Source organism: Beta vulgaris, chromosome 4 (genome assembly GCF_026745355.1).
Source record: "Beta vulgaris subsp. vulgaris cultivar EL10 chromosome 4, EL10.2, whole genome shotgun sequence".
Classification (NCBI taxonomy): Eukaryota; Viridiplantae; Streptophyta; class Magnoliopsida; order Caryophyllales; family Amaranthaceae; genus Beta; species Beta vulgaris.
In genome coordinates this window covers 31,856,542-31,928,630 of record NC_079205.1, presented here as the reverse complement: position 1 = coordinate 31,928,630, position 72,089 = coordinate 31,856,542, and the positions used below count along the sequence as shown (strand labels likewise).

The window sequence follows — 72,089 nt, the reverse complement described above, 5'->3', positions numbered from 1 at the left end:
CGGCTTTTCATTTGATAACCCCCTTAATTAGATATGAACCTACATGATTTTGTCTAGATCAAGCCATTCACAGAAAATGGTGCAGAAAATGACAGCTAGCTGTCTGAGAATGATAGATGATCTACCTGCTTATAAAACGATGCGAAATGCTTAGCCAGAAGAATAGCAAAATCTTCAGCAGTTATTTGCTCTTTGCATTCCTTTGCTTTTGCATAAACCTGTTTCATATACCCATCATTCATGATTTAGAATCCAAATATGGACGATCAAGGTCTTCCTCAATGATGAATGCATTTGACAGTATATCAAACAAATGACGAAAAGTGAACAGGAATATTAATCCATTGAAGGGAATGAAACAGAATCTCTCCAATTGCAGGCGTAAGTGCCCACGACTATCCAACACCGTTCCCACCACCCCAACCCCCAAGGCCCCAACATGATACATCCAATGGAACTACACCTTGTTCAATTCACGTAATCAAGCATAAGTTCTAGGAAATATTAGTTCATATAAATCCAGGTAAGTCTAGATTAGTTCTGATAAGGACTACCAAATCTTATTTCACAACTGAAAACAAGTTCAGAAAAGTTTAGACTAAGAGAAAAAGAAATCCCATAAGCTGTCTACAGGGAAGACAAATAGCACTTTCAAGCAACATATCAATTCACACATCCCATTCCTACATTAATATTTGATCCCCAAATTAACCCCTAACAACCCTTATATTCTTAATTATCCTAGAATCTAAATCCAATAAGTAAAACTCAACCCTGTCAACTCATTTAGAACTAGATCATCTCACAGTAATCAAAATCCAAATCAAAAATCACTCTACTACTCCCTCAAGATCTGTATGTAGCAAGCAAATCACCAAAAATAAAAGTATCACAGTCAAGTCAAGTACACAAAGATATCCTATCCAATTCATGCCACAAATTACTCTTAACTACTGCTTCCTCAATATCAGTATTTAACAAACAAAAATGGTAGTACTAAATTCACCGGTACAAAAATAAATTCCAGTTTCACTACAATTCAAAGTTACTTGCTTCGATCACATAACCCGAAAAAAAAAAAAGAGTCAGCACATCAAAAACACCAACAACAAACAAGATGACCAAGTAAAAAAGGATGTAAAACTGAAGATTCAAGAAAGTGGGTATTAAAAAAAAATTACAGTGTTCTTCATTGTATCAGTGGCAACAATATCAGAATTATCATCATTGACATAAGAGCGGACGCAGTCAGAGAGCAAGGTGATACCAACGTTCCACTCAACAAAATGATAGAAACCATTCGAATCTTTCCAAACTCTTCCAACTCTAACCCTTTGTTTGCCATGTTTTTGCTCAAATTTTAACCCCTCTATCATCACTTCATCCTTTTGCGCCATTGATTCCACTCTCTCTCTCCTTTGACCCCTTAGACCACTTGTGTTATGCTGTAGCCTGTATGAACTACTATGAAGTTGTGCTACGTATACTCTACTTTAATAGTTTCAGAGTTGAGGAGAGAGAAAAACAGATTGTAAATCTAGGGGCGTGTTTTCGTCAGCTTGCCCCACCTGGCCACCTGTTTACGAGAATCAAAACAAACGTAGGAGAATAGGAGATGATCCGATTTGGAATGTTTATTACTTTTAGGTGAATTTGATAGTTGTTCATAAATGGTGATAATGGGAACGAAATTGTGTGTAAATTTATGAAAAATATCATTGTCCATTCCATTGGTAATGTTAATTTATCCTAAAATGTCCACTTTCCTCCTTGAATTTTCATTTCCATCCAATACCACCTTCTAGGTGGTAATGAGTGGTACTGAAAATTGCTTCCCCTTGGAGACAAGAACACAAATTTAGGGGTGAGATTGCTTGCCCATGGAGAACAAATGCCTCCCAATGAAGATTTTAAGGATGTTTCCTAATAAAATTACACTTAGAATTCATTCCCATTACCACAATTTATTAACGACTACCAAAAGGACCGTTAGTGTTAGGCTATATTCTTTTGCACTAAATTGAATTACACTGAAATTAATAAAAATTTTGAGAGAAAACTAACTTAATTGAACTGAAATAAACTGAACTGAAATGAATGTGTCTGACTGAACTGAATACAATTTTTAACGGTTTTTTCACCATATACCCCTGACAATTTTTTTTGCACCTTATACCCTTTCAACTTTCCAAATTCACCATATACTCCTCACTTTCAAAAAATAGATCAACTTGCCCTTTTGACTAATGGTGTTAAACTTCCGTTAGTCATTAACCCCTAATCTCCTCTTTAATCCTAATTAAATACCCTAAACCCTAACACTAACCCTCAACCCTAAACCTAACTAACCAAAAATCCTAACCCTAAAAGCTCACTAGCCCATACCCACCCTCAGCCCACCACTCCACCCCAACCCACGGCCCACCACCCCCCTAACCCACCCTAACCCTAACCAGTGCCACCATCGGACCCTCCCTAGCGCCACCACCTGGCCCCACCACCACCTGACCCCCGGCTTGCCTGCAGCACCACCCTCTCCCCACCACCCCCAGCCTGCCGCACCTCCCCCTCCCCTTCCCCGCAACGCCCAGCCAGCCACGTTTCCCCTTTCCCACACCCCTAGCCTGCATCCCCCCTTTTCACCACCCCCAGTCTGCATCCCCCCTCTCCCACATTCCCCCTCCCCTTTGAAAAACTAACCGGCGAAACAGAGGAGAGAGAGGCGAAACCCCTCCTCTTCGAAAAACTGACTGGCGAAACAGAGGAGAGAGAGTGTGTAATCCCCCACAATTTTAAAGAATTTTATAAATATATTTAAGTATTTATATAGTTGTATATATTTAAATATCCAAATGAGTTTGGGAAAATGATTTGACTTTTAAAGAGGGTTGACTATTTTAAAAGTCAAATGAAATTATTTTTCATAGTTTAATAAAATTAGAAATATTTTAATTAAGCATGTTTTAATAAAGGTTTTGAATATTAAAGTATATTGAAAAAGAAGTTTAATGGAATCGAAAATCCAAAAAGGGAAAGAGTCATTTGATGACTAAAGTCTTAAATTGTCCATCCTATTAGTCATCAAGTTTCATTAATTATTATCTCTTTTCCTAAGCCCATAAAGGAAAACCTTTATATAAATATCCTAATAACCCAAATTATTTCACCCTACACATTATTTTTCTCCAATTCTCACGTCACTTTCTCTCTCCCTCTCTTCGACCTTTCTCTCTCCTCCTTGTTCGTGCGTGATTCTTGAATTGTCTCCCAAAGTTCGTTTCTTCTTCTTCAAGTAACATTTCTTGTTCAACAAGAAACGTCACAAATCCTTCACAAATACCGAAAGTCGTTGTTGCTGTGTGCTGCCGCATGTGGACTGACCGCCGCTGCCACTTTCCTTCATTGTTGTCGGTTGTTTTCTTTCTTCCTTCATAAGATTCCATTAAAAGACTAGTTTTTATGTTATTTTATTATTATTTATCATGTTTGCTAATTAAACTACTGTTTTATATACACATATATTTTCGGTCATCATGATTATTATTATAATAAATTTCAGATTTATTATGTTGAGTTTATTTTTAGTTTTAATCATAGAAATAAGAGTTTTTAGGGTTTTTATTTGCTAGAAACTAAAGTTATATATTATAAAGTATGAGATTTATTTAGTACGTAATTTTAAATACGTTATATATGTTTTGAGGATGGTTATTAAATTTTATAGGTGCTGTAATTTCAGAAAAAGATTGATTTATGGAGTTTTTAAGGATTTTTAATTGCTAGAATAGTAGTACTATACTAGGAATTAAAAATAACGTAAGTTTGATACTAAAACGATTTTAAAACGTATTTTAAGGGGGTTTTGATCGTTTTAAAGCTGCTGTAATTTTTGGTTCAAGTTATTAATTTTCGTTACTTTATTTTCGAGGCGGAGATTACGTTGTAGGAGACTTTTAACGATTTAAAAATGGCCTACAGGCTAGTGTATACAAGGTACGGACATTATTTACGTGCTATGTGGTTTAGAAGCATGTTCTAAGAGTATTTTAATATTAGTATCATGTATAGGAACCTATTTGTTCATATTGTGATTGCTGGAATTTATTTTACATGTTATATGCTTGTGTGCAACATGTGATCTAAAAGTGATTATGTTAACAGATTATAAATGTTTGTATGGAATGATTGATGCAAACATGTTAAGTTAGTTTATTTATTAATTCGTGTACGAATTAATATAAGTTGAAGTGAATCATGTATTACATGTATTCTTTGAGTATTATTTATTATCTTATGAGGGATGTGGACCTTATTTGGTAAGTTACAAGTTGTACCTATATAAAGTTAAAGTTTATTGTTGGCTAGGTTCAACAAGTAAGTTAGTAAAGAATAAAAAGGAATTAAGTAGTTGTAATAGCCCTAATTTTAAGAGCGTTTATTCAAAAGTTAATTATAACTATTAAGTTAATTATGTTTCGAAAATCTTATTTTATTTGAGTTATAGAGTATGAGTTTATTTGTTGTATTGTAAAAATAATTATTTACTTAATTTTACGAAATTATTTTTAGTAATTCATATATTGAGTTTCATGCGAACTAGTTTAGTTGTATTTTTCCCAAAATAGAAACCCAAAGTCCAACCCCACTAGGGATGGCAATGGGGCGGGTCTGGGTCGGGTCCAGCTGGACCCAGACCCAGACCCATTTATTTTTCACAGACCCAGACCCGCCCCAGATCCGTTGGGTCTAGATTTTTCAGACCCAGACCCAGATCCGCTGGGTCTAGCGGGTCCGTGGGTCCTTACTGGGTCCTAAATGGGTCCTTCTTAGTTTTAAGTTTTCATCACATTTTTGAATATATGTAATTTAAAATTTTCGCCTAATATATATATACTACCTCCGTTTCAAAATAAGTGCAACATTTCCCTAAAATGGAAATGTCATAATAAGTGCTACCAAGCTTGTTTTGGAAATTTTTTTTCATTTTAATTACGAAAGTGCCATTACTTAATATCTTTAACAACTCAATTAACTCCCCATCTACCAACCTAAACCACATTAATTACCCAAATCCTTCCCTCCCTTTTTTTTTCTAATCTCCTCACCTCATCTGATCATATCTCTCTCTCCATCTCATCTCATCTGAAACTTTCCCCAAACCACAAGAACCCTAATTCATCAACACATAGCATCTCAAACCCTAAACCACGAAGAACCCTAATTTCTAGAAAAATTTACATTCGATTCTTGAGATCTTTTTTTTTTACCTCGCGAATCTACACTTCTTCTTCTTCTCTCTTCTCTAAACCACGAAGAACAGTAGTTTCTTGAAAAACAGTGTTCGAAATTTTTAGATCTGACTTCGCGAATCTAGTTTTCTCCTTCTTCTTTCTTCTCTCTTCTTTTTCTCATCTTGTTATGGAGTATTCGAATTTTGCAGATGCGATTTTCGCATCCGATGGTGGTGGTGGTGGTTGCTGAAGTTGAAATGGCGATTTTGGGGTGGTTTCGAAGGGGATGTTGGTGGTTTTGGGGGTGGTTTCGAAGGGGATGGTGGTGATTTCGGGGGGGGTTTCGAAGGGGAGGTGCTGGTTTCGGGAGTGGGGAGGGAAAATGCGGTGTTTTCCGGTGGGCAGAGGCGGCAGAGAGGGAAAGAAATTATCTGCTGGTGGCGGCGGTGGTGGCGGTCGCGATGGTCGGTGGTGGCGTTGTTGTGGTATATGGCAAGTGAAAGGGGTTGGGCTTTAAAATTTTTGGGTAATTAGGGTAGATATTTTATTTAATTAAATTGCCTAAACTTCTTTTTAAGTGTGGTCCCCAACTTTCTCTCTCTAGGACCATTGGTCTGTGTGCCACTTCTCTATGTTGCACTTATTTAGAAACGGAGGAAGTATATGTTTTTGTATCCATGGTTAAAGCATTCACTAAATAAAATTTTAAGAATTAACTCATAAAATATTAAAATGTTACAACTTATAAAGTTACATGTCTTAGTGAGTTACAACACTAACGAGTTCACAAAATCAAAACTCATAAAATTATAGAGTTTAGGTAAAAAAAAATTTCTAATATGTAAATGGGTCCGTGGGGCGGGTCTGGGTCTAGCATATGTGGACCCGGACCCAGACCCGACCCATGCTCTTTGGGACCCAGACCCGACCCGGACCCATTGGGTCTAAAATTTCTGGACCCAGACCCTTATAAATGGGTCGGGTCCTAGCGGGTCTGGGTTGGATCCAGGACCCATTGCCATGCCTAAACCCCACCCTTACCCTTGTCGATTTAGTTTGGCTTATCCCAAACTCAAACCCCTTAAAACTAATTTCCTCTCTCTCCCGTAAAAACCCCATACCCCCCCTCCTACCCCGTGAAAAACCCGAAACCCAAAACCCTTTTCTTCCTCTCTCCTCTCGTCGGATATCACCGGAGCTCCACCCTCCTACCTCCCCGTCGTTTTCGAGGCTGTCGAAGACCTGCGCTGCACTTCGCAGCTCCTGTTCCTTTCTCTCTCGTGTGCGGTGTTGTTGTTCGTGTTTGCTGCTGCCCTGCATCGCACCGCCATTTTGCCGCCTTGACGAACTCGCGTCGCACCACGATTTGTTGTCTTCGCTGGAGCTCACCTTCCTACCGGACATCGCTGTCGATGCTTAGTCGTTTCCCCGATGCTCAGCCGCCTCACCAAAACTCTCTGCCCTCTGTTCTTCTTCGCTGCTCACATGAGCAGAGGTACTAACCCCTCTGATCCTTCCTTTGAATCATGATAATGATTGATAATTTGATGATGAATTGTGGTTGTTGATTGTGTGGCACTGATGGGGCTGAATTATTGTTGGTGGTGAATTTGTATATTAAATTGGATTGTGTTTATATTGATTGATTTTATAAATAGAGTGTAATTATATTGTTGTAAATTGGTAGTGGAAAATGCATATTGGATATATACCCATACTTGGTTGATATATTAGATTGATGATAATGTTAGTTTTGCGGAAGATTAGTAAATATAAGTTCTTGAACTAGTTTAATAAGACATATTAGTTTAGCACGATTAATGAAAGTCATACTTTAGCTATGTTGGGTAGTAAGGAAATCTAATTGAATTATGTGTTCGATTAGAGGTTGTCATTTGAATAAGTAGAAGAGTTCACACTAAGAGGAACCAAAAATGATTTGTGATATTATTTGATATCATTGAAGTGAAACCATGACGGAGTTATGGACTTTGAAGAGTTATTTAAAGAGCGGTGATTATTCTTAGAAGCTTATTAGTATAGAATTGATTATGTTAGTTTTATTGTCTTCTAATCAAAGAGTTGTAATTAGACTCGTGAAGCATTCATATTTAAGAAAGTTGATTGAGTTAATTTTATATAATTAAACTTGAGGAGAAATACTTGTTAATAGTTAATGGTTAAAGAATTGGAATGTTGTGAGCTATTAAGAGTTAATCTATATTGCTTGGTTCTAATGATAAAAAAGTTGTTAATCCTTAAATCATATTCATGTTTTCAATTAGAATAGTACGTTGTTCGAGTTCATTGTTAATTAAGATATAGAAGTCCTGGTTTTGGCTTAAATGGTCTTTATTAGCATTTAAAGGTGACATGAGTACCAGATTGATATAGTAATGAAATTATGTTATTGATTTTGTTTATGCGATATATGAAAGTTGTTTTTATGTTGTTGTTGGAAGTTCACTGAATTGTGGAAGGTGGTATACCTAATATATAATTAGAATTCTAATTATACGTTATCATTTTGCTAAAGTATATACTATATTAATAAGTGGATTGATGTGGTAAGTTTGTGATAAGTGTTCTACCTGTAACTAGAATGATGTTCTAGAATTGGTTGGGTGTAATTCTATAAATAAAAGATTAGCTATATGAAAATCTGACTAGAGTTATCAATGATACTGTGGGGAAGAATAGTTTGAGTAGACTGTTTAAATGGGTTAACCTAATTAATGACCTCACATGAAGTCAAAGAAAGGATTAACTAATTGTTATAATAATATGAAGAGTATGAAAGTTAGATTACTTAACTATGGAGTAGATCGGTGAAGATGTGTTTGATAAAGTATTTTAGTTGGATAGCTATAAATAGAATAATATAATAAAGTGATGTTGATTAATTAGAATTCGGAGGCTAAGTTGGTTTATGAGATTACTTAAGTAAGTGCAAGTTTGTGCATTACTTTAAAGTAGTTTGAGTTACACAATGAAATGACTTCTAATTAGAAGGGAGGTTGACTCGCTATACTAAGTAAGAATATGTTCCACTAATGGTTGTTATTGGAATCGAATTTACGAGAAAACATGACTCATAATTGATTAGGTCTAATCGACCTTTGTTTCATGAATCTCGAGTTGTGGAATCTACGCTAACTCTCCTTCGTTAATTCTAAGAGAGAGACTTATTGTAATTGTTGATGGTGTTTGATAACAGTTATTATCATTATTGAGACGAGTCTACATAGATATTGGTGAAGTAAAAAAGAGTATGAACTATCTATACGCAAAAGTATGTGATGTGTGGAATTGGGTTAGTAACTCTCTCTCGTTAATTCTAGCTGAGAGACCTATTGTCACTATGGTTGGTATTTTACATAATATGATTGGTTACTTGTGTGGTAAGTATGTTTTATAATTGTAATTGAGTTGTATCGAAATGCATAACTATATTGGCCTCGAAATATTTAAGCGATTATAACTCTTTAAGAAGAAGCCTTGCTTGTTGTTCAATGATTATCAAGAATTACTATAACTGTGGAATAGTTCTGAGAATGGCGATTGGGTTATGAACAATAATCGAAAGGAATATGAGGGGAAAGTAGCCTCGTCTGAGTCGACGGATGAGGTGACATGAACAATGCCCCATGGACTGTGAACCTTGGGGGCCCCACAAGGAAACCTGCCCATTGCTCTGTGGGGCGAAAATCAGGCGTTATATCAGGTAATGTGAAACCTGTGGATGGCTGATGAAATCAGCGGAAAAATGTACTCCGGACTAGTCGCGGTTATTGGCCAAAAGTAAAGCGAATGGTTGGGTGACGACCCCCACTGTCGGAGTGTAAGCTTTGTCTCCTCCGCCGCGTTCTCTTTCCCCCTGGTTGAAAAGAATGTCATCGCAAAGTATGAAAGTTATATCGATAATGGATTCCCGATAAGGAATCGTATCGTGGTAAGTTGTTTCGATATTGAATTCCCGATAAGGAATCATATCAGGTAAGTAATGAATGTTTATTCAGTATATGAATATGAATATACAGAATATTGATAGTGGTTTCTTGATAAGGAGGCATATCTTGGTAAGTGATACCAATGTTAGATTCCCGATAAGGAATCATATCTTGTTATGTGGATTCCCGATAAGGAATCGTTATAGTGAAAGTTATGATATTTATTGCCCGATAAGAGGTTGTTTATAGAATATAAGAAAGTGATTGATAGAATATGAAAGCATAAGTTGGATTCTGATACGAAATCAATTAAGGGAAGTAAAGTATATTATTTATATCAAAGTTGGTAACATCAAATTCCTACTATGAAATCGTGGTAAGTTGAAAGATTGATTAAATGAGAATATATGAAACGTATCATTGTTAGGAGTCACCTTAGCGTGTTTGCTACTATGTGATTTATGATGTATTATGAAATGTGGAACTAGAAATATAATATGTATGTTCAACAAGATTATTGCTGCTAAGCATGCTATGATGGATGTGATTGTTGAACTTATGTTGACTGCTGAGTCGTTTTCAAGTAAAAGCCACCAAAGCATGTGTTACTCTAGTTTACGGGTTTAGTACTCAGCTTTGCTGATGTGTGTATGTTGTTTTGTCATTTATGTGGCCTGTCACTTGGTGGGTGGCAGTATTTTATATGTTTCAGGTTGAAGCCGTGAATTATTCTTTTGCAAGTTGAAGGGGATACGAGATGGTGCAGTATTATATTTGTTATTGAAGTGAGGACGCTCCACTTGTAATAGTTAATCGTTTATAATCTATAATCTATTTCTTCATTTAAGAATCGTTAGCTAGTTTTTTCTGATTCTCTGATTGGTTGTTGCTCCGCGAAAGCGTTGAGGTTGTTGAGCTTGGAGTATTTTATTTATTGAAATTGTAACAGGTTCATTTTATTTCTCGCTTTAGCGTTGTCTTATTTTCAAAGGAAACTTTGTCGGATTTTTTGTAGAAATTTATGGGAGTGGAGTCTGAGAATCATAGCATAGTTGCAATAGTTAATCAATTTGAATTGAATTGGAAATCGAGTTCCACACTCTCCGATGTAGTTCGGTGAGTGTGATGGTAATAGTTCGGGTTATCTCGACCAGAGTCTCTTTCGCTGTGCTTAATCCTCTATAAGCTGGTCGGGGGAATTCGGGCTGTTACAGTAGTCTTGGATTTGCAAGTGTTAGTTGTCTGTAAGTGTCAACACAAGTAATAACATGTAAATAACGTAAAGTGTAATGAGAATAAGTTATAGACTTTAGACTGGTGCACGTCTAGAGTTGGACATTAAGGGTTGGAGTACATAGTGGTAGCCCATGGCTTTTCTAGGAATGGATTGATCACCTTCCCTCTTTCAGTTCAAAGGTTCCTCGATATCGCAAGTCATCTCTGGAATACGTGGTAGCTCCCGTATTTCATATTATTAGTTAAGTCAACTCGTCCAATAACTATTACATTTAAAGGAAGAAATAATGTTTAGAGTCTAGTTCAATAGAAGTTGTCTGCAAACTATTATATGCTTATATTATTATTTATCCCTACAAGTTATTTATGTAGTATCATGTTTAGGATTATTTATGCTATAGTAGTACTCAGCTTTACTGATTACGTGCTTGTTTGTGTGTTTTGTGATCATGCATGCTATTGATCCTGATGATCCTTCTGGTGAGCAGAGTCGATATTGCATTGACATTACAGGTTCGCAGATGCATCTCATTGGGAATCTGGAATTGAGAGACTATTTGTATATCTAGCATAGTTTAAATTCTGTTTTCGTAGGAACATCTTTATTTGAGTTTGTGGTGTTTGTTTAAGTTGGTGTGTTTAAGTTTCAAACACTTGTCTTTGATATAGTGAGTTTTAATAAAGTTGGTTTTTAGTAAATTGTTTTCCGCTGCAAAATTCTGAATAAGTCGATACGTTATCACACGGGCGATAATGCCTGGGTAATTCTCTAAGTTTTATATTATAACGTTATTTCTAGAAAGAGAGAATTATCGTGGTGTTACAAAGTGTGCGTTTTTCCGGCGAAAAACAGAGGAGAGAGAGTGTGTGTTTCGTGCATAAGGATATGGGGAGAGGGAGGGGAGGCGGGTTTACGAGGGAGGGGGTGGTGGGGGTCAGGTGTTGGTGGGGTCAGGTGGTGGCGTTAGGGAGGGCTGGTGGGGTTTAGGTGGTGGTGGGGTCATATATGGCGCTGGGGAGGGATGTTAGGGTAAGGGTTGGTTAGGGTTAGGATGGGTTAGGGGTTTTTAGGGTTTGAGTACTAGATTAGAGGTGAGGATTAGTGTTAGGGTTAGATTTAAGTTAGTTAATTAGGATTAGAGGAGAGTTTAGGGGTTAATGACTAACAGAGTTTAACGCCGTTAGTCATGAAGGGTAAATGAATGTATTTTTTGAAAAGTGAGGGATATATGGTGAATTTGGAAAGTTGAAAGGGTATACGGTGCAAAAAAAAATTGTTAGGGGTATATAGTGAAAAAATCGAATTTTTATTAATTCAGTCCAAAAGGACAAAGCTTTAGTGTGAGTTTTTTTTTATTTTTACATCATATATCCCTAATAAATTGAAAAATTCACCATATACCCAATATTTTAAATATTCAATATATACCCCAAGTTTTTAAAAGTGTACACCATCCATTTTGTTTCCTAAGAAATGTGAAGTCGTTATTTGCATTATTTACAACTTTACTATTATTAAACTAATTAACAATCCCTCCACCATAACCCATAAATAGGGTTGTTTAGTATGTGGTATGGACTGCACCAAACCGCAACCCAAATCGTTTTTTCGTGATATGGGTTGGTATTCAGTTTCAAAATTGAATATATATACAATACTCAGCTCCCTATCAGCCTGCGTAAGTTGTAGTTAACTAAATAAAACTTCAACGAAGACTTCGTCACCTTCTTTAATAGGTGGAGAGAAAAAGCTGCACAGATGACTAATAGGCCATCTCAGGAGGACCAAGTCCGATTGGTGATCTGTAACTTGCTGCCCAAGTATGGGGATCATCTTAAATCCCAACCCATAAAGTCTTTCACGAAGCTTTATAAGGTAGGCCTGCTGATTGATGAAAGGTACAGGCGAACAAGAACAAGGGTTCCAACAATAACAACTCTTTCAAGAAGAGTAATAAAAATCCTTCTAGCTCTAATGTAAATGCCCTAGCTAACTACTGAAAAGGGAGGTTATCAAAAGCCTCAACGAAGATTCACTCCATTGGGCATGACTTTAGAAGAAGCCTTCAATAGGCTTCATGCAAAAAAAAGTAATACAATCTTTTGGTCCCACTCCAGACCCTGCACCTGAAAATAGGCACAAGAAGTGGAACCCTAATGCTTATTGTAAGTACCACCAAGGGAATGGACACCCAACATCTGCGTGTTGAGCTTTAAGGAATACTCTGCAAGACATGGTTGATAGTGCGTGGAAGACTTCCGATCCCACCGACAACAAAAATCAGTAACAACATCAACCCCTTGGGCATCGTGTCAACAGTGCACCGGGCTTAGTCATTTAACGTCGATATTCTAGGTTGAGTCAAAGAGTCCCTCCCCTAGCTCTTTCATTTTATTTCATGTCAAGTCTATGTCATTTAGGATTTGATTTTTTATAAGTCTTGTTTTCTTTATTTCTAATGAATAAAATAATTGCATTTTCACTGGCCTTTTTCCATGATTTTATTTATGCTTCTAATTCAATGATGAAACCTAAATCACCTAATGAACTCAACTAATAATCATAACAAGAGATCTGAAATGAAAAATGATAAATAAAAAAGAAGACATACTTTGGATCAGGAGTTATTCCCCGACCTCTCCCTTCCATTAACCTTCATAGGCCATACACATACAACCAAAGAAAAGCAAAACCATTATCTCCATTAGCCAAATAGCCTGTCAATTCAAAGCTTCACCTTCAAAACCCTCCAATACCCTAAACCATAAACTTGTGTGCAAGTCTTACTACATTAAAAAATAAGGAAGATCAATGTCAGGCAAAATAAAATAGTGAAAAAAAACAAAGTGCGAAAAAAAAAAGCAAAAGCAAAAGAAAAGACACGGGATAAAAAAAAATGCATAAAAAGGAAAAGCCACAGGCAAAGAAATAAAAAGTCAAGCTAGGGGGCTTGCATAGAAGTTCTACCCCTCATTCAATCTTTTCAATGCATCAAACCTTATTTAAGTCCACAATTCTTACCTTATCCTAACCAATTCAACCTTTATCTAAACCTAAAGCCTTTCAACCTTTCATCAACCATAACTCCTTTTTCAAGGTATATCCAAGCCCGCTAGGTTGAAAATCCGAAAGGGCTGCCCAGACAAAAGTTAGGGCACAAAATAAACAAATAAAAGAAATCAGATCTAGAACTACGAATGGTCTGATTCTGAAAGGATATGTAGGAATCCTCATCTCGAGGTCCAACTGCTTCAATAAAAAAAATTAATTAGTGAAGATCTAATGATTTGATGTTTTAGAGTTCATGAGCATAATATGTTTTTAGATCCCGACATAGACTAGAGTCTGCACGAGCCTCATTAAAGCCTTTTCCTACCTGCATTCATTTAAGTATTAAAATTCAAACTTTCATTTTTCAATCCAAGCTCTCTTTTTCCCTAAAGGACTCTCTGACAATTCCATGGTTTCTAGCGATATTTGACTTGGATTATATCAACTCCCCAAAGAAGAATCCCAGCAACAACCTTCAACGTTCAAGATGGATCAACTACATTTCAATATCAGATCAAGTACATGCCAAATTCAGGACAAGCTCGCCCAATGTGGGGGCTTCCTATGTGTGGCGGTCCCTCCAATTCGAATCAAACTCTCGAAAAGTTGCAATTTGCGGACCTTGTTTACGGAATCCGGTTATATACTAAAAACAATTTTCAAAAATCATTATATTCAATCTCGATCATTCTATCATTGTACACATTTTCTAACCTTGCAAAACCCTGGCCTTGCATTGCCGCCTCGTAAAATCATGGCCTTGCACAAAACCCTGACATTGCATGATGTGTCATCCCTTAGCTTTGCATAACCTTAATCCTTGCATATCATCTCATGCATCCTTAGAGAGTAAAGTTTGCATTATTGCATCATTATGTGCTCTATCTGAGTTGTTTGCACCTATATGCTAACATCTTCTTCTTCATGTAATCATATTGCTTGCAGTTATTGTCCTGCATATAACTTTGTTTTACAGAGACCGACGGTTATAAATCAGTTCTAAACTGCAAAGCATTTAGAATCGTTCTCCGTCCAGACAACATATACTTTGACTTTTAGTTTCCTGAACCTTAGTCAAAGTGGGGGCTTCTATAGACACATAATTGTGTCTCCCCATTTAAGGATCCAATGATGAAAGATATCGCGATATTAGTCGGCACGATCCAACGGAAGAGCAATCTAAGGAACCACTCCAAAATTGTGGCTCAAAATGATATTGAAAAGCCCAATTAATTATTCTTGATAATTAATTGTATTTGAGCCCAATTCTTTTAAAACCTAATTAATTGATAATTAATTGATTTATTTTAATAAATAAATATTTTCAAAAGATATTTTTTATAAGTTAAAATTATATTTTATCTAGTAAAATTAGATATTCGTAGTCAAAAGATAAAAGATTGTTTTTAAAACGTGTTTCAAATAAAGTTGGCAAAGGCTCGCCAGGAGCCCGGCTAGGGCGCCTAGCGCACCAAACTTCATGTGGCGCAGGGCCTTTTGCCTAGCGCAGGTTTGTCCATCCGTGTCAGGTGCACTAATCTGCACCTGACACGTGGATTCCTGACTTATTCAGAGTCTTGCGTCAAGCTCAGGTCTTTGCGTGAGACGCGAAGTTTCTTTTTTATCTTTTTCAAAACGTGTGCCATGTGTACGCCTTTTATTGGGCATGCCGTGTCATGCGCTTGACACGTCAGTTGCGCAAGACGTAGTAGGCATGTAAGGCGCAACGTCATCTGCCTACTTATACTCTTGTTTTTCTCGAATCAAGGACAGCTTTTTCGTGATTATTTTACGAATACAGAAAATTCTCTCGAATACTTATGAACACAAATTCTCTCAAACACTTTCAATACTTTCAATTTATTCCTAATCACACTGCGTTCTTGATTCCACGATTGCTCCGCGTAAAGATTGTTGTATTTTTCAATCTAAACCGCATAGGTATAATCTGAATAAATTCTCTATTTTTATATTAAAGTTACTAACAGTTTCTTTCATGATGTAGATCTTTAATATAAAAATCATGCCTTTGTGCATTCTAATCTCTTTTCTATACTTTATTTTATATTCATATTAGGTTTTTTTAAGTAGAATAACACAAACTTTCGGCTGTTCGATCGTAATAATACAACCTTTGAATTATTTTTTAATAATATAAACTTTATACTAATTTTTCCTAGAGCAAGACAAAACTGGATTTAAGTTGATAAAGAGATCAAATGAGACACTTGTCACCATCAAATTGGTTGGTTTTCTAATTTTTATTTAAATCTTTGAATAAAAAAAAAACTTTTTCTCCCTTCTTTATTTTTCCTTCCTGCTTCCCAATTCCCCTCCACTCTTTTTCTCCTTCCCTCTCCCAAACCCCCACCCTTGCCCTCCCCCCACCCCCACCCCCACCCCCCACCCCCCACCCCCCACCCCTAGCTTGTGCTCTCCCCCTTCCCCTACCCCTTCCCACTAGAGATCACCCAAAAACCACCCCTTTCCCCCAATTACCACCCCACTCCGGCAAAGGAAAGGTTATGAAGGAAAATATGAGTCGGCATCATCGGAAAATGACGTCTAAATTCAACACAAATTGATTTGCGTCGGAAGAGGAAGGTGGAGGTATGCAATAAGAGCCACCACAATGATAAAATTAACATTATAGTTTTTATTGTAAGCCTAACCAGTGTTACTATAGAAATTTCTGCCATTGATGATCAAAGTTCGACAATGGAAGCCCTAATTTCGTGTGTGTTTCTTAATTTCCTCTTTCGAAGTGTTTTTTGATAATCAGGAATTTTGTTGTCGGGGTCGGGGTGATTCAGGAGGGTGGGGTTACAAGCTTCTCAAATGCCTACAAAAACAACATCATTATTGTCACAATCACATTACACAATCAAACTTTTGTTAACAAAATCAACACTGAATTGCTGATTGTAGAAACCAAGCAGAAAATTCTGGCACGAAATTGCAAAGATCGGAACAATGATACGCTCTCCAGTATTCGTTGATGAAGTTTTAAAACGAAGGGGTGGTGGTTTTGGGGTGGCGAAGGCTCGAAGGTGATTTGGGGGGGGGGAGGGGGGAAGTGAATTATAAGAGGAAGGAAGGAGAGAGAAATTTGCTGGTGGAAATTGAAGAAGGGTGGCGATGGGTTAGGGAGGTGTCAGGAGGTGGTTGCCTGTTGGGGGAGGTGATGGGGTGGGGTAGCTCATGTGACTTTGGGATTGGGGATGGGGTTACGAGTGGTGTTTCAGGTGGCTGGGGGTGGCTTCGAGATTGCGGGTTGGGCTAGGTGTGGTGTTTCAGGTGGTCGTTGGGCTTAGGTGTGGTGTTTCAGGTGGGGGGAGGGAGAAAGTGATTTTAAGTTTTTTTTGTTAAAAAAAAATCTTATCCTATTTTATAGGTTTCAAGTCAAGTTGACCTAGTCCAGGAATTTCAGTATAAAGTTTGATATATTAAATAATAATCGAAAGTTTGTATTATTAAGGGAGAAACGGCAAAAGTCTGTATTATTCTAGTTTAAAAATCCTTCATATCATTGTTATTCATATTTATGCATTATTATATGTTTGCCCGATCGTTATATGATTGTCCTGCATGATTTTTATCACCCACATGTTATTTTTGCTAATCAAGACCTAGACTATTCTAATATTAATCAGATTAATTTAGACAACCTGCTAAGTTTCCTGTATAATTGATTGCATAATAATTTGTCACTAAAAAATAGTCTTTTAATGTGTTTCTTAAACCAATCTAGACTAAATATTTTTAGGGTGTATAAAAATATTATATGATTATTCTTTGGCATAAAATCTGTAATGAATCGATATCTAGTAGAGGCTAGTAATGGAAAATATAGTTCCTGACTATATTGTAGCCTCACCCCCGAACTCAATCTTTGGTTCACTTTGACCATTCACGGAGTCATGACGGAAAAATCTACATTGGATAAGTCCCTAATTTGTCCCTATAATTTTCCCATATCAAATTAGGTTTACGATTCTTCCTAAAAAGAATTGTTGGCGACTTCTTTCAAAACAATTTTCAATAAAACCTTAACAATGGGGTAGTTAAATATACACTAGTAGAAAAAACCTTATATATGTCACTTAGTATCAGATGCGGTTTTTGTAAAACCGCATCCGAAAATGCTTCAAAAAATGGGAGGGAAATTTGTCAAAACAAATCGGATGCGGTCCATTAAAACTGCATCATATTACAAAATTTGATGCGGTTTATAAAAATCTGATGCAGTTTGATGGACCGCATCAGATTTTCGTAATTTTGTGAAGCTCAAACTGTTAGTGCGTGGACCATTCGTGCGTGGCCCATGTTAACTTAACAAACCCGGCACCCCTAACCTCTCAAAAACCCTAAAACTCCTCAACTCCCTCCCCCCAAACCTCTCTTCAAACCCTAATCCCTCTTTCTCTCCTCTCCTCTCCTCTCCTCACTCAACCCTAACCTCTTCCCCCACGGCGCCATTTTTCTTTCTCCTCACGCAACACTCAACTCTAATCCCTCCTTCTCTCCTCTTCTGATCTGCTCTTCCCTCCTCCCTCTCAAACCCACGAACACCGTCGTTTCTTCTCGTCGTTCATGATTAATTGTTGTCACGTTCACCGTCGTCCTTCTCGTCGTGCATCGTCGTTCATCAATTTATGCCGAAGCCATCAAATTGTTTTTATCACCAGATACATTCGTTCCTCTTTGTCGTTCGATTTTTTGTCACGAAGCCTCTTACTTTATCAGTTTTTTATTTCGTTCCTGTTTGTAATTCGTGTAATTTGTATATAGAATAATGAAATTCTTTTTAATTTGTATAATCTAATTTAATTTTTGTTTATATAATTTTTGTATAATATAATTTAATTTTTGTTTGTATAAATTCGTTCCTCTTCGTCCTTTTCTTTTATTAATTTCGTAATTTTTGTTTATACTACTCTTGTTGGGTTGTTGCTTGGTTGTTGATATCTCAAATTTTCGCAGGTATTTTTTTTAAAACCTTCGCTTATTTTCTGATGCGGTCCTGTTCAAAACCACATCAGATCTAACGAATCAGATTCTGTCTCATACCTGTTGTGAGCCCATGTGATACGGCCCAAAACTCCATTCATAAGCCCGATTTTGACGCATCAGGTGGGCTTTTTCCACTAGTGATAATACGCGCTCATCCCGCGTAGGCGAAATAAACACACTTATAGTAACTATATTTCTATGTCTACCATATTTCTTCCAGATAGAGTTCCATTATCCACCCTTTATGCATTTATATCCTTGCAAGGTACAACGATATAATGTCAGGGCTCCGTTGGTTCGTAACTACGACGTATTCAATTACAATCACCGTGGAACAACTAATTAAGCAGATATGGAAAATGATTTTCGTAGATGCCGAGGTAAAAGAAAATTTAGATTAATGTAGTGTAAATTTATTTCACAATGGTACAAGATACTCTTAGTAACTTTCATTTTGTTTTTAGTGATAGGGTGAGAGCATAAAATGCACTATATTCTTGCCCCATGTTGAAAACTTCATAAGTAGGTATCATGAGGGATTTATTTATGTACTCTGTGGGGTACAACTAGTACACGCCGATGAGAATAATAAAATCATCCCGAACTGGAAACAAATGACAATAGGATCAGAAATAATTGTGATACGCGAAGAGCATGATGACGTTGCGATTCCCACATTCTTCTACAATTTAGTTGCTTTCAACCAGTTATATGTTCATGCCAATCGTACTGATATGGGTGTTCGGTACTTTTACTACCCCTCTATCCTGATTAAATTTATATTATGCTTAGCTTGAAGGAAGCTAACTTTAATTATACTATTTTGGTTGTGTTAAGATGCAATGGGATTAGTTCTATATGTTTCGCTAATTGAGTCAGTTGGAGGAAACTCGGTTAAAAGAGATTTGACGATAAGGGATAAAACGTAAGTCTATTCTAATTAAATAGTTTTTATTTATACCATCTTTATATTCATTTAACACAAAATATTCCTAACACTATTGAATTTCATACTCGCAGTTGGACGATTATAAAGTTAACCATTTGGAATGATTTTCTGTACATACTTGAAGATGGACATCTTAACAGCAAAAGCTGATTTTTGTCTAATTTTTTTTTTCATGTGGTCTACATGTAAAGAGCTTCCATGGTACACTATTGAACTATATATGAATTATGAGCATTTGCATTTCATTTCATATTTATAAGTGTCATATTAATATGCGATAATATTTTTATCTTTCTCTTAAGCATAGGTCTGACATATCTTACAACATGATTTTACTCCAGGATTTATGTTAACAAAGTAGATGACTTAACTACTTGATTATCTACATGGTATGCACAAGATAACTATATTAATGTGTATCCTAAATTACTATTTTTTATTGAATAATATTATCTTCTAAATTTATAGGTATGAATCTGATAAATTAGCAAAAAAAGGGTTGCCTGTTTCCACTCGACTCTTTTCTCCTTACAATCATCTATTGATATTTCAAATGCTCATCGGATTCAATTAGCTACCTTCCATGTCGTGAGAAAAGTAAGTAATTAGACTCTTACTCCTTATTTTTTAAAACTAAAATAAACATATACATGAATAAATAACTTTCAAATTGTCTTGCAGGTACAATATTGTCGAGTTATTGCTAATGCGTGTCATCTTGAGCATGTTGACAAGATCATATATGAAGCATGTCATCGTTGTCTCAAAAAGGTTAACATTTTCCAAGGAGTTCCCATATGCGAGTCTTGCGATATTACAAATGTTGTAACCATTCCAAGGTATAATTTTCGATTTCATATGACCACGATCATCAAACAACCAATATATATTTAACCTCATAAACTTTTATCTTATATTATTAACAGATTGTTAGTTCGACTAACAATATGTGATAGAAGTGGTAGTTTAAAGATCACAATGCTTCATGATCTTGCACAACTCATTTTGGGATGCCCAGCTATGGATATAAAATTAATACTTCAACAGGTTCTCCATCTAATAAAAACTAGCTCGAGTTGCATTTGAATACATTGCATAATTTTGAAGTCCATATCTCACCTTTGAAAATAAATGCACTTTGTGTACTGCAGCCAAATGGACGCAAAGGAGTCATGGAAATATCATTCTCAAAATTTGGATACAAAACCTTCGCTTGGATCTTACCTCCACCAATGCAAGAGTTCAATCCGGATCATTGTTCTCTTGTTAGCTATGTGTTGCAGATCGACTAGGCTGAAGAGTGCATGTGGTTAACCAAGTTCTACGAAGGCCAATTTCATAGTTGAAACACTAGAGATTTCATTTACTATCTTTGTTATTATATTGTTATATTATGAATCTATTTTTTCTTAGGTAAGTTTTGTGAATAATTTTGTTATAAATTAGTACTAGATGTAATTACGCAACTAATTTAATTTCAATAACGATTTCACACGCATATACATAAAACTTAAAACTTATTAGAAAGTGCTAGATGTAAAGTATACAATAATATAACTTCATAAAGGACTTTGCATGCATAGCGTGCATATAAAGCTAGTATTATTAACCTCAATAAGAGTATAATTATGAAAATTTTGAGCGAATTTCATCACTAATGTCATGTTATAAAAAATACTATTATATAAAGTCATTTCATAAATTAGAACAAGAAATTAGTTACCGAATATTACTAGAGGAAAAAAGCTCAAGTACTGCTTAAAAAGGGTTGTGGTTAAATCGAAAACCGCGATCCTTAACTTAAGGGTTGCAGTTTAAAATCACAGCCCTTTTTGTTTTTAATCATCAAAACTGCACACTCTTTTCCCTCGCTAAAAGCATACGCATTTAACACAACACCACCCCCTCCTCTCCCTCTAATATGCATGCCCTAAACCCCTAGCCTTCATTGCATCGACACCCCTAGCTCCGCCAGCACCACCCCCTTCTCTCCTTCTACTATGCATGCCCTAACCCCCTAGACTTCATTGCATTGGCACTCCCTCTCCGCCAACACCACCAACCACCACTCACGTAGCAGCGTGCCACCCACCTCCGGGCCAACGACCACCACACCACGCAGCAGTTCACTTCTCTTCTAGCATGTTACTCGCAGTCTCGCACCACATAACACAACATCACCTACCACACAGCACAACATGATACTCTCAAGACTATTTTTTACTCATTCCTCATTTGAATTTCTCCAATAAGCAAAATTCTACTCATTTCTAATAGATTCTCCTAAATCGCCCAAATGAGAAAACTTTCTCAAATGGGCAAGCAATTTTACTCAATTGAGAAATGATCAAGTTTTTTTATTGATTTCTCAAATGAGCATGAGTGCTTGCTCATGTTCATACTTCAATATTGATTTCAAATGCGAATATAAGTCGTCATTGATGAACTTTGAAAATTTCAAAATTTGATTCTTGCCAATGATGAAGCATAATTTTCTCAAATCATATTTTACAGTTCATCAATTTGATTGACCATGTTGAGAGATAAACCATGAAAGAAAGAAATTTGGAGGTGAGAAACAATTGAGGAGAGAGAAATTCTGAGGTAAGAGAAAGAATTGAGGAGAGAGAAATTTTAAGCTAAAAAAATTAGGTAAAAGAAATCTAAGACTATTGTTGATCTTAAATCATCTTTTGCATTATCAATCATTAATTCGACCCTTGAAGAATTTTATTGATTCTCAAATCTAAAATTAATTCCACCATTGATGAATTTTGGAGTTCCAGTATGTGTTTTTTCCATTTATTAATTTCAATGAAGGTTGTAAATTTAAAGGAGAGAGAAACAATGTAGCAGAAAACTTTAAAGGTGAAAAACAATTGAGGAGAGAGAAATTAGAGAGAAATTGGAGAGAAATTTGGAGGTAAGAAAAATAATAGATGAGAGAAAATTAGAAATAAGATAAACAATGAAAAAGAGGAAAGAAATGAGTAAAATAAGTGATTAAAAATAAGTGATTAGAAATGACTAAAATTTTGCTTATTTAGAGAATCTATTATAGAATTGTCCCTACGTGTACAATGAGCATGATTCATCCGCGTGTGCCATGCATGTACTCAATTAACATCAAAACACGTGGATACCAATGAGAATTTCCGATTCGAATTAGGAGGATGAAGAATTTTCTCTAACTAGGTAGTTGTTGTCTTGATGAGGAATAAAAGATGAGCAATAAAAATATAAGTGAACACCAAAATGTTGACTTATCTACTGAAATTTTATATCATGGGTCTTTTTTTTTTGGAAATTCAAAATTGTTATTGATAACCAAAAAAAGAGTATTACAAACACCAATTCTCCAACTTCAGAGCATAAAAGCATCAGTATCCAACCTTACCCACCTTCTAGGAAGGGTTGTAAGGAAGACCCTTCATGTGCTTCCCTGAAGGTACAACTAAACCAAGATAACAGCCAATTAAAGATAACTACAATTTATCTACATAGTTGAACTTTCATGGAATCAGGAATTCTACAAGCTACATTGAATATAATTAAGTCCATTGTTTGATCAGGTAGCTTGTGATTGCCTTCAAACACTTGATGGTTCCTTTGCATCCAAATGTTGTAGATTGCTTCAGCGAACATCATGCCATATAATTGGTTCTTATTGTTCTTCTTCCTGCATTTACTAGCTGCTATAGAGATTTCATCTAGGAAAGCCATAGGCCTTCTAGGTATATCCAAGATAGTCAAACATTTCATCCAGATATCAGTAGAGAAGGGACAGTTGAAAAATAGATGTTGAATATCTTCTTCTGCATCATTACAAAGCACACAAGTGGTATCACTGATCATATTCCATTGAGCAAGCCTACTCTTGGTAGCAAGTCTGCCCAGTACAGCCAACCAAGTGATAAATAGGCTTCTTGGGGAGGCCTTGTTGTTGCATAGTAACCTCTTCCACCTTACTTGGGTAATAGGTTCTCTAAGATCTTTATAGAATTTGCTAATGGAGAACTTCCCATTGTGCTCATAATCATGAAGTTTAGTGCCATTATCAAAGTAATCTCTGCAATTCATGATTTTTTTAAGAACCCAAGACATACCAGCAGGAATTCTCATGTTCCAAACATTGTTACTCTTGATATAATAAGAGTGAATCCATTGGATCCAAAGCTTGTCCTGTTTTAAAGCAATAGCCCAAAAGTGTTTAGCTGTGGCTGCTTTGTTCCAGTTCTCCAAGTTGATGAAGTTAAGACCTCCTCCAGTTTTAGGAAAACATGTTTGCTCCCATGAAACTAGAGTCTTCCTTGAAAGAGAGTCTTTACCTGTCCAAAGAAAGGATCTGCAATGGCTTTGAATTTCTTTTATAATCTTCTTAGGAAGAAGGAAGATTTGACACCAGTACACCTGCATACTTAATAAAACAGATTGCACCAATTGAGCTCTGCCAGCATAAGATAGAAGTTTAGCAGCCCAAACTTTAGTTCTTGCCATGATTTTCTCAATCAAAGGCTTACAGGTAGCATAAGAGAGCTTCTTTGTGGATAGGGGAACTCCAAGGTATCTGAAAGGAAATTCCCCTTTAGGGATCATAACAACCTCTTCAATTTCCTTTATAGTGTCATTCCTAACTCCCCCTATGTAGATATTGCTTTTCTGCAGAATTAGCCTCAAGACCTGAAGCTTTTGAGAACTTATTGAAAGCATTCATTAATTCAGTTATAGATTCAAGATCTCCTCTACAAAACATCAACAAATCGTCAGCAAACATCATATGAGTAATAGCAAATCTAGAGCATTTAGGATGAAAGTGAAATTTATGATTTTCTTTCAAGGTACTAAGGCATCTAGATAAGTATTCCATACCAATAGCAAACAAGAAGGGGAGAGAGGATCTCCCTGTCTTAGACCTTTTTTTGCATAAAAGGGAGGGCAAGGTTTACCATTAAGTAACACAGAATATGAAACTGTAGTAACACAAGCCATAATCCATTGAGTAAAAATCTGAGGGAAACCTAATTCAATAAGCATACTGTGAAGGAAAGGCCATTCTATGGAATCATAAGCTTTTTTAAGATCTACCTTTATTGTGCATCTAGGAGAAACACCTTTCCTAGTATAACCTTTGATGAGGTCAGTTGCAAGAAGAATATTATCAGTAATGCTCCTACCTGGAATGAAACCTGCCTGAGCAGTATCAACAATACTACCAATAACATCATGCAACCTATGAGTCAAAACTTTAGCAATAATTTTATAAATCATAGTGCAACAAGCAATGGGTCTAAAATCACTAGCATGAGTAGGATTAGTGACTTTAGGAACCAAAGTTATAGAAGCTATGTTCACTTTGTCTTCCATATAACCTGTTTCAAAAAAATTAAGGACAGCAGCATATATGTCAGGTTTAATATAATGCCAAGTTTCTGTAAAGAAATTCCCATTTAACCCATCAAGCCCAGAGGCTTTGTTACCATCAATGCTAAATAAAGCTTTATCAATTTCAAGAAGAGAAACAGGAGCACATAATCTTTGTCTGGCAGTAGGACTAAGAGTAGATCCCTTCCTAATAATAGGTAGATCAATACCAGGGATCTCTGGATTACACTTGCCCATTAGGTTTTTATAGAACTGATTCAACTCATACTGAATCTCTTGATCTTTCTCCAGTTTGTCACCATTGATAGAATAAAGGACATCAATAGAATTCCTAGCATGTCTTTCCTTCATAGCTGCAAAAAAAACTTTGCTGTTAGAATCCCCTGATTTAAACCAATTTATTCTAGATTTTTGTTTAAGGATGCTTTCTTCTATTTGCAACCATTTCCTGAGGTTTTGAAGATCTTGTTGCTCTTGATCATGAAGGCTGGAGTTGAACTGGTCTTCATGAATTTGGAATTGAGTCATATTTAAATTCCTCCTAGCTTCTTCAATTTTCTCTGTGATGTTATTATAGTGATTGAGCTGTAGAGACTTCAGTTGTTTACTGACATTCTTCAGTTTCTCCCAGATGTCAGATAGAGTACTAGCAGCTCCATTTAGTCTCCAAGTGGTAGAAAAATTTCATGAAACTGTGGGTGCTTCACAAGATGGTTAAAAAACTTGAAAGCCTTCCCCCATGAGAGGTTCATTAGTAAGTCTAATCATGAGAGGACTATGATCTGAAATAGATTGAGTTTTCACTTCAACAGATACATGAGTATGATTAGTTAACCATAAAGTATTGCATAAACACCTATCAATTCGACTATAAATCCTATCATCTACAAATCTCTTATTAGACCAAGTAAAAAAATCTCCAATCCCTTTAACTTCAAGTAAAGAGGAATTGTCAAGAAGTTGATTAAAATCATCTCCAAATCTCTTATTCGACTATATCATGGGTCTTTAGTAGCCAACAAAACATAATTAATTAGTCTTGTCCTATAAGAAAAAAAAATTAGGCCTTATTCTATAAAAGACCTATTTTGTTTGATCTAATCTAATAAAAAACTCTTAATTTAATATAAAATTAAATAAATCGACTGATATCTTATGCATCTCCTCTCTTTCCCCTTTCTCACATTCTTCTTCCATTTCATCACATCACTAGCATTTTTAGGGTTCATCGTATATATAGTTCCAAATCCCAAAACAAGGAACAAACTTAATTGTTTTTCTTTTAATTTTTCTACTCAAATATAGATGAGAGAATTGACACGCATATATATGAAAACAAGGATTATTTTTCATCGTAGTTAAAGAAAATAAATTATGAATCCTTTTGTCGTTTAATTAATTTCTAAGTATCATTATCTTAATAATTATTATGAAGATAAAAGAATGATTGTGAAGTTCTTTTCTTTTTTCACTTAACTTGTCATTTGCTTTTTTAGATTTTCAAGCAAATGAAAATTAAGCTAATTTAAGACCAGAAAGGCAGAACCCCATCATAATCATGCTTTCGATGATAAAAGAGGGCAAAACTACTCACACCGAAGGAGAGTTTGACCAAATACAAAGTTGACAGGGTTCAATTATAAAACCAATTAGTAATAGGGGTAACCCTTCAAGCTTACATATTGTTGATTAGGGATGACAACGGGCCGGATCTGGATCGGTTCTTGGTGGTACCAGATCTGAATCCGTTTTTTAAGCCTAGACCCAGATCTGAACCGGATCCTACAGATCTCAAAAGGCAATACCCAGATCTGGATCCACTAGATCCACAGTTCTACGGATCTAGATCTGACTGTTTCCCCAAAAAGTTGTACAAACAATTGTCAATATTTTATCACTAAATAATATAATTATTATAACATTCACCAAACTACAATATAGCAACATCCCAACATTTAAAATATTCAATCTTGTATGAGAATGAGATAAACAGTAGCCTTAAGTTACTAATTAAAAATTAAAATATTCAAACTACAAAAAAACGGATCTACGGGTCGGATCTAAATCCTCTCCATAAGATCCAGATCCGTATTTTTTGCGTGGGATCCAAATCCGACCCAGATCCGTAAGGTCCAAAATGCTAAGATCCAGATCCTTGAAAACGGATCTGGATCCACAGATCTGAGACAGTCCAAGATCCATTGCCATTTCTATTGGTGATTCTCTCTTTTTTTTTCTTCAATGTGGGACAAGCTCAGATGTGGGTTAACATCTTAACATATCCATCTCAAAGTTAGTAATAATGTCGTAGATTGACCAAAGAATCTTTCATCAACACTTAATATCATTAATGTCTCACGATTGTCGCTTTCCATGATTACACTAATAAAGATTTAATTGTTGCGGTTATAAATGGTCTTGTTGCTTTGGTTTTGGCATGCATCAATACAAAGGAAGTGTATGCTGTAAATACTTATCCTGAAGAAGAGGTATTATGACAGTTTCAAAATCATGACATCTTCAGAATTTTATTGAAGATGAGGTGCAAAAGCTTTCAAAACTTCTTCATACACAGCCTTCTTAAAATCAACAGCCTGCATAGTAAAATAAAGTCAAACGATAAAAGCAAAAGTAGTGTATGCTGCAAAAGCTAGTCCTGGGGAGTGGGATGCTTACATGTTCCACTACTTCCTCAGGTGTCATCCATGACCAGTTGCCAAATTCAGCCTTCTCCGTGCCATCACCTAAGAGATTGATTTCATCCTCATTTCCCAGCAATTTAAGAAGAAACCTGCTCCCTTAATTGACAATTAGTTCGATATCTTTGATGAGAGTGACAGAATCTAATACTTTCTCCATTTCAGTATCTATTGTCTAAACCAACTTTCTTGTCCCATACAATGTGTCACATCAAGCAACCAATGAAATCTATCAGTTCTAAAACCTAGTGCAATAGCAAAAAAAAAAATTTAATGTGTTGCATAACAAACGACGTTATCAACGAATTTAGTAGTACTGTTCTTATGCATTGGCTACGAAACTGTTTCTATGAAGTTAGAAAGAACTCCAGAGCTGCCCACATCTCTTGTGGCTTCAACCTGTGTTTGAAGCATACAACTACCCCTTCCCATCCAGGGAGTCTACTGTAAAAAAAGACTTCCTACTTTCAGGTGATCAAAATTTACTAGGCATAATAAGAAGCACGTTGCTGTGGAAGTCATTAAAGAAGATGCTGTTTCATAACTTCAAAAGCTTTTATGCAGTATTAACTGATGAAGAACTTAAAAAAATTGTCCATATCTTTTTTAAGATGTTAATTTGGGCAGCTCGTCTCCAGAGTCCAGACCCCTTACTCCTACTGCCAAAATCAATGGTTCAGAAGAGAACGTTATCTTTTAAAGCCTTCATTGGTTTTAGTATGCCATAAATCCCTGTGTAGGTTGCTGTCGCAGTGTCTGTATCACACAGCAATCCCTATACATAAATATGCAAGCAGGATATTGTGACTTATAATTGACAGGCTTTTATGGGGTAATAACTAACAACTGAAAGCAAAAAAGTCGTAATCCCATTAAGCTCAGGTTGGCTGCACTAAAAAGCACATAGCAGAAAGTGAAAAGGTAATACACCAGGAAGATGGTTACGTCTATGAAAAAAAGAATTTCGATCACACAATCAGCACTCATTGCTCATCCTCTTATGGACACCATGAAAAATTATACTTCAAAAATCAAAGTAGCAACATCAAGATATCAGAGATTCGACTTTACATTAAAAACTCTACTCCATCCATATAAGTTAAACAACTCAACCACAATTAGAGGTTGAGATTTCCGAGTTGCATCAGCACTCAACAACTCATATTTGTTTAGGGTAATGAGTAGGAGTGAATTTTGATGAAAAAATGCACTTTGTGATTCAGATCTGTCAATGTTGATTTGGGATGAACTGGAATTCGATTAAGGTAGCTGGCAACGACATGGCAAACAGCTGCCACGATACCAAACTGATAGAGATGGGGAGATTCCCACAAAACTCAAATGATTCTCATTAGAATTCATATAACTGAACTGAGAGAAAAATAACCATTTTAGGTCCTTTTTTAAGCAAAAAACTCACTTTGAATAATTAGTCTATCATCTATTAGGAAACAAAACAATACGACAAATGTTAACCTAATCTTAGAAAGCCCACTATAGCTAAAGGAAGCATACTATTTGAAATACGTCCTCAAGCCCCCAATCTATCCGTAAAAGACTTTAGTCTCTAACTTCAGCAGAGGGGAGAGACAAAAAAAATACCTGATATGCTAATTAACAAATGCAAAATCAAATCCAAGTACATCAGAACCATGAAACACTAGTGTTGAAATCATAGTTCGAAAATACGGTTTCGGTCACGGTAACGGTTGTCGTAAGTCGTAACGCTGAATATCGGTTTCAACCATAAAATATTTCTGAAAACCACCTAAAATGCGATTTTTTTTTACCTCTTTACGATGCGGGTATTATCGGTTCGGTAGATTTGAAAACCTTTACGACATGGGCGATATGATACGATGCGGCCTTGTTTTGACACCATGGTTGAAATCCTATTTTGCACAATTCAACTGAGAGGATAACCACCTTATGTCAACAACATCCACAATCTCAAATATGTCTACATAAAGTTTGGCATCAACCAAAAGCATGTAGAGCCTAATCAATAACGTCCTAAACAGATGGGCTTTTTTCCCGAATGTCACATCACCTATATCACACAAGCTGCCCAAAAGTGCGTTTTAATCAACATAAAACTAACCTAGATGATTTTACTAGCCACTCCATTGAATTGGCTTCGTTATGTTCACCTTATTAGAAAATAAACTCTCTGGATTGTGGGTTTACTAACTAATCAGACCTGATTCGAACTTATATCAGTGATCACTTGAACTGGGTAGCCCTAATCTGAACTCATTAGAACTTATGGCCCTTAACCATCTCAATTGAACTTATTTTTCTTAAACTTTATGTTTTTCTTAAGGTGCAAAAAAATGGTTCTTAACAGTTGAGACCGGTAAGTGTGTTTATAGTTCAAATGGGCAAGTAGCTGATAGAAAACAATATCCAACAGTTGCTTTGTCGAACAACATCTGGAAAATAAGACTTTCCTCCTTTATTCTTTCTTTCGAAATCCTTCCACCAAAGAACAAACTTCATTTTGTCTTTCATTATATGTACTAGTATTTTATAAATGTCATTGCTTACTAATTACCTAGGCAACATAGGAGAATCGAAAGAGAACCAAAGGGTATCTAGAAAAAAAAAAAAAAAAAAAAAGGGCAGGTAAACAAAGCAAACACAAGCAATCGAATGATCGTTCTCATCTCCCATTGAAATAAACTCATCAAACCAACACCCCAAAGGGAAAATTCGTGATACACATTTGATGTCAAGCCTATTGCAAAGACATTCATAAGAGACTTATTCACAACCCTAAAAACGTGATCAACTATGAGGAGCACCAACAAAGTGACACTAAAAGTAGAAGTACTGCTCACCACTTTTGGGCTTGTCCCTTCCAGTCTGATCCCCATTGACGCCTGAGTTTCTCCCTAACTTCGGGAGGGAAATCATAAGTAAGCCAATAGGGCACCTGTTTAAAATTTAAAACAAATATACTTTATAAGTGTTACTTGGCATCATAATTAAATAACCATATTTTAACTCTAAAAGTCCAATATCCATTCCAAAATGCAATAATAACAAGCATATCTTGCGCAGATCATTACAACAAAAGCAAGACATCGGGCATCCCACTTAGAAACCAATAGTCGTACAAGTTTGAATCCTTAAAGACAACCAAATTAAAAGGTTGTGATGGAAGCAAGCCACGAAAAGGGAATAAAAAGTACATTGATGTTGCTTGGTCTCCCAAGAATTACGAAGTATGATATCCGGTTACACATATGGGATTTGGCTGAAAGAAAAAAGAAAAAAAAGAGGAAAAAAGAAAGTCATTTGCAAAAGTGAAAAAGGTGAATTAACAACTAAAAAAATGTGCAAATATAGCACTAGATTAAAAAAGCATAGCTAAGATACGACACATAAACATGATAGGCTTATGAATATATAGGTTGGAAAGAGATACAAGCACCATTAGCCTGTTTCGTTAAGTTGACATGTCACATTTCGAGCATGTATTTATTCCTACTTGCCCACAAAACGTCATATGTTTTCGAATCCATATATCCTTTTTGTTAAGTTCTCATTTCTAAATATTGGTTTAGCTTTGCACACTCTTTTTATGTTTCTTACACACTTTTGGACTCTTTTTGGAGATCCTTGAGGTCTAGAGACCCTTTAGAAGGAAGATAGTATAAAGGAAGAAATTTAGCATATAGAGACTTACGTAGGAGGGGGAAGAGGGGTTTGCAAATTTTGCAGTTAAATGAAGTAAGAAAACTGCACGGTGGAGCCATGCAAACCTTGCATGTCATATTCACTGCATGTGATTTTCTTGATTCAGTGGATAGCATGGAGCACCTTGTATCAACTTTCAAGTTCCTACTCCCTACTTCTATGACAATAGTCCATGACATAACAAGCTGCAAGAATGAAAGGTTTTTTCTCCATTCCCATTATTTTTGCTCCAGAATGATAGGAAAGACAACTCTTTCCATCATCAAGACTCAAGAGTACTCCACTTTCTATATTTACTGAAAAAGGATAAGATGCATCACCTATGTGCATACAGCTTAAGCTAGACAGATTAGAAACGTAACCTCTGCAAGAACTTCCACGGAAGTTACTCCGGTCTCTTCCCTCAGCTCCCTGATTGCTGCACTTTGGGGATCTTCACCTTCGTCGATGCCACCCTGCAAAGAAACAGCATCAGCCTTTCTATTCTTGTTCTGTAACCCCAAATCAAACAGAATAAGAAACAAGGTTTAACACACACATTAGATAATCACTTTTATGCAACAAAAAGAGAAGGAACCAATCTAACATCCATTGGCAGATTGTACTAAACATAGGTATGAGTTAGATGAAGACGGGTAAGAGTGAGACAATGACTTCCATAAGCTCCTGAGTTAGGCTGTGAAACCTACCCTAGAATCTACACCATCCGTCTTACTTGCTACATTTAACCTTGCTGCAAGATTTTAGGAGATCCATGTGGTGGTGTTAGGGAAAACTTCATTACATGAAAAAAAGTAGGGCAATATAGGTAAATAAAAAATGAGTCAATGACAGAAAAAGGGATCAACTAAGTAGAAATAATATGGAAAACAAGCGAAAAAGGAAAATCCAGCAAGTAATTTGGGACATCAATTTCTAGTAAATGTAGCAAGTAAAAAAGGCGGAGGGAGCAATAGATATTCTACAAGTAAATACTTCAAAAAAGGCACGAAGAAGCAAAATTTAAGATTACACAAAAAATAAATGTGAAGGGTGCAATTATAGTGGCTTGAACATAAGCCAAAAATTACACATATCCCACACCTCAATAATATTAGCTACCAAAAAGAGAGGAAGAAGAGGCCGTCTTGTGAAATTTTTGATCATCTTCTTTTCAACTAATTACGGCTGGCCTCGGATGATACATTCGAGACTTATTTTAGCTTAGTTTAGTTTATTGAACGTATTATTTTAGCTAAAGTAAACCTATTTTAGCTAAAGTAAACCTATTTAAGTTAAAACTTTTTCAAGCTTATATAATATTATAGACTTTTGCTAAAACTAGTCATGTTCTAGACAACAAATTCTGGCTGAAATCACATTATACATTCGAGACTTATTTTACATTAGTTTATATTTGCTGAATGTATTAATTTAGCTAAACTAAACTTCTTTTGCTAGAAAAATTTCTAAGTTGGAAAAACATGGCCATAAATATTTTACTTCATATGATACCTAGTATCTAAAGATAAAAACACTAACTAAGCACAGATTAGAGAGCCTAATTTATCTGAAATCTAATTGTTCAATCTAAATCTTTTGGCTAGGTTAAAAAGATTAGGATATAATATAGGTCCTAGTTGTCAGAATTTATTGCACAATCCTCTAATATGATTGTATATGCAAAGAAATTCTAACTAGAATATTTAACCATTTCCACTTCTTTAAGCTCAACAAGGCCTTCTGAATTCTGACACATAGGAACTTGTCATCACACCCATTGATTTCTCCTTTAGCTATTCTATAGAATTACTCCTTATTGTGAGCATTGGTAGAATGATGTATTACAAATTAAGACCCCATATTACTTGTAGCTAATATATCATACATGCAATTAACATTTGAAACACTAAATTCTATTAGAAATTTATCAAGAATGAAAGATTCAACTCGAGTCCTACTAACAATAACTTGCACAACTACAGCAGAATCCATACCAAGCTAGATACTTTGGATTTTAGCAGTATATAATCTGGAAATCCTTACAATTGAAGTCATACTACAAAGTGAATTAATTTCCTTCTATTTAAGTTCAGAAAGAAAGACCATGTAAAAAAGTTCCACTTGACAGTTACTTCATTCTATCAATGTTCTAATGAATATTCAAGAGATATACTGAACACAATGAGCATAGCAACTGGTTAAAAATCTGAACGCAGTGAAAGTTCAGCGCCGCGAAAATGAAAAATTGAGTGGCAAAACATATTGATCTTCTTCAATGTTATTGGCACAACCCAACATAAGAGTACCATGATTTAGTCACAAGCTCGATCAAATAGACGAGTACACAATTTCATGGTCAATGTCAATCCAAATAAACTTGCAAAACAAGATCAACTAAAATTCCTAACAAATATAGTTCTTTCTACAGTATAATGTTTCCTAAACATAATAATATCCTAATTAACCTATTCAGGGAACATACAATTCTCCTAGTATATATAATAACACATATAAACTTCAAAATCCCATTCACCTCACTCATTTAAACTACATAAACGTAACAACAAAGCCTAGAGTCATTTTAAGGTCGACTAACAAAAACCGCCAAAAGGAACCGTCCTTTACCTACAAAAAAGAACAACTAACCAATTACCTGAGGCATTTGCCAAGCATCAGGAATATCAAGCCTTGAGGCAGAAAAAATCTGCAAAATACACAAAACAGAAAATGTAACATGAGAACGTATAAACTAAAGCATGAAAGAGAAAGAAAAGATGTTATCTAGCTTAGTTGGTAAAGGGTGGTACCATCAATCGTGGTACCCAAGACCTTGGACTGATTCGTCTATTTTTTGCTCATTTGTTCATTTGGAATTCTCCTTTTTGGTATATTTTGCGCTTATTTAGAAGAATTCAAAGGAACAATTAGCAAAAAAAAAAAAAAAAGTCTTGAGTATATCATATTCAGGGTATTTGAGTACGATAAAAGTCATAACATTATTACACTCAGCCGCTCTCCAACACCGAAAAAACGAGAGAGAGAGAGAGAGAGTAAAGACCTTTTTAGAAGAATTGATAAGGCAAATTCCGACGTTACTCCTGTAGCCTTCTGGAGGAGAGTCCATTGAAGAGAAAGAGGAAGAAGAAGAGTGAGTTTTATTGTTGTGAGAGTATTGATGGAGGAAGAAAGAAGGGAGGTGGGGCAGGGAAGGAGGAGAGAATGTAAGAGGTTTTTGGAGAAGTTGAAATTGATGAAATGGAGTGTTCAACGAGATTAATCGGAGAAAACCCACTGACATAATCGTTCGTCCTTATCGTGTGATATTTGAAGAAGATGTGTCAAGATTGAGGAAGATGAACTGCTCTGTGTTTTTTTTTTTTTTTTTTTTTTTTTTTTTTTGCAGCAAGATCTCAAAAGTTAACATAGCCACATAGGGAGCCTTGTCTTGCTTTAACAATTATGTTCAGTTCAGCTTATTTTTGCTTATTTCAGATCTAATTAGATCGGATCAGATCAGATCAAAAAAAATAAGTTCAGATCATGCTTATATTTTAAAATCATTAAACTATCAAATATATTTCATTACATATTCTTAAAAATTATAATAATTAAATATTAATAAAGTACTCATTGAGACGAATCAAACAAAACCCCACATGATTATATTTTTTCTTATATATTGAGAACAATCTAAAAGATAAGATCTTGTAAATCAGATCAGATCAGTTCAGATCAGAAAAATAAGTTCAGATCAGATCAGATAAGTTCAGATCAGAAAATTTCAAGTGAACTAAACATAGCCTAAGTCATGGGTAGGGTTGTTAATGAACGAGGGTGGTTCGCAAACTGTTCGAGCTTGACTCGGTCAAAGTTCGGTTTGAGTTCGAGATCGGCTCGCGACCTTAGCGAGCCGAGTCTGAGCCTTGTAGAGTTCAGCTCGAAAACTCGCAAATATGTACGTAAAATATTTTAGATAGGTTTTATGTAAAAAAGTATTGTCCCACATTGATAGAAAAAGTAAACACCAACTTTGTTTTCCCTATATAATCTTATTACCCTTTAAGTTCATTATAATTCTTGTTTGATTTGTCTTGTTCTATAATGTTGAACAATGATTAAATATAAAAACTTGGATTAGCATAACATTAATTCTTTTACTATATATAATTCCATCACTTTTCTTGTAACAATATTGGGAATTATACGAGGAGTACTGCAAGCAAACTGTCATAATTACATTTGCAAATATTTAATGATTGTCCATCACTTAAACATTTACATAATATAATTCCATCACTTAAAGCCATCAAACATTACATGCATACAGTACATCAGTGTTTGTGAATCATTTAGTTAAGGTTTATAAATCCCACATCACTGAGGCAAAAGCAAAACTTCACATTTTCAAATATAAAAGGGGCATGATACAGAAAACAAATGCACCCCATCTCTTCTTGGCTTTCGCTGTAGAGCCTAAGTGGATTCCTTTGTTGGGATTTAAAAGTCCCATATTGGGGAGGAAGCAAGAGCAATAAGGAACCTCTTGTATTACATGGACATGTATAGATAGGAGTAGAATGTATGGTTGTTGGGCTTTGCCATATTTAATGAAAATCAGCCTGACATCCATACTTATAAAGAGTTTGACAAGACATTGGGCTATATCTAAAGTCCTGGTTTATGTTAGGCTGAATTTTCTTTCAATTTTTAAAATTTTGATTCCACGAGCCGAGCCTCGAGCTGAGCCTGGCTTTTGTTCGTTTCGAGCTCAAGCCGAGCCTAAATTTTTGAGCTCGGCGAACTTCGAGCTCGAGCCGAGCTCTACCTTATTAATTCTCGAGCTGAGCCGGACATGGGTATGTTCGGTCTCGGTTCGGCTCGTTAACACCCCTAGTCAGGGTCTGTTGAATATGGTTTCTACTTAATTTGTACAACTTACAATTGCTGAAACAACTACATAAGTTATTTATATGCTTACAACATTATCAATTTCCACAAATTGTGTTGATGCTTGAGGGATTGAATAAGTCGAACAAAGTCCAAAATGACCTTTATTTCCTTAATATGCCGCTTTTTCGCTTCCATGAATCTTCTTAGAAGCACGTATGCCTATGTTTGGACTGCGGACAAAGCCATGACTCTGTCGTTGCCTTCAAAAAGCACAAAATCACCCGTAGTTGCCTTCCACATCCTATGCCCACTACATTATTTCTCTTTCCTCATTTCTTCCACACCCCATCAATTTGCATTATACAACAGTTCTGATTAGAAGTGATGATATCATGTCCATGTGTCTTGAACGTCCCCCCAAGTTATGCTTGTTCCTGGATTTTACGTTGATTTTGCTTTCTAAGTTGTAGCCCATCTATCTGCTTTCGCACCTCCTCCAATATTTCCTTGGAATTTAACTTAGAATTCCGAAAGACTATATTATTCCTATATACCCAAATTGACTAGAGTTTTGCAATAAAGATCTCGCTCATGTATTGGTCCTCCCCTTCCTGCTTTCACAAGTATATGAGGTAAATTTTATCCATATGTGGAATGGGATGGATCTGTCATTACCTACCTGGAGCCATGATGAGGATTTTTTTCATATCCTTTTAGAGATTTCACAATCTCTGAACAGGTGGTACTCTGTTTCTTTATCTTCTCCACATAAATGGCATTCTGGTCTAACTAGATTTTTCGCTTTTTTAGGTTAATTTTAGTTGTAAGGGCTCTATATAGTATTCTCCACATAAATACCTTCCATTTGGGGAAGATACTCACTGCCCATAATTTCCTCCAAAATTTGATATCATTACTCTGTGAAGTTACCCTTTTTTGTATGAGAAAAGCATATGCTTCCTTCATGGTGAGTTCTGCCTTTTGTTTCCAAGCCCATACATAATCATCCTTCCTATCACTCTAAGGTATGTACATAGATAAGATTTTTGCGTGCGGTATCAGCCTGAAACTTATCCCCAATATTTTTTTCATTCCATATCTTGAATGTCGGTTTGAAGAGATTGTTTATCAGAATGATTCCATCATGGTCTAGATTAACTTCATCACGCAGTTTTATAGGTCCTCCGATGAGCCATCTGTCACCTAAGACTTTTGTAGTAGTCACATTGCCCATTTTAGATAAGATTTTTGCGTGCAATATCAGCCTGAAACTTATCCCAAATAATTTTTTTAATTCCATACCTTGAATATTGGTTTGAAGAGATTGTTTATCGTGATGATTCCATCCTGGTCCAGATTAACTTCATCACGCAGTTTTATAAGTCCTCTGATGAGCCATCTGTCACCTAAAATTTTTGTTGCAGTCCCATTGCCAGTGATTTTCAAGAAGCCTTCACTGCAGTCTCTAATTTCTCTCTACATACCCCGAAATCCCCATGATGCAGCAACAAGTCATTTATTTTGCAATGCTAGTGATACCGGTGATCCCCCATACTTTTCCTTTAGTACTCCGGACACTAATAGGTCTGGGTTGTTATGAATCCTCACTGCATGGTTTGCAAGTAGGGATTTATTAAAGAGTCAGTATTTCTGATCCCTAGCCCCCTCCACTCTTCGGTAGTTAAATATATGTCTACTTTTCCAATATATTGGGTTTGAACCTTGGTTAATCTTCAAAAGGAATGTTGGAAAGATTGCATTAATCTCCTCAACCACTTTTTTGGTACTAGGAAGATGGACAATATTTGGTGACATAATGATGCTAGTATACCATTTATTAAGAGTACTCGCCCTACGTAGGCGATGGTGCTAGATGTTTCCAGTCATCAACTTTCCTTCTCACTTTCTCAACTAGTGGCTTAAACTTAGTGGAGCTCTTGCCATCAACCTCAATATTACATCTAAGGTATTTTCCCAAATTCTCTGCTGATGGGTTGCCTAAAATGCTTCTCATATATCGCTTGGATTTGAAGGGTGTATTGGGTCTGAATATATTAGTGACTTATTATAAACAATAACCTCACTTGATAGGGAGCTGAACTGGTGTAGCACCTGCTTGACTTTATTGCATGCATATAGGGTTGCTTTGAAGAGAACGAGGGAGTCATCGGTGAAGAATAAGTGGGACACTGGTAGTGCATTCTTTGCAATGCAAAATCCCTACATTTTGTCTTCTCCCTCTTCCTTTTGAATCATTCTTGAGAATATTTCCATTATAAGTATAAACAAGTAAGGAGATAATGGATCTACCTATCTCAGACCACATGTAGGTTGGAATCTCTCTGATGATTCTCCATTAATGAAGATTGAGTAGGAAACTGTTGTGACACATTGCATCATTGAACAAACTTGAGAGGGAACTTCGTGTTGTGAAGTATCCATTTTAGGAATTTCCGACTGACCTTATCATATGCTTTGAACATGTCAATCTTCAATGAAACTAGGAATTCCCCTCCTCTTGTATGGTTCTTCAGTTCCCTAATAAGTTCATGAGCAATGAGGTAGTTATCAGCAAGCAATCTTCCCAGAATAAATGCATTCGGCGTGGGTGAAATAAGCATTCCGATAATTGTTTTCAGCCTGTTGGCAATGATTTTGGAAATAATCTTGTATGTCATATTACACAAGTTTATTGGGCAAAAATTTCCCCGCTTATTCCGGTCTTTCCACTTTAAGGATTAGGCATATGTGAGAATAGTTCCATTCTTTCAGCATGTATTTATGCAGGAAAAGGTGGCGAATTGCCTGCCACATGTCCTCTTGCACCACTTCCCAGCATTTTTGGTAGAAAATAGTTGGTATCCCATCTGGACCTGGAGCTTTGAGGCCACTCATCTGAAGAAGTGCAGCTTTCACTTCATCTTCAGTGACTTCATTTTCTTGTCCCTACATCTTGGTTATGGGAACCTGAGGGACCAATTCAACAATGTCCTCTGGTGCTTGCCATACATCACTCTCGATCCTTGAGTTTGGAAAATATTCTTAAAATGTAGCAGAATATTTTGATGAATCTCTTCTTTACTTGTAACTCATGACCCCTCTTGTAGACACATAATCGTGTTTCCTCATTTAGAAATCCGGTGATTAAACATATCATGGTCTTAATTGGTCCAACCCAAGGGCAAATCAGTCTCAAGAGCCATTCAAAACAATTTCGTAAAGTGTTAAAGTCCTATTTTAAAGCTCAATTAATTATTCATGACAATTAATTGTATTTTGAGCTCAATACTTTGAAAAGTTCAATTAATTTTTTAACAATAGTTAATTGATTTATTTAAATAATTAAATATTTTCAAAAGATATTTGTTATAATTAAAATCAGATTTTATCCCGTAAAATTAGATATCCGTAATTAAAGGATAAAATAAATCTTTTAAAACACGTCTTAATAAAGCTGGCAAAGGCACGTTAGGAGTCAGGTTAGTGCGCCTAGCACACCAACTTGCGCGTGGTGCATATTTGTGTGTCAGGCGAAGCTCTGTCTACCTGTTCCAGGTGCACTAATTTGCACCCGACAAGTGGATTTATGACTCATACAAAGTCATGTGTCAAGCGCAATTCTCTGTGTGAGACGCAGAGTTTCTAGCTTATCTTTTTCAAAACGCGTGTCACGTGAACGCTTTTTACTGGGCATGCTGCATCATGCACTTGACATGTCAGCCTGCGCCAGACGTAGCTAGCGCGTGAGACGCAATGTTGTTTTCCCTATAAAATAGGCTTGATTTTTGTACATATTTAAGAACAGACTTTTCACATTAACACACAACACTCGAGGAGTATATTACGAACCTCTCTACGAATTATTAAACCTCCCTACAGAACTCATACCTTTCAAATACAAACACATTCAATCTACATACATATACATTCAATATTCAGGCTTCACGATTGCTTGTCCCGAAGATTGTCAATCTCGCAGATCAAAGCCACGATATAATCCTGAGGGTCCTTCAATAAATTAACTATTTTTATATTGAAGTTACTAATTAACAATTTATTTCATGATGTAGATCATTTATATAAAATCATTCTACTGTATATTATAATCCTTCTTTTTTTTATTTCTTTTTATGTATTATTATATGTTTGCCTAATTATTCTATGCATGATTTATTACTTTTATCACCCACATGTTATTTTTGTTAATCAAAGACCTAAAGAATTGTTCTAACATTATTTAGATTAATTTGGACAACCTGCTAGGTTCCCTGTAAATTGATTGTATAATAACATGTCATTAAAAAATAGTATTTTTATGTGTTTTCCTGAACCAATCTAGATTTGTTATTGTCAGGGTTTTAAAATAAATCTGGTTATTCTATTGTATAAAAATTGACATGAATCAGTATTTAGTAGAGGCCAATAATGAGTAACATATTCCTGATTGTGTTGTACCCTCACCCCCAAACTAAATCTTTGGTTCATTTTGACCATCTATCGAGTCTAAAAAGGAAAATCAACATTGGATAAGTCCCTTATTTGTGTCCCTACAATTTCCCAATATCCAATTAGATTTACAAGTTTTGCTTTAAAGAATTGTTGGCGGCCAGTGGCGGAGCCAGGATTTTCAATCAGGGTAGCATTAATTCTTAACCAAATGATGGTTCGTAATACTAGAACATAAATCACGTTAAACTATACTTATAACCCTTGTAAAAACACGACACTATATTATTATATGATTCATAATACTATATTCTTTAACTTACATTAAGAGAGTTCTTCCAATAAAACTCTACGTACCCTACTACTTTATCGTAGCCAACCCTTTTATAGTCGAAGAATTTTCTCTCCCTTATGATGTAGGTCTGAAGAACAAAAAAATAAGAAACTAATAAAAAACTTAACGTTGATTTAAAAAAGGGGTACATTATAGAATAAAAAAAAATCAAAGCTACAATTTCAAAAGATAAAGATATTTCAAAAAATAAGAAACTGATAAAAAAAAAAATACATGGATACTTTATTTAAAAAATTCAAGAAGATTCTCTTTATAATATAATTAGAGGAGTGCGATGTATAAAAAGTTCAACCTTTTTATTCGAAATTAGAGGAGTGCGATGTATTTATAGTATAATGAAAGGCAACTATAATTAGAATAAAGTTTGTTATAATATGAAGTATTACATTGTTTAAATTTACAAGTGTAATTGCAAAAAATGGAAAAAATTAGAGCACGGGGGAAATTAAAGAAAACGGAAAGAAGGACAAAAAGATCAACCAAAAGTAGATTAATAAAAACAACGAAATGTTACAAAATGAACAAGTAGATTAACAAAAACAACAAAATGGCATACTCGAAACTCAGACCTCCGTGTCGTCAATAAGTATACCTACCACTACAGCAAGTGGGTTTCATCAGTTATATGTTGCTGGATTTCATGTATAACCCAGTTTCTTTTTTTTTTCTCCCAGCGAAATTTTTTTTAAATTTTTTTAGGGGTAACATATGCTACCCCTTGTTACTTAGTAGATCCGCTCCTATTGGCGACTTCAAAAACGTTTTCAATACAAAAACCTTTGCTGTGGGGTAGTCAAATATAATATGTGCTCATCCCGCGTAGGCGAATAAAAACATGCTTACAATTTGGCGACTCCAAAAAGGAGGATTTTAAAAAAGTTAATTTCTTCAAACGAGTGGGTGAAACTCGAAAAAATACGATTCATACTCTTTTTATGCCTTAAAATGACATTACAGTTTGGCATATTCATGGCTATTGTTAGCCACCATAAGGACAATTTATCTTGCCTCATTAGCACGCACATGTTCTATGTGTGAGGTCACCCCCGAGGGGTTTGCGCTTTGTCCTTCCAAAAAGCTTTCTGAGCGATATTGTTGGATCCTATTCATAAGCAAACCTGCCCAACCATGGCATTGTTCTCTTATTTCTGACTTGAGAACCGGAGTGCATCTTACACGTGGCCACCTCTTTAAGCAGAGATACGAAGCGTTGGATCAATCTGTTAGTCATAGACCCTTTCAGACTGAACCTAAACCTGACCAATAGTTTCAAACATAGAACTGGACTTTAGTTTGGAACTTTGCATCCATGTTATATGACATTTGCCTGTGATTGTGATTCTTTCCCGTTATTATCATGTCAAATTGTCATTATTATGCGTCGTTGCTAAAATCGCGTCTAACGAACAATAAAAAAATTGTCAATTGGCTAATAGGTCGCCTAAATCCCCAAAAAATGTGTCAAGAAGTAGTGCGCTAAGTGCATTAAGTTGACCCTGGCGCACTACTCCCGCGCCAGATGCACGACACGCAGTATGTGCATCGCACGCTTTTGGTCGATTTAGTCGTCGTGATAGACGATCCTACATTCAGTCCTATGTGTATCTGTCTACATTCGCGTAGTACGCGGTCTAATCAAAGGTATCACCTAATTAAGAAAAAATAATCAGTCTTTTCATGCAAGGTCGACTATGTCCTAAAAAGTGCATCAGAAGTGGTCATTGTAGAGTTAGGATTGTCATGCATGTCTACCTCTTCCCATTTTCTCCCTGTTGTTCAACTAATCTTCCCTATCAATTCTTCCCAATCATATTCAACCAATTTCAAAAACTTACATCTTTCAAAATCAATCCTGCATCCGCATCCATTCTACCTTTTGTTCGAAAATAGTTGCTATACTAACCACATATTGAAAAAAATATATATGAATTTCGAAAATTCTAATCCCAGTTCAAACACATTCGATCCAATCTAAAACAACTCGAACCAATCCAATTCACTTGCATTCATTTTAGGCCCATATACATAAGAGCCCATTTTGCATTCATATTAGGTTCATCTAAGTTCGAGTCCATGCATTCATATTAGGTCCGCTAGCATTAGAGTCCATCTTAGGCCCATATAAGTCTAGCTCATGTCAAAATCTAGACTAATTTGCATCTATGTGTGAAACCTAGTCTATGTCAAGCCCAGTCCAAGTGTAATCCAACTATATTTTCAATCTAATGTCAAACCCATGTGCATTTTCAAGTCTAACTTCAAATCATATAGGACTAAGTGCAGAATTAGATCCATATAAGGCCCAACTCATTTTCAAAGTCAATCTAGTACCATTCCAAACCTGTATAGGATCGAATAAAATACAAACCATTAAGCCTAGCGAAGCTAGCATCCCCTTGAGACCATAACGACACCCTTTGACTTAGTTAAGCTAGTCACCCTTAATACCATAACGACACCCCCTTGACTTAGCTAAGTTAGTCACCCTTTAGAACATAACAACACCCCTTGACTTAGCTAAGCTACACCCTTAAGACCATAATGACACCCTTTGACTTAGTTAAGCTAGTCACGGTTAAGACCATAATGACACCCCCTTGACTTAGCTAAGCTAGTCACCCTTAAGACCATAACGACACCCCCTTGACTTAGCTAAGCTAGTCACCCTTAATACCATAACGACACCCCCTTGACTTAGCTAAGCTAGTCACCCTTAAGACCATAATGACACCCCTTGACTTAGCTAAGCTTGTCACCCTTAAGACCATAACTTTACTCTTTGACTTAGTTAAGCTAGTCAGGCTTAAGACCATAACGACACCCCTTGACTTAGCTAAGCTAGTCACCCTTAAGACCATCACGACATCCTTTGACTTAGTTAAGCTAGTCACCTTAAGACCATAACGACACCCATTGACTTAGTTAAGCTAGTCACCCTTAAGAACATAACGACACCCTTTGACTTTGTTAAGCTAGTAACCCTTAAGACCATAACGACACCCTGACTTAGCGAAGCTAATCACCCATAAGTCCATAAAGGTAATCCATTAAGTCTAGTGAAACTAGCATAAAACCCCAACCATTCAGTCTGTTTGCATAGTCCAATCCAGTCCACATCTGCATATGTATATAGTGAGGCCCATGTCACCATCACAACCATAATCATTTCCATTTCCACTTTCATTTCCCATTCTTCTCATTTCTCCACTTCTTCATTCGTCATTTCCATTTCTAATTTCGAAAACCATACATTTCATAAAACTTACAAGCAAGATCCACTCGATGTTGTTCATTGACCGGTCGTGAGATTATATCTTAGGAGCCCGACAGAGAGGGTGCAAGTTCGACCTACTTCCAGACTCGTCAAGCGCATCCTAACATTATTGTTAGACAAATTCTAAGACTCTTCTGAATCGTCATCTGAAATGAGGACACTAATGAACAACTCAACGCTATTATGGTTTAACTGACACTGATGAACTCTCGTCTTGAGGAACAAGACAAAGAGATTAAGGCACTAATAGCAACTAACTGAATAAGACAAACAAGGCGACACTCCACCACCACCTCCAATCAAGACCAGCATAGATTTGAGCTTTGAAAAACTTGAGCAATTAATCTATTCAATTCCTGCACTCGAGAGTCAGGCTTATAGCCATGACATCATTGATCCTGAACCGAGGGATAAGCTTCCTAAAAAGGTAACATTGGGTGACTTCCCAAAATTCAAAAGGGTCAAAGACCCAGATGATCATCTGAGAGCTTTCTCCATCTATATGGCTCTCAAGGGCATGAGCAAGGACCTTTTTGCTTATGTTTTTCCTTTGATCTTGGATGCACATCCATCCAAGTGGTTCTAACCACTGAACAAAACCAAACTGAATGAATGTGACAATATCAGAGAAGAGTTCCACAAACAATACATATATAATACTCAACTTCCTATTAGCCTGCGTGAGTTGGAGTTAACTAAAAAGAAATCCAACAAAGATTTAGTCACCTTCCTTAAAAGATGGAGGGAAAAAGTTGCACAAATGACTAACATGAAATCTCAAGAGGATTAAGTCCGACTAATGATTCGTAACTTGCAACCCAAATATGGGGATCATATTAAATTACAACCCATAAAGTCTTTCACGAAGCTCTATAAGGTAGGCTTGCTGATTTATGAAAAAGCACAAGCCAACAAGAACAAGGGTTCTAGCAACAACAACTCATTCATGAAGAGTAATAACAACCCTTCTAGCTCTAATGTCAATGCCCTAACTACTAAAAAGAAAGGTTATCAAGGACCTCAAAGGAAATTCACTCCATTGAGCATGACCTTAGAAGAAGCCTTCACTAGGCTTCATGAAAAAGGAGCACTTGAGCCTCTTGGCGCTACTCCAGACCATGCTCTTGAGAAAAGATCAAGTAAATGGAATCCTAATGCCTACTGCAAGTATCATCAAGGAAATGGGCATATGACATCACATTGTTGTACTTTGAATCATTCTCTACATGATATGGTTGAAGATGGTAGATTACCAGTTATGGCTGCAGCAAATGTCAGCAACAACGACAACCCCTTGGGCAGCGCCTAAATAATGTCGAGGCTTAGTCATTTAACGTTAGTTTTCTAGGTTGAGTCGGAGAATTCCTCCCCAAGCTACTTGATGAGTCATATTAATGTAGGTATTTTATGATGTATTTAGGTTGCATTTTAGGATCATTTAGTTGCATTCTTAGCCAATAATTGCATATAGTTACTTAAGTTGAGAAGATATCACTCTTGTGTGTGTTTTTGGTGTTTTTGATAGTTTTTAGGTATTGAGAACACAATTGAAGTATTATTGGACAAGCTTAAGCATGAGAAGCATCTAAGAAGGAGCTAAGTCAAATGAGAAGTCCAAAGGGCATCTTCGAGTAAGATTGCAACCAAACATAGCGGAAACATATTAAAAGAAGTATGGAAATTGAGTCATGTGCACTCTTTTGATCATAACTCATTATCCAGAGATCGCAATTTAGTGATTCCAGGTGGTTTCGAAACTAGACTTGAGGATCTTTCCAACGGTATATCACACGCCCCGATACGACTTCTAGTTTGCGAGATATGGTCTTTGCAAGTTGACGCTGTTTTGCAGGCCGAAAACCCGCGCCCGCGGGTTATTCCGTGTTTCCTAGTCGAATAGGGCTTTATCTTTTGACGAATTAGACTCTATTTTTCTAGTTGTTTTAGGAAATAGAAAGGTATAAAGACTCAAGGGAATATTATTATTTCCTATCTTATTTTCTATTTTGTTTTTTCCATCATTAATTCATTGGAGATTAGAACTCTTTTTCTCTCAATTAGTGAAGAACCCTAGTTTTGCTTTTTCCCCAATTACATTGAATTTTCAATAGAAGCTTTGATTTTTGCAAGATTGGTTCTACAATTGGTATTATTTCTTTCTCTTCTTATTCCTATTCAATCCTTTATTATAATTCATGTTTGCTTATTTAATTATGAATATGTTTTCCCCAATTATGATTGAGTAGTCTATTTCTAGGGTTTAGGGGGATCCATGATCAATTAGGAAGGGATGTTTATTAAAGTATTGATTTTTATTGATGCATGTTGATTCCTATTGAATGTTTTTATGTCTATTCAATCCAATTTGGCCAGATTTGATTGTTATAGTGTTGCAATATTAGGTTATGCGCCGAGAGGTATAAACTTGATATTAAGGCTAGTTTCAATAGGTGAGTTGGTATTAATAAATTGCGAGAGCCTGTTAATACGTTCTATGTTGATTTAGACGTGAGAGAGCGAATCAATCTATTTAACTGCATTATTAATTGTTTATTTTTGTGTTTCATCCCAAATTATTGATCATTGGTGAACCTATGCCCTAGACTTTTTATTATTGATAATTCTTGATATAGTTATAGTCTAGTTTAGTATAATTATTACAAACACTCGTTCCTATATCTCTAGATTTGACTGACAATTAGGAAAAGAACACTGTTTCTCTGTGGATTCGACCCTACTTCCCTGACTACTATTTGTTAGAGGACTTTAGGATTACTTTTGATAAGGTGATACGACTTTAGCCTGTCAAAATTTGGCGCCGTTGCCGGGGAAACGGTTTTGTTCCATTTTCTTTAATTGTTTTAGAGTCTAGATATACTCTCGTCTCAGAGAACACTTGTTCTTTGGGACAAAATCTCTTAATTGTTTGTTCTTTAGTTCTTCTATGCGCAGGAGTTTGAGTTCAGATTGCCTACAATTTGATCCTGAAATCGAAAGATCCTTTCATAGACAGAAGAACTTTTCCAGACAGTTGCGAGATAATCCAAGGGAAGATAATCCTTTGGATTCTGACTCTGATTCTACAGCATTGTCTCTATTCTCCACCAGAATCAGAGATGGCTCAAGGCTTACTGACTTTTCCCAACCCTCTTTGGCTGAACTTCCCAAGAGCAATCAAATGCCTGAAATCGAAGCTGTAAATTTCGAGATCAAACCTGCATTGTAAACATGATCGAAAGAAAACAATTTGGTGGTGGACCTAATGAAGACCCTAATCTTCATTATCAGATTTCTGCCAATATTGCTCTACCATTAAGCAGCAGGGAGTGACACAAGATCAGATTCGGGAGATTCTTTTCCCATTTTCACTTCGAGACAAGGCAAAGATGTGGTACAATGGGATTAATCGAGCCACTCTTGGGATCACTGATTGGAATACCTTGGCCTAGCTTTCTACAGAAAGTACTACCCTCCAGAGAAGACTGCTAGGTTGCGTAGTCAGATTACAAATTTCACCCAAGGGACTGATGAGTCTTTACATGAGGCATGGGAAAGATTTAAAGATCTTCAGAGAGAATGTCCCCATCATGGTCTACAAAAATGGTTCCTAGTTCAGGGATTCTACAATGGTTTGGGGAACAACTCGAGACTTATCCTTGACTCTGCAGCAAATGGGAGATTCATGAAACTAGAAATTGATGCTGCACATGATTTGATCGAGGAGATGGCTATCCACAACTCTCAATATGGTAATCCTCGAGGACTAGCTAACAAGGGTGGAAAGCATGAGATAGATTCTATATCCCTATTAGCTGCACAGATGAATGCAATCAGCAATAAGCTTGACAATATGCAGCTCTCCTCTCCTGCAAGTGTTGCTGCTTTGGGTACTACATCGTGATTTTGTGTGATAATTGTGGACAGTTGGACATTGGGCACAAGAGTGTCGGAGTTCTCTCGAACAAGTTAATGCTTTTCAAACATATCAGCCAACAACCCATACTCCAACACATACAATCCAGGTTGAGAAATCATCCTAATTGTCTTACAAGAGCACTAATGTCCTAATCCTCCTACACCACAACCACAAGCACAACAATTGAACCAGAGGTACTACCAACAACCTTCCCAACACCCTCCTGGTTTCTCTAGACCACCTTTCAATCCATCTCAACAAGCACCTCCTGCCGATCCAATGATGGTTGAGATGAGAAACATGATGCTACAAATGCAAAAGATCGACAAGCTGACAAAGCACAAATTGAGTCCATTCTTGCTCACAATAAGATGTTGGAGAATCAGTTGGCACAATTGGCTACTTCGAACTCTACTCGACAACAAGGTGCTCTTCCAGCACAACCTGTTCAGCCTACAGATTCGGCAAATGCCATCACTCTCCGAAGTGGTTCTCACTACAATGGACCACCCATGCCTATTGATGATACTTTGAGTGTGAAAAATGATGAGGAACAGGTCCCAGCTGAAGCTAAAAATGACAAGGAGAACTCTAAGCAAGCACTGAACATGAAGAGACCAATGAAGCCAAAAAGCCTGCTATTGAGGTTCCTCCTATCAAACTTTTTCCCCAATCGTCACCTCAAGAGTAAGCTAGACAAGCAATTTGGTAAGTTTTTGGAAGTCGTCAAGAATCTTCAGGTAACAGTTCCTTTCACGGAATTAATTACTCAAGTGCCTGCTTATGCAAATTTATGAAAGATATCTTGACTAGGAAAAGGGCTTTTAACGAGGTGGAGACGTTGCTTTTACTGAAGAATGTAGTGCCTTTTACAAAATAAATCTCCACCAAAATTAAAAGACCTGGTAGTTTCTCTATACCTTGTCACATTGGTAGTTTGTTCATTGATAAAGCTTTATGTGATTTGGGGGCTAGTGTGAGTGTTATGCCATTGTCGTTTCCTCAAAATTGAATATGGGAAGTTTGAAAGTTACCAATATTACTCTACAAATGGCCGACCGTTCTGTTAAATACCCCCTAGGTATTTTAGAGGATGTGCCTGTTAGAGTAGGTAAATTTTTTTATTCTCGTGGACTTTGTTGTACTTGATATGGAGGAAGATCGGTAAATTCCAATCATTTTGGGTAGGCCATTCCTTCATACTGCAGGTGTCGTCATTGATGTGAAAAATGGTAAGCTTACACTATCTGTTAGAGATGATGAGGTCACTTTTAATCTAAGCACTGCTTTGAAAAGTCCTATTCTAGAGGAAAAGTGTTGGAGTATTGATGTGGTTGATGTAATTTGCCATGATAACATGCCCCAAGCTCTCTATAGAGACCCCTTGGAGGCGGTACTTTGTCTTGATTTTTCCACAGGTGATGGCAGTATATGGAGCAATGAAGTAGATGCTATTGAGACGATGCTAGCAAGTGAAGAATTTGACCTTGATGGATGCCAACAGGTAAAGAGGTTCGATCGATCTGTGTGTGTAACACCCCTCTGGGGACCACGAGCCCGCTAGTAGATATTGTCCTCTCTGGGCCCTAGCCCGCAAGGTTTTGCTTTGGAGTGGGAACGGCCCACCCAAAAGGCCTCTACTAGGTTGAGATATCCACCTCTATATAAAGAAGGCTTTGTTCTCCTCAACTTCCGATGTGGGATGGCTTTGGTGCTAAAAGTTATGATTTCATATCTGATGTATACCTAATTCATGTATGATTAGAAGTTTTATGGTAAAGTTTTATGGTAAACCTTGTAATATGTTGCATGTTCTACTTCTTATAGTATGAACATTTTAGTTGAAATGGTTGTAGGTTGATCAAATCAATTGATCTATGAGATGTTGGTTCTACTTGTTATGGTATGAATATATTAATTGGAATTATTGTGATTATAAAGGTGGTCAATTGAATTGATCTATAAGAAAGTTAATTAGTTGCCACAGATGTTCTCCGAAATGATTTGATTGTTGGAGATGTTATCCAGAGTGATAGTATTTGGCTAACTTATAGAGTTGATGACTTGTTTTTAGAAACAAGAGTATGAGTTTGGTCATTAGAGTAATACTTTAAGTTTCGGGACGAAACTTATTTTAAGGGGGGTAGATTGTAACACCCCGTAATTTTATACATGTTTAGTAATTAGTTATATTATTTTAGTTTATAAAAAAAATATTTTTAAAATGTATTTTATTAAATATATTTTATTTCTCACTTATTGACTTTACCTTAGAGGGTAAAAAAAAAATCAAATTCCAAGTTTGACTAGGTTAAGTATCATAGATTTAGTTAAACTAAGTTATAAAAGAAAAGAGAAAGAAAGAAAAAAAAAAGAGAAAAAAAAGTAAAAAAAAAAACAACAAAACAACATAAGAAGGAAATTAGGGTGCTGCTAACCTCCTCACAACCCTACGAGCAGCATTCTGCTTTCTTTAAAAAAAAAAAAAACTCTTGCTTGAAACTCCATCAAAGCTACAAAAGAAAAAAAAAACTAAAAGAAAATATCATCACCAATATCTATCACACATCAACTTGATCCATCATCTCCATCTTCACTTGGTTAGTGGGTATTTCAAAGAGAGAGAATTGAGTTTTATACTTGAAATTTTAGGGTCGAAATCGGATCAAGAAGACGGAATTCTGGGTCTTTTTACACTCTTCTACGTTCTAATTGCGTTATTAATCAAGTAAGGATTTTTTCCATATTTTAAGTTTAGTATGTGTTAATTTTTCTGAATTTGGAGTTTTGTTAGTTTAGGGTTCTTGAGTTAAATTGAATTGGGGGTTTTGATTATGAGTGTTGGGTGTAGCTTGATTGAAAGGAATTTTGTTTATTAATAGTAAGTTTATCAACAAGAACTATAACTCGTAGGAATTACAGGTCAGATTCGTAATTTGTGTTTTTCGTCAGTTTATGAGCGTTTTTAGCCAAAATACTATTTCACAAAAGTTGTTCGTATCGAAATTTCACCCAAGATAGGCTCAAGAAACATTTCATTTGGACTTCCTTGGAGAAAGTTATCCCTCTTTTAAGTTTCTGCTGAAATTAAATATAATGCATGTTATTTTCATGTAGTTAGTAGTATTTACAGTTTGACTTTTGTTGACCAGTTTGACTTGTGTTGACTTTGGTGTATTCTCTTTGGATTAAATTTAAAGTCAGTTGTTTTCAAAGGTAGTCAAGGCTCATTAACTAGGTTATGTCGTTTATGTGTAAACTATGTAAAAGTTGTTGTAGTCAAGTGATTTATACCATATTATATTATATTGTAGATCGCGGGTTCGTAGAAGAACCCTTTGACTTGTAATTGAGATAGGTTGATAGTGGTTTGCTAATAAGGTAAGATTTCTTACTAAACCTGTACAGTTATGTTTTGTGTTTATTTGGCATTGATTTTGTCAAAATGAGATCGTTTTACTTACGATGTTTAAATATTGAGATTTATACTCATATTCGGATTGATAAGTTTATAAGATTTATATTGAAAAGAAGAAGTCCTCCTATGTAACAAGTTTGATATGAAAGTGTTAGATTTTGAGCAGAGGAAGTTCCTCGCCCTTACGAGGGTTTCTAGTTTGATTAAAGTTTGAGATTTTGAAATGAGGAAGTTCCTCTCCCTGAAGAGGGATTCTAGTTGTGGGGTTGCCGGTAAGCGGCATTCTCCGAGTTTGGAAGTATGCTGAGTTAACAGTGTCTCAACCATTATATATAGTAGTTGGGAGTATATTGATCAATACTCTTGCCATTTGTCTTCCTTCTTGGTACGTTATCAAGTTAGGGGTATGCATACTAGGGACTTTGGTGTTTACCTTATCTAGTGAGCCTAGCTAGCTCATTGGATTTTTATTACTTCCTACTCACATATTTCAAAGGAGTTATATTTGAAAGTTTTACAGAATGGTTTAGAAAGAAGGTAAAGTGGATTTGAATTATTGAAGGTTGTCTATTATATTCAAGTTGAATGTTGTACAAGTGAAATGATTTTTGTGGAATACTATATATGTATTCCACCTGCACATTGGATAGTTCAAAGTTGTTATTGGTATGAAATCTTGCTCAGCCTTTTGGCTGATATTACATGTCTTCAATGTGCAGGGCTTGATGGTGACTAGCTTATATTGGGGTGAGAGCGTTGACCACACCTAGATGTAGATTTATTAAAGTTAAGACTTCCGCTGCAATAGATTAGAATTATGGTCTGTTATAGGAGTGTATTAATTAATTACATTTTCTTTTAGTTGTAATAGTTAATAATTAATTTATGTATTAGTAGTAGTACCTTTCGCCTTGCTGTTATTAAGTGTTTAATAACCGCGACATAACAACTCTTGAATTGTCCATGCTTTGTACTCTAATATGTTTTCTAAAGAAAGTGGAAATTCAGGGTTGTTACAGTGTGTAATGTAGAGGTAAACGGTCGTGCGGGACCTGCATAAACCAGCACTATTCGGGAGGCAACCCGAATCTCTAACTCTTCCTTTTCCTTTTACTTTTCATTTCTCTAAACAAAAGAAAAGAACAAAAATATTTGCATATTGAATTTACTTGAATTCAATTCATTTTTTTTTATTTTTTGTGTTTTTGAATTCACTTGAATTCGTTTCTTATTTTTTAGTTTAGTTAGTTTCTTTTTGTAGTTTCTTTTAGTTTTTTTGAATTCACTTGAATTCAATCTTCCTTTTTTTTAGACTAACCATGCTAACAAGTGTTGTCTAGTGATTTTGGTGTGCTAATTTTGACCCTAGATGAAAGCACGAGCTCAAACATGCGCCCGCGGGATTTACATGCTTTACATTGACAATTACTGCTCACCCGCGGGATTTAGCCGGCGCCCGCGGGAATTCGGCTCCCCTCTCACACCACCTTTTGCCAGCCCGCGGGGTAAAACCCGCGCCCGCGGGGTCGAGCCTGCGCCCGCGGGGTGTAGCCCGCGCCCGCAGCCAAAATTTCCCCCACATCACCATTTTTCTGTCCGCCCGCGGGCTACAACCCGTGCCCGCGGGATTTCGAACTCCCCTACTACCATCCGCACACCCAACCAACGACACCTAACCAAAATAAAAAAAAAACCAAACAACAACCCCACCCCTCAAACACTCTCGACCCCACACATCCTCGCCCCCACCCTCCCTCATCTCGACCGCCGTCCGACCCGCCGACGCAGCTACCCTAACCCATCCCCAAAGCCACCTCCCTCCCTTTTTCCATTCACATATTCTTTAAACCCTAAACCTTCTCATTGAATTGGGGTTTCTTCTTGAAGGTGCTTTGAAATTTCAATTGGGACTCTTGGACACATACTTGGATTTCCTCAATCAAGTCCCCTACATCAATCAATCTTGTACTTCACGTGGTATTGTTTATTGTTGATCAATCTTGATTGGTGCTTAGCTCGTGTTGAATTTCTAATTGCCATCGACACTACTTCTGAGCCATCCTCGATGGACGAAGCTCCCGTTGCGTGAGCTTTCTTTTTTTTTCCCTTCCCTTACTTTTTACATAGTGAGACACTGTGCTGTATTTAGCTTGGGGGAAGGATATTCTATCCTCTATTGCTTTCTAGTGTAGTTTTTATTGCTTTGTAGCTGTTACACGCTTTTGCCTGTTCGTTAGGAATAGGATTTTACGTGTAACCAAAAAAATGTACTACTTTCTTAGTTGCATCATAGTTGCGCTTTAGCTAGCTCATTTCATTCTAGTTTTCATCTATGGGACTATTGTTGGCACACCTTCGAGAACTTTGTGGATATCTCTACTACAGCTCATCAGCTTTGTTGTACAGTGGTTTCATGATTCTTCATAGCATAATTGTGATACGATTAATTGGCCTGGGTAAGACTGTTTGATCTCTCTGACTGGCTTTAACTTTACTGTGCAGACAAAATTGACCCATGTGAGCTTCTGTGCCTAATAAACTGACGAATCTGTGTCAGTTATGTTCTTTCATGAGTGATTAGTTCCTCAGTTGATGTATTGATCTTGATTTTGACCTGGTACTCCTTGATACTTGATTGTGTACACTATTTGATATGATTGAGGCGTTCTCATGATTTTAGCTCCAGAGTTCTACTTGTTTACATATTTCCCATCTCTAGCCCCGCAGAGCTTTCTTGACCTTTGCTTGCTACTTTCACCCATATTACAACCCTTAATCTCATTTGATTATTGTCCCAAGCCTAGCTTGGGGGAGAAAGTGTTAGTTTTGGTCATACTATATTACATGGATGTAGTTAATTCGTGGTTTTGTTGAAGGAAAGTGTTATTAATGAGCTTTATCATCGAATTCGAATGTGGTTCAAAGAGATTTTGGCAATATGAAAAAGAAGAAGAAAAAGAAATGAAAGAACAAAGAAAGTGAACATATTTTGAAAGAAAAGTGTAAAGGTTATATATGGGTTACTATGCATGAAAGATAATGTGGTGATATTTTGGTAATGGTGGTGTTATTTGAAGCTGTGAATGATTTGTTAGGCCGTTTTTACATTGATATTTGCTCCCCTTCTTGGCTTTTCCACCACATTTCTCAAAATATGATCCATACCCTTAACCCTAGCCTCATTACAACCCTTGAAAGTCCTCTTGATCTTTGTGTGTTACATTTTCGTGTTGAAGGTGAGTCAAAAGGTCAAAGTTAAAGAGTACTGCTTCTTCTGAGTTGATATATATAGGTTGAGATCGTTGAGTGTCATTGGTTTTCGCCCTAAACACAAGAGAGTATTAGTTCACATATCGTTAAGTCCAGCTTGGGGGAAAGGGTTTGTGGTAAGATTGTTGAGTTGATTGGTCACATGACGTGCTATGCGGCTTTGTTTCATTGATACTCGATGCTTGGTTCATGTCTTATTGATATCTCTCGTGTTGTGGATTGTGTGCTTGACCCTGTTTTAGCCCCATATTGTAGGTTATCATTTTCTTCCCGTGTCTATTGTTTGATTGCTTGAGGACAAGCAACAGTTTAGCTTGGGGAGTTTGATGAGTCATATTAATATAGGTATTTCATGATGCATTTAGGTTGCATTTTAGGATCATTTAGTTGCATTCTTAGCCATAATTGCATATAGTTACTTAAGTTGAGAAGATATACTCTTGTGTGTGTTTTCGGTGTTTTTGTTAGTTTTCAGGTATTGAGAACACAATTGGAGTATTATTGGACAAGCTTAAGCATGAGAAGCATCTAGGAAGGAGCTAAGTCAAATGAGAAGTCCAAAGGGCATCTTCGAGTAAGATTGCAACCCAAACATAGCGAAAACATATTAAAAGAAGTATGGAAATTGAGTCATGTGCACTCTTTTGATCATAACTCATTATCTAGAGATTGGAATTTAGTTATTCCAGGTGGGTTGGAAACTAGACTTGAAAAGCTTTCCAACGGTATATCACACGCCCCGATACGACTTCTAGTTTGCGAGATATGGTCTTTGCAAGTTGATGCTGTTTTGCAGGCCGAAAACCCGCGCCCGCGGTTATTCCGTGTTTCCTAGTCGAATAGGCTTTATCTTTTGACGAATTAGACTCTATTTTTCTAGTTTTTTTTTTTAGGAAATAGAAAGGTACAAAGACTCAAGGGAATATTATTATTTCCTATCTTATTTTCTATTTGGTTTTTTCCATCATTAATTCATTGAGATTAGAACGCTCTTTTCTCTCAATTAGTGAAGAACCCTAGTTTTGCTTTTTCCCGAATTACATTGAATTTTCAATAGAAGCTTTGATTTTTGCAAGATTGGTTCTACAATTGGTATTATTTCTTTTCTCTTCGTATTCCTATTCAATCCTTTATTATTAATTCATGTTTGCTTATTTAATTATGAATATGTCTTCCCCAATTATGATTGAGTAGTATTTCTAGGGTTTATGGGGATCCATGATCAATTAGGAAGGGATGTTTATTAAAGTATTGATTTTTATTGATGCATGTTGATTCCTATTGAATGTTTTTATGTCTTTTCAACCATTTGGCCAGATTTGATTGTTATAGTGTTGCAATATTAGGTTATGCCCGAGAGGTATAAACTTGATATTAAGGCTAGTTTCAATAGGTAGAGTTGGTATTAATAAATTGCGAGAGCCTGTTAATACTTTCTATGGTTGATTTAGACTTGAGAGAGCGAATCAATCTATTAACTGCATTATTAATTGTTGATTTTTGTGTTTCATCCCGAATTATTGATCATTGGTGAACCTATGCATTAGACTTTTTATTATTGATAATTCTTGATATAGTTATAGTCTAGTTTAGTATAATTATTCACAAACACTCGTTCCTATATTCTAGATTTGACTGACAATTAGGAAAAGAACACTGTTTCTCTGTGGATTCGACCCTACTTCCCTGACTACTATTTGTTAGAGGACTTTAGGATTACTTTTGATAAGGTGATACGACTTTAGCCTGTCACTACTTAATTTCCTTTCTCGTCGAGTTTATGTCCTTTAGGACTATAATGTTATCAACCTTGTTTCATTCATTCTTTTTTTAATTAATAACATAATCACATTTTCATTTTTATTGGTCTTTCATCATTTTATTTATGGTTCTAATTCAACGATGAAACTTAAATCACCTCATGGACTTGACTAATAATAATAACAAAAGAGATCTAAAATAAAAAAGGAGAAAAATAAAAAAGGGACATAACTTGAATTTGGAGTTATTCCCGTCTTCCCTCCTTCAAACCTTCCAATACCCTAAACTAATAACTTGTGTGCAAGACTTCCTACATCAAAATAAATCAATGGCAGGCAAAAAAAGTGAAAGAAATTCAGAGTGCAATAAAAAAAGAAGATCAAAACCAAAAGTAAAGCGCACAAAAGTGCAAAAAGAAAGAGCCAAAGGCGAAAAGAAATAGAAAGTCAAGTTAGGGGGCATGCACACAAGTTTTAGGGCATATTCTCCCTAGCTTATTTTCAGTTCAATTCAGTTCAGTTCAGTTCAGCTCAATTCAACTTAGTTTAGTTCAGTTGAGCTCGATTCTTTTATAACCATCTTGTTAAATATTATTATTATGTTGTTCTAATTTATTTTACTAATTACTTTTATTATTATTTATTTTTATATTATTATTATTATTATTATTATTATTATTATTATTATTATTATTATTATTATTATTATTATTATTATTATTATTATTATTATTATTATTATTATATACTCCCTCCGTTTCCTAAAGATCTTCCTTCTTTCTGTTTAAGTGTGTTTCCAAAAGATCTTCCCTCTTTTACTTTATTCCTTATTTGAATTTTTTTCCCTTTTTACCCTCTCATGTCCATATCATATGGTACAACATTACATTATTAATTCAATTTTACTCCCTTTCTCTCTCCTACTTTAATCCTTTTTTATTTGTTTATTTACCTTAACCCCTTTCTCTCTCCTACTTTACCCATCCCACATCCACACAAATGGATCCTCCTTGGTATGTGTAGGAACAGTAACAAAGAAGATCTTTAGGAAACGGAGGAAGTATTATTTTGTTTTTTATTACTTTACTCATTATTATTACTATTATTATCAGGAGGAACATGGTTTAGGTCAAAAGCACAAATAAACCCACGTTTATTAGCCCATAAACCAATCAAATCGCGTCAAAACGATTTATGATGCAATTTTGCGCGGTCCGACCCAATCATTATTTTTATTACTAAATATTATTATATTATTAAATCTAATTATTAAAATATTAATATTAATTTACTTCTTAGATATTATTGTTATTATATAATCATCATCAAGTATTGGTGTATTAATACAAATAATGTAAAATAATAATTATTAATTATCATTATTATAATTAATTATTATTATTATTATTTTATAATTATTAATATTATTTATTGACAATTATCATTTGAAAATATCCAAAATACTATTATTATTATTCATTATTATTACTTATCATTATAATTATTATTTAATATACATATTATTATTGTTTATATTATTTAGATATTTATTACATTTAATTTAATTCAATTCAGTTTAATTCAATTCAATTTAATTCAATTCAGTTTAGTTTAGTTTAGTTCAGTTCAGTTCAGTTCAGTTCAGCTATTTTATGCCGAATAGAACATGCCCTTATCCCTCATTCAAATTCTTCAACCCCATCAAACCTTAACCATATAATCCAAATCCATGATCCTCCATGAGCCCAACCAATTAAACCTTCATCTAAACCTCAAGCCTTAAACCTTTCAATCTTTCATCAACCCTAACTCATTTTTCAAGCTATATCAAAGCCTGCTAGGTTGAAAACCCTAAAGGGCGACTTAGGAAAAAGTTAGGGAAAAAATATATAATAAAAAAGAAATCATATTGGGAACTACGAATGGTCTGATTCCGCAATGATACGTAGGAATCCTCATCTTGAGGTCCAACCACTTCAATAAAATAAAATAAGTCATGGTCTAATGAATTGACTTTCTAGATCTCGGGAGCATAATGTAATACTTCGTATTTTTGGAGTTATTTCTTTAAAAATAAGAAAATGTAGAGAATAGAAAAGTATTTTAGTATTATTTACGAAAAAATAATAAAATAATAATAATACAATCTGAGCACACTTAAAACTATAACATAATTCTATTATCGTTCAGTTTATTTTAATTTCAGAATAAATGAAATAAACCGAGTCCTACTAGACTTAGGATTGCCACACCATGTATAGGAGAGCATAAAAGAGAACAAGAAAGAATAAAATAATCAAAACCCTAATCCCTCTCAGCCGTGTCTCTCTCTCACAATTTTTCTCCCTCTTTCTCAGCCGTTTTCTCTCTCAAATCCTCTCTTTTCTCTCTCCTTCTCCCTCGTCGTGTCCCTTTTCTGAATCTCGTCGAAGTCAAGGCAAGCGAGTGTGAGGGTTGTGGTTCAAGGTTCGCGAGAGGGTTGTGCGGGAGTCGGCCAGTGCGACGCTGCGGTGTGTGCGAGCGAGTGCGAGGGTCGGGTTGTGCGATAAGGCAGTGCGAGCAGTGGTGAGTGCTCGAGTGTGTGCGTGGGTGTTCGAGGGTCTGCGCGAGCATCGAGGGTGTTTGTGCAAGCACTACTCGTGGTGGGTTGCTGCAGTGTGTGTGAACCAAGGAGGGGGTTCGAGTCTTGGCGAGGCGTGGGAAGTCGAGCGAGCGCGGTCGACGGTGGTGTGCGAGAAGACGTGCAAAGCCTTCAAAGGTCGAGAGTTCGTGCGACGAGGGCGTTATACGTGTGAACGAGCAAGGCGTAGTGTGCCTCGAGTGCAGTACGACGAGGGTTGTGCGTCACTGTCGGAATCACGTCGCCGGTGATTATCGCCGGCGAGTCTAGCGGTATAAAAACATAATACGTATAATATGATATTATGTTAGTTTTAGTAGTGTATAATCTGTTTTCTATTGTATTAAGTTGTAAGTTAATTAATTTGTAATTAGAGTTAATTATTAATTAATTAAGTTTGTATAATTGATTTAAGTTAATCTGATTTAAGTTGTAAATCTGACTTAAGGTTTTGTAAATAAGTAAGGTGTAAAGTTAAGGAATTAGATTATTGATTAGTAGTTGGGATGTTATAATGGCCTTGCTATTCAAATATGATTTCATTAGTAGTGGACATAAGGATTGAAATGAAGTTGGTAATGTATTATGTTATTAAACTAACTAAACTTAGCTTTGCTCATTAATATTGGCTCTTAAGAGACGCTAAGTTCATTAGAGTTAGGAAAGAAAAGAAAGTTAATAAACAACGAGATTAGTTATTGTTTATACTTTGAAATACTAAGTTGATATAGTTAGTCACGTATTATTTGATAATAACATCACGGACGTAGCACTGAAGTACTTCCTTACTCATTTAGGTCCCAATTTCATAAGCGGAACATTTGATTAGGAAGCAAAATTTCTTCGTTACAAGGTACATATGCGTACCAGTTCAGTGGCAATTATTAGTATCATGTTAGGTTGTGAATTATTTGATCGGAACCTAGAATCATGATAGGGAACGATTGTGATTGCTGAGATTGTTTGGTAATATGATTATGATTGGAAATCGATATGTGGCATTGTAATGCATAATTCTATCGTAATAAGCATGATTATTGGATTTGTATTCTTTGATCCATGGTGTAACAAGAATGTTACAAGAAGTAAAGATTTGAGTATTATACCTAAGAAAGAATATTAAATGAATCTATGTTTAATGTGGTATGAATGGACAATACTATGAATGGACTTTGGCAATAAACTTGTAGTCGGACTCCCTACAAGTGATGAACAATGGGGGGGGGGGGGACTGTGAGACTTGTTCTACACTCCTACGCAGGCCTACTGTGATGACGGTAGTGTCCTTATAAATTTTGATAACTCAAGTAGGCGGAAGGTTCCATACGATCTTGGGGGTATACATACTAAGGTGATGGGTGTGAGACGGAACGAAATTATATTTGCATTTCATCTAATAGACCAAGTTGTCTATTAAGGATTAAGTAGCCCGTATGATTCTAGTAAGATGACGGTGCCCGTTCGCTGCCAACTAAATAAAAAGTAAAGAATGTAATGCTATTGTAGTATCATGTCTAGGAATGATCCTTATTGCTTTGTTTATGCTTCTATGCACTCAATGCTTTACTATGTACTCAGCATAGTTGATTGTGTGTTATTCTGTTGTTTGTTGACCTGTGATGAACCATTGATGCTACAATGGGGAGCAGACTAGGGCTATGTTTGGTTCACCTGAAATTTTCTGATCTGAACTTATCTGATCTGATCTGAACTTATTTTTTCTGATATGATCTGATCTGAACTTATTTTTTCTGATCTGATCTGGTCTGATGTGATCTGAACTGCTCTGATCTGATTTACAAAATCTTATCTATTATAAAATATATTATTACTATTATATTATTACTTTGTAATTCATTATTATGCAATACATTATAAGATTTTCTTTATAGTATTACTATTATTATCATTTTATTTTTATTACAACTTTTACAAATTTTTTTATTAATGATAATAATAATAATGATAATAATAATAATTATATTATTATATTATTATAAGAATAACAATAATAATTATAATCATAATAATAATTATTTATTACTAAAAATAATTATATAACTCAAGTCATTAATTTATAAGAGCACTTATACAATGTTTCACACTTTCCCTTAAAAAACAAATGTTTCACACTTGAGAAGTCGGCAAACTCAACTCTTTTTTTTCATATAAAATAAAATAATATATACAAACAACTATGACTTGCGCATAAAAGAAATATATAGCGTACAACTTCAAATAGCTAGAGAGATTTGGAATTCGATAGGAAGAGGTGTACCGAATCTAAATTTATAATTTGTATCTCACACTTAGCTTATTTTCAAATGTAATCCGAACTTAGTAGTTTCGTTGTCATGGATTTGAGCTATCATATTATATATATTTCTTATTTTTGCGTCAATCTTATGTTCTTAACACGTGGCTTTTAATTTTTAATTATTGAATAACAACAAAATAACTTAATATAATGATAACAATGACATTTATAATGGTAACAACAAGATTAATAATAATTACCAATATTAATAATTAATAAGTACAACAACAACAATAATACTCCCTTTGTATTTTTTTTTATCTTTCTCACTTAAATCTTGACACTATTCACAATTAGAGAGAATCTTTTAGATTTTTCTCAATATATAACAAAAAAATATAGTCATGTGGGGTCTTGTTCGATTCGTCTCAATAAGTATTTTATTAATATTCAATTAGTATAATTTTTACTGATATGTAATGAAAGATATTTAATAGTAATAATGAGTTTTTAAATATAAGCATGATCTGATCTGAACTGATCTCGTCTGATATGATCTGAACTTATTTTTCTGATTAGATCTGAAATAAGCAAAAATAAGGTGAACTGAACATAACCTAGGTGTACTGGTGTTTCTGCATGATGTTGAGCATACGGGGGATAGTACTTAGTTTTGAAACTTTAAAGCATTTTAATTAAGCAGTGTAAGACTAGTATGATTTACTTGGTCAATTTATGGTTTGAATAAAAGGGGTCGTTGATGATTCATGAGTTGTAGTTTTACCTTTTTTATTTCCGCTGCATTTCAGTTTTCGAGACAATGATTTGAGTTAACATTTCTTTTCAATAAGCCTTGGGTTTCACTGCGGCGGTAACACTCCCAAAGTCGATGCGACGTAGTCGTAGACGTGTATGGATTTTGGGGGTGTTACAAAACTGGATTCAGAGCCAGAAGTTCCTATTTATAAAGATGTTTTAAATGAATTTTAAAATGGGTAGTATGGGATAGGAGCATATAGATTACTTTACGTGCATTAAATCATAGGAATGATTTCATTTGTGATTTCGTTTCGTACCTTGTATTCGTATGTGTTGCTTGATTGATCAATTGAAGTTGTGAAAGATTCTTGAAATCTTCAAATATTAATAGATTAGGAGGATGTACAAGGATAGGTTAGTGTATAGTGTGGTTCAAAGGACTAAGTTAACTTTGAGTTGGTATAAAAGATGTTTCAAATATGGTGTTGGACTAAAACCTTATTTTAGTATAAAATTATTTAATTGATCGAAACGATCTTAATCGTGCTTAAGGAGTTTCAAAGTTTAAAATGATCGTTTTATCTTTTAAATATGTATATATATATATATATATATATATATATATTATATATTATAATATATATATATATATATATATATATATATATAATATACGTTTTTAAAACCCATTATACACAAAAAAAAACTTAGACTATTCTATTTCTTTAATTTCGCAGATGGTTCATGACATAGGTCTTAAGGAATATCTGACGAAACACCGAATAGGGGAGGATTGGGAGGTTTGGGCCTATAAAATGAGGGAAGCAATGGATTATAGGATCATGCAAGGAGAGCAGTGGTTAAAGTCTGGGCTGGCAAGGATACAGTTTATGCTTCACTTTGTCCCAAACATAGGACCTTATCGCTTCGTACATCTTAGGTATGGAGATCTGTGGTCCGAAGAGGGGAGTTTTAACAGAGAGAAGCATACCTATTGGAATCAGTACCTTCCTACCGAAAGGCACTTCCTTACTGACCTCAAGTACTGCGAGAATGAGTGGAAGATCCGTGAGGCAAGAGGTTTAGACCCTTCTACTTCATCACCTTCAGTCCGAAGAACCTATAAAGCGGGGGAAAGCTCGAGAGCTAGGGTTGTAGATGGGAGTTCTGAGAACCCAAGAGTTAAACCTGAGCCACAAACGCCACTTAGAGCTGCAAAAAGGGCGAGATACCAAGCGCTTGAGGACGAGTTTATACTTGAGAACTACCATGTAGCCTTAGACCTTAGAACTATCACCTACATTTCCGATGATGAGGAGAACTATAGGACCTTTATCGTAGTTGTTGAAGGGAATCAGGCTGCACCTGTATTAGATGAGGGAAATGAGGAAGACGGGGACCCTAATGGAAATGAGCTTGCTGAAGGGGATCCGATTGAGGAAGAGCCTAAAGAGGAGGAAGAACCCTTAGAAGAAGAAGAGGAACCTATAAAAGAAGAGGAAGAAACCCTGGAAGAAGAGGAACCCATGGTGGACGACGAGGCTATTGAGGATGAAGCTGACATGGAAGAAGGAATAAAGGATCACGAGTCAGATGATGAAGCTCGCCGCTATAGTCCATAGTTTTCTCTGATCATATATTTAGGATTAGAATATCGTTTTATTTTTCTCTTATTTGTTTATTCCAGCGTTAATAAGGCTTGCATGCCGAATAGTGAGTAGCATTGTTTATTCATATATATATATATATATATAGGGGTAGGATCCGCTGAAAACAACCTTAGTTTGAAAACTGAAAACAAGGGTAACTTTTACCACTTTTCAGGTAACTTTATATACTTTAAGGGTAACTTTTACCTGTTTTAGGGTAACTTCATCATATTAAGGATAACTTTATATATTTCAGGGACAACTTTATATAATATAAGGGTATTTTTTAATACGTTTAGGATAACTTTATTATGTCATAATTAATTTTCATCATTTTAGGGTAACTTTGAGTATTATAAGGATAACTTTGAGTATTATAAGAGTAGCTTTAACTAATAGTATTACAGTAACTTTTAAATCTTGATATCCCCACCTTCTTCTTCAACCTTCATCTTCTCCAACCTTCTTTTTCTCCCTCAACTCTCATAATAAAAAATAGGATACCAAAAATCAAGAATAAAACCTCTGCAAATTGAAAACAGCAACACTACTTAAAGAAGAGCTAATTTCCTCGATTAATTTTTGAAAACATATCAATTTCATCAAAATAGGTGCCGATCGGCATTTGATAATCATAATCACATCCAGAGATGGAGTGAGATGTGGTTTTCAAGGGTTTCGAGTGTCATATCAATTTCATCAAAAATCAAAATTGAAAACAAAATCAAAACAAAAAAAATCTTTTTTGAATTTGTTGTTGAAGAGAAGATAGGGGAAGAAGGACCTGATTGGCACTTTAACAGAAAGCAGAAGAAGGAGAGAGATGGAGTTAGATGTGATTTTCAAGGGTTTTGAGTGCTGACTTTCCAGATATACTTGTGAAATTGATATGTGAAAACTTATTTGTGAAAACATATCGATTAATTTGTGAAAACATATCAATTTCATCAAAAAAATCAAGAATACAAGGATGTTGGAGATGGCGTACGAGTCGACTCGGGATGAATCAGAAGAAGAGGATTGCGGTGCCATCGGTGAAAATGAACTTAGAAATCAAAAGGAGGTCGTACTTGAAAGGTTTTCGACGAGCGTAGACTCTTTGGTTGAAGATGGAGGTTTTGATGATGGTGGTGATGCTGTATTTTTTGCCATTGATGCAGGAGGAGAGAGAAAAAAAATGAAAGGGGTTAAATGTGGGTTGGAGGGAATTGAGAATATAAGCCGCACGATCAAAATCAATGGTCCAGATGTCTTGTTTTCAGTTTTCATATTAAGAGTTGTTTTCACAAGATCTTGTGTATATATATATAGTACATTATGTTATTCTTTATCATTGATTGTGACGTCTTATTTAAGATGTTTGTAGTGCAAGTCAGTAAAAACTTAATATTTGTTCGCAATAACTGGTTATATGTGCAACGTGTAATTGTAGGTGAGTAATAGATTATGTGTACGTCACTGAGATAACTATTATGTTATTTTCATCGCAAAATGGTTCGGTCGGGAGACATACCTGAAACCTCTCTGAATATCGAGCAATCAATACGTGACATAGTGCAAATTACAGCCAACCTAGCCCAAGGTCATAACCGTGATGGGGATTTGTCTGAAAAGGTTGCTCATAGGAACCCACCAATACTTAATGGGAAAGGGGGACCTGAGGAATTGGAGAACTGGGTTGGGGAGTTCGATAAGCTTTTCTTCACCCTATCCTGCCCAGATGACAAAACTGTGCCCTTAGCTAGCTATTACCTACAGGGAGATGCCCATTTCTGGTGGACCCAAGCTAAGGACAACCTCCTAAATCAACCTGGTTTTGGGTGGGAAACTTTCAAGAAGGCCTTAAGGGACAAGTATTACCCTCCATACCTCAAAAAGCAGAAAGCCCAGGATTTTATGATGCTAGAGCAAGGGACCATGTCTGTTGAGGAGTACTACCGTAAGTTTATTGAACAAATGATATTTGCCCCGGAAATTGCCCCTACTGAGGAAGCTAAGGCCTCACGTTTCGAACTAGGACTTACCCTTGACCTGCAAGGAAGACTGGGGGGAGATAAATTCAGTTTTTTAGACCATGTGTTTGGCAAAGCTGCTCATCTTTATGCCATAAGGAAATGAGAAGAAGGGGGTAAGCAGGGTGAGAAACGAAAGGAGAATCCAAACCTTGAGGTACAGAGGTTTGAAAAGAAATAACATGGGAACCAAAACCACCAAAACCACCAAAACTCTCAAAGAAACTTCAGTAAGGGACCCAATAACAACAACACTCATCTCAACAACAATAACCGCAATAATAACACCAACAACCGCAGACCTGAGTGTGTGTATAGGTGTAGAAAGTTCCCAAACAACCATCCTGAGAGAGATTGTGAGGGTAATAAGGTGGAATGTCGTGAATGCGGGAAATTGGGGCATAGAGCATATGAGTGTTACTCGAAGAATAAAGCTAACCCCAATGGCCAAAAGAAAGGGAATTACGGGGACAAGCCTCGGAATAAGAATGGAAATGAAAATGGGAATGGAAATGGGGGAAGTACATACAATGAGAACTCCAATTACTCCAAGCCTCCAACCAACAACACCAGTCAGGCATCCAATGGGAACCATGTGAGCAATACCCATGATAATAAGGGCAAGGGGAAGCTGTATATGATGACGGCTAGCAAAGAGGAGGCTTGTAGGGATGCTGTCACGGGTACTTTTTCTATCAACTCTACTCCTGTTAAAGTATTGTTCGATTCTGGAGCATCATTTTCTTTTATTGCCCATACAACTATTAGAACTTTAGCATGGGTCGAGTCTGAGTCAATTTATATGCCTATAGTTATTCCGTCTGAGGAGACTGTTAATTGCTCTAAGAGATTTCTAAAGGTGTCGCTGAAAATAGGGAGGGTTTCTTTCCTTCTTATTTAATAGAATTTAATTTATCAAACATAGACGTCATTTTGGGGATGGATTGGCTTGGGAAGTACATGGCTAAGATAGATTGTGATGCAACAAAAAGCGGAACTAAGAGATCCTTCGGGAAAATGGTGTCGTATAGGAGAGTACCTCGAGAACCTAGGATTAAAGTGATCAATGCCTTGCAACTTAAGAGCTACGTAGACAAAGGGTGGCCTTTATTTATGTGTTCGGTGAGAAGGGTTGAGGATGATTCATTGAGACTTGAAGATGCATGTACCTATAGACCAAGAGTTCCAGGATGTTTTTCCTGAAGAAATACCTGGTATGCCTCCAAGGAGAGATGTAGAGTTCACTATCGGCCTAGTACTTGGGACTGGACCAATCTCGAAAGCCCCATATAGAATGGCTCCATCAGAAATGAATGAGTTGAAAAACCAGTTGGAAGAACTACTCGAAAAGGGGTATATTAGGCCTAGTATGTCACCATGAGGAGCTCCCGTCATATTTATGAAGAAAAAGGATGGTAGTTTGAGGTTGTGTATAGACTATCGTGAGTTGAACATTGTCACTATGAAAAACAAATACCCATTACCTAGGATTGATGGCTTGTTTGACCAACTTCAGGGTGCAAGGATGTTCTCCGAAATAGACTTAAGGTCAGGTTACCATCAATTGAGGATTGCTGATCATGATATACTCAAGACTGCCTTCAGGACTATATATGGTCACTATGAGTTTACAGTCATGCCTTTTGGGTTAACTAATGCACCTGCTGTTTTCATGGACCTCATCAGTAGGATTTTTCGACCCTACCTCGATAAATTTGTCGTTGTGTTCATAGACGATATACTGATTTATTCTAGGAGCAAGGAGGAATACGAAGGTCATCTGAGGGTTATTTTACAGGCACTTAGGGACAACCAACTGTATGCAAAGTTTTTGAAGTGTGAATTTTGGTTGTAAAGGGTGTCATTTCATCTCCAAGGAGGGTGTGTCAGTAGATCCTGCAAAGATCAAAGCCGTGATTGAATGGCCTACATGTAACACCCCGATAATTCTCTCTTTTCAGAAATACCTTTATAATATAAAAGTAGAGAATGACCCAAGTATTATCGCCCGTGTGATAACATGTCGGCTAATTCAGAATTTTGCAGCGGAAAATACATAACTAAACTTTAAAATTTTATTATACATAAATAACTAAGTATTTAGAAATCAAACAATCTAAATGAGTCTACTCAAATAAACTCAATAACTTATGTTCTTGTTGATGTAGAAAAGTAAAATATTCTAGTTAAACATTCTCTCCATTCCAGATTCCCAATGATGCACATCTGCGAACCTGTAATGTCAATGCTTTATTAAATCTGCTCACCAAAATGGGTCATCACAGGATCAATAAGGCAAAGTCATGATCACAAACACAAATAAAGCACGTAATCAGCAAAGCTGAGTACTACATACTAAAACATAAGCATTCCTAACATGATACTAAATAAATAACATGCAGGGATAAATAATAATATAATCATATAACATTCTGCAGACAACTTTTACTGAACTAAAATCTAAACATCATTTTATTCCTTTAATGGAATAGTTACTTGGACCCGAGCTGTCTTATCTACTAATGCCTTCACTAAGAAGAAGAAATACGGGCGCGACTCTGTATTCCAGAATGACCTACGATATTGAGGAACTTTTTTGAAAAATGGGAATGGTGATCAATCCATCCCCAGGAAAGCCATGGCACGCTCACCATGAACCCCAACTCCTAATGTCCAACTCTAGACCTGCACTAGTCTAAAGTCTATAACTATCCTCGTTACACTTTACGTTATTTACATGTTATCACTTGTTATGACACACATACAATCAATCACAGAAATACAAATCAATCAATCACAACTTACTTCTTTTATCTTAGGATTACATAAGTGATCACAACTTATAATCCCAGACTACTTCCTTTTTAATCTCAAACTTCTTATTTTGTTGAACCTAGCCAACAATAATCTTACCTTTAAATAGGCATAACTTATCAACTTATTTAGTAAGGCCCACAATCCTCATAAGATAGTGAAAATAATACTTATAAGGGAACACATGAATAACATGATTCAATCTCTATAACATATATTAATTCCCCCATGTGAATTAATAAATAAAATTCCCCTCCACATGCTTGCATCAAATATTCCATACAAACATAACAATCTTTACTCATAATAAATCTCAAAATCACATGCTTGCACACGGCATAAAACATGTAAAAATCAATCATATTAGAAATCACATATGAACTTAATAAGTTCCTATACATGATACTACAATTTTTTCTCCTTAAATCATGATACTAATCACATAGCACACAGGTATATACATACCTTGTGTAAACTAGTCGGCAGACCACTTTTAATTCTTTAAAAGTCTCCTACAGAGTATTCTCCACCTAGAAATCAATATAAACTAAAAATGAATACTCTTAAATAAAAATACAGCAACACTAAAATATTTAAAATCCCCTTTAAATATATTCAAAAGGTTATTTTTCTATCAAAACTTCAATTACTTTTAATTCCTAGCATAGTACTACCATACTAGTAATTAAAATTCTTAAAATTCTGTAAATAAACTCCTTTCTAAAATTCCAACAACATTAAAAATCATGAAACCCTCTTTAAACATATGTAGGCATGATTAAATTCATAATCTAAATAAATCTCATAGTATACAACATGCTACTATGATTTTCTAGTAATTAACACCCTAAAAGTCCATGCTTTAATGATTAAAACTTCAATCTAACAATAATAAACATATCTGAATTTTTAATCTTATAATATATAATATATATGAATCAATATTATTTATTAAAACAATAAATTAAAACCAATAATCATGATTAATATTAAAAGAAAGCATAAAAACATAGTCTTTATTGGAATCTTGAGGAAGAAGAAAAGAAATCAACCAACACAAAGAAGAACCAAGAAAATGCCGAAACAGGGGGCTCACGGCAGCATCAACAATATATGAACTTGGTGGTTTTTGAAAGCTTTGTGACGTTTATTGTTGAAGAAGAAATGTTGCTTGAATAAGAAGTAAAAAAAGAAAGAACTTGAAAGAGAGAAAGAAAGTGAAAGTCGTGAAAGAAAGAGAGAAAGTGTCGTATGATTTGAGTGAGAGGAGAGAGAAAAAATTCTTGTGTTGGGTAAAATAATTGGTTATTAGGATATTTATAAGGAGGCTTCCTTTTGGACTTCGGAAAAGGAGATTGGGCTCAATTAAAATTGATGATGAACAGGATAAATAAATTAGAACTCCTAACATCAATATGACTCCTCTTTCCTAATACACTTAGAATTTAAGTTCCTCAAGTCCACTTAGACTTCTTTTCCAAATCAAATTAGTATTTAAAAAATTTATCAAAGCATGCTTAAATAAAATAAAATATTTTTAACTTTCTTAAATCCTTAAAATAACTTCATTTGACTTTAAAAATAGTCAAACTTTTTAAATAGTAAAATCATTTAAAACTAAATTATGTTTAAATATAAATATATAAATACTAAAATATATTTATGAAATCCTTTGAAATTATGGGGGATTACACTATCCTAAAGAATGTCACAAATATAAGGAGTTTCTTGAGTTTAACCGGTTACTATAGGAGGTCTGTGAAAGACTTTTCCAAAATAGCAAAGCCCATAACCAACTTAATGAAGAAAGCCTTTCAAACGCTCAAGGAGAGGTTAACATCAGCACCTGTCCTAACCTTGCCTAACGGGAATAAAGGATACGATGTGTATAGTGATGCGTCAAAGAATGGGTTGGGTTATGTTCTTATGAAAAATGGGAAGGTCATCGCTTATGCGTCCCGTCAATTAAAGCCATATGAAGTTAATTACCCTACACATGACCTAGAATTGGCCGCAATAGTATTTGCCTTGAAAATCTAGAGACATTAGCTTTGCAGGGTGACCTATCGAATCTTCACTGATCACAAAAGCCTCAAATACATCTTCACCCAGAAAGACCTCAATATGAGACAACGCAGATGGTTAGAGCTCATTAAGGACTATGATTTAGACATACAGTACCATAAGGGTAAAGCAAACATTGTTACTGATGCGTTAAGTCGCAAGTCTAGCCATAGCCTGAATACCTTGGTGGTTGCCGACAAACTTTGTGAGGAATTTCTCGACTCCAAATAGAGGTGGTTCACGAAGGGGAAGTAGAAAAATTGTTGAGTGCCCTAACCATCCAACTCAACTTTTTAGAAGAAATAAGGGAAAGTCAACCTGGGGATGTGAAACTTTAGCGAGTCAAAGCAAAGCTTAAAAAAGGGCAAAGCAGAAGGGTTTGAAATCAATGAAGATGGAAGTATACGATATAAGGGTAGGTGGTGTGTACCACAAAAGTTTGAGGGGTTGAAACAGAAGATAATGAGTGAGGGCTGTAACACGAATTATTCGGTCCACCCAGGGGGGGGGATAGGTTGTATAAGGACCTCAAGAAAATGTTTTGGTGGCCTGAGATGAAGAGGGCCGTAGCGGAGTTTGTTTCCAAATGTCTAACGCGTCAGAAAGTTAAAAGTGAACACAAGAGACCTCAAGGGAAGATTCAACCTCTAGATATTCCAACATGAAAGTGGGATTCGATCTTCATGGACTTCGTTGTAGCCTTACCTAGGAGTCGGGGAGGCAATAATACTATATGGGTAATAGTGGATAGACTAACCAAGACCGCGAGGTTCATACCTATGAAAGACACATGGAGTATGGAAGCCCTAGCCAAAGCTTATGTTAAAAATGTCATTTGATGGCATGGAGTACCCACGAGTATAGTATCAGATAGAGATTCGCGATTCCTTTCGAATTTCTGGAAAAAGGTCCAGGAAGCATTTGGTAGTGAGCTATTGATGAGTACAACCTTTCACCCAACTACAGACGATCAAACAGAAAGAACTATTAAGACCTTAGAGGACATGTCGCGAGGTTGTGTCTTAGAATACCAGGGATCATGGGAAGACCATTTGGACCTCATAGAATTCTCATACAACAACAACTATCATGCTAGTATTAAAATGGCCGCTTTAGAAGCATTGTATGGGAGAAAATGTCGTAGCCCCTTGTGTTGGAAGGACATTAGTGAGACTGTGGTGTTAGGTCCTGAGATGATTCAGGAGACAGTGGCTCATGTACGAGTCATTCAAGAAAAGATTAAGGCTGCACAGGACAGGCAAAAATCCTATGCGGATCAGAAGCGAAGGGAAGAGCATTACGAAGTTGGGGAAAAAGTATTGCTTAAGGTGTCTCCAATGAAAGGAGTGATGCGATTTGGGAAAAAGGGGAAGCTAAGTCCTAAGTTCA

General features: G+C 35.8%; 2 protein-coding genes, 1 long non-coding RNA gene and 1 other non-coding gene across 6 annotated transcripts in view; 1 reads left to right on the top strand and 3 right to left on the bottom strand.

Moving 5' to 3' along the window:
• The window catches only part of LOC104907803 (uricase-2 isozyme 2), a 10,957-nt gene extending 9,409 nt beyond the window's left edge, over window positions 1-1,548 (bottom strand). The window contains exons 1-2 of the mRNA XM_010696795.4: window positions 1,182-1,548; window positions 126-218 (exon numbers count right to left, since the gene is read on the bottom strand). Coding sequence (XP_010695097.1) covers window positions 126-218; window positions 1,182-1,397 — 309 coding nt within the window. The 5' untranslated portion in view covers window positions 1,398-1,548. The remainder of the gene's footprint in view (window positions 1-125; window positions 219-1,181) is intronic.
• A 25,591-nt stretch (window positions 1,549-27,139) lies between these two features.
• On the bottom strand, window positions 27,140-34,589 carry LOC104907802 (nudix hydrolase 26, chloroplastic). 3 transcript variants are annotated; one of them, XM_010696794.4, is made up of 6 exons: window positions 34,255-34,589; window positions 33,850-33,900; window positions 31,577-31,669; window positions 30,353-30,447; window positions 27,490-27,604; window positions 27,140-27,407 (listed from the first exon to the last, which is right to left on the bottom strand). In XM_010696794.4, the coding sequence occupies exons 1-6, from the start codon at window positions 34,492-34,494 to the stop codon at window positions 27,342-27,344; spliced, it is 660 nt and encodes a 219-aa protein (XP_010695096.1). In that variant the 5' UTR covers window positions 34,495-34,589; the 3' UTR covers window positions 27,140-27,341. The 3 variants fall into 3 exon arrangements, with proteins under 3 accessions (XP_010695096.1, XP_057250244.1, XP_019108229.1); XM_057394261.1 differs by lacking the exon at window positions 34,255-34,589 and adding an exon at window positions 34,004-34,112; XM_019252684.3 differs by lacking the exons at window positions 27,140-27,407; window positions 27,490-27,604 and adding an exon at window positions 27,653-28,287.
• A 13,059-nt stretch (window positions 34,590-47,648) lies between these two features.
• LOC125497153 (small nucleolar RNA R71) lies at window positions 47,649-47,755 on the bottom strand. The gene has a single exon (XR_007273793.1). It is a non-coding gene; the product is annotated as a small nucleolar RNA R71 (small nucleolar RNA).
• Window positions 47,756-50,473: 2,718 nt separating this feature from the next.
• LOC109136525 (uncharacterized) lies at window positions 50,474-52,403 on the top strand. The gene is made up of 2 exons (XR_002041414.3): window positions 50,474-50,805; window positions 52,215-52,403. It is a non-coding gene; the product is annotated as an uncharacterized LOC109136525 (long non-coding RNA).
• The last annotated feature ends 19,686 nt before the right edge of the window (window positions 52,404-72,089 follow it).

Excerpts from the sequence above, each read along its gene's own strand:
- LOC104907802 (XM_010696794.4), bottom strand. The coding sequence starts at position 34,494 with ATGTCAGTGGGTTTTCTCCGATTAATCTCGTTGAACACTCCATTTCAT. Across the intron at positions 27,605-30,352 it reads AAGGGACAAGCCCAAAAGTG|GTTTCTTCTTAAATTGCTGG; the intron begins GTGAGCAGTACT and ends TTAAGGGAGCAG. Across the intron at positions 27,408-27,489 it reads CTGAGGAAGTAGTGGAACAT|GCTGTTGATTTTAAGAAGGC; the intron begins GTAAGCATCCCA and ends TTTACTATGCAG.